Consider the following 72089-nt stretch of genomic DNA (forward strand, 5'->3'; position numbering starts at 1 on the left):
TACAGAACAGCAGACTGTACCGCACTCAAGCCTATGTACCGTAGCACCCTATACCAAGTTACCAGTCCTTATAAGAACTTTTGTGGACCAAGCAGGTTGTGTATTAGTGTTTAGCAGACTGTACGTCAGTCCCTATACCGCTGAAGGACTGCTGCAGTATAGGGCAGCGGTCAGCAGTGGTGCACGTCAACCCTATCTATTGTGGACCGATAGCGGTCCTTACAGAACAGCAGACTGTACCGCACTCAAGCCTATGTACCGTAGCACCCTATACCAAGTTACCAGTCCTTATAAGAACTTTTGTGGAACAAGCAGGTTGTGTGTTAGTGATTAGCAGACTGTACGTCAGTCCCTATACCAATGAAGGACTGCTGCAGTATAGGGCAGCGGTCAGCAGTAGTGCACGGCAACCCTATGTATTGTGGACCGATAGCGGTCCTTACAGAACAGCAGACTGTACTGCACTCAGGCCTATGTACCGTAGCACCCTATACCAAGTTACCAGTCCTTATAAGAACTTTTGTGGACCAAGCAGGTTGTGTGTTAGTGTTTAGCAGACTGTGCGTCAGTCCCTATACCGCTGAAGGACTGCTGCAGTATAGGGCAGCGGTCAGCAGTAGTGCACGGCAACCCTATGTATTGTGGACCGATAGCGGTCCTTACAGAACAGCAGACTGTAACGCACTCAGGCCTATGTACCGTAGCACCCTATACCAAGTTACCAGTCCTTATAAGAACTTTTGTGGACCAAGCAGGTTGTGTGTTAGTGATTAGCAGACTGTACGTCAGTCCCTATACCAATGAAGGACTGCTGCAGTATAGGGCAGCGGTCAGCAGTGGTGCACGTCAACCCTATGTATTGTGGACCGATAGCGGTCCTTACAGAACAGCAGACTGTAACGCACTCAGGCCTATGTACCGTAGCACCCTATACCAAGTTACCAGTCCTTATAAGAACTTTTGTGGACCAAGCAGGTTGTGTGTTAGTGATTAGCAGACTGTACGTCAGTCCCTATACCAATGAAGGACTGCTGCAGTATAGGGCAGCGGTCAGCAGTAGTGCACGGCAACCCTATGTATTGTGGACCGATAGCGGTCCTTACAGAACAGCAGACTGTACTGCACTCAGGCCTATGTACCGTAGCACCCTATACCAAGTTACCAGTCCTTATAAAAACTTTTGTGGACCAAGCAGGTTGTGTGTTAGTGTTTAGCAGACTGTGCGTCAGTCCCTATACCGCTGAAGGACTGCTGCAGTATAGGGCAGCGGTCAGCAGTAGTGCACGGCAACCCTATGTATTGTGGACCGATAGCGGTCCTTACAGAACAGCAGACTGTAACGCACTCAGGCCTATGTACCGTAGCACCCTATACCAAGTTACCAGTCCTTATAAGAACTTTTGTGGACCAAGCAGGTTGTGTGTTAGTGATTAGCAGACTGTACGTCAGTCCCTATACCAATGAAGGACTGCTGCAGTATAGGGCAGCGGTCAGCAGTAGTGCACGGCAACCCTATGTATTGTGGACCGATAGCGGTCCTTACAGAACAGCAGACTGTACCGCACCCAAGCCTATGTACCGTAGCACCCTAGACAGACCAAGTTACCAGTCCTGATAAAGAGCTTTGTGGAACAAGTGAGTTGTGAATGATTAGCAGACTGCAGCAGAAGGGCAGCAGTCAAGTATAATATTCTTTCTATATTTGGAAGAAAGAATATTATACGTGTACAAGCCTATTACCGTACCACTGATACCAGTCCTGAAAAGAACCTTTGTGGAACTAATAGTAACAGCAAGTCTTTAAAATTATCCTCACTGCCTGACACACTGCTTCCTGCCTGTCCCTATACAAATTGGCAAAAAAGAGTAGGCTGGAACGATTAGCTGGAACAGCTCTTTTGTGGACCTGATAGTAACAGCTAATGATGATGATGATGATGATGATGAAGAAAGACTAATCTGGCTGAGCTGTCCCTAAAATAGCAGCATACAGCGCTCTGTCCCTTTATCTAAACTGACAAAAGAAACTCAGGCTGCTGACCTAACACCTATACCAGTCCTGAAAAGAACTTTTGTGTACCAAATAGCTAGCGTTTTCTCTGTCCCTACTCCACACAGGATCCTTTCCCTACAGTGACAGAAGAAAGAATGTAAAATGGCCACCGGATCGGGTGTATTTATAGGTTAGGGGGAATGTCCAAGTGTCCATGAGCTGTCATGTCTCAATTGGTTGTCCTGTAACACATGATAAACGTGTCACGAAAGGTTAAAGTTCTTGTATACATTAAACACGTAAGTCCGCCGGGGCGAACGACGGAAAAAGGCGTTCGAACCCGCGGACGGCGAAAGTCGGAAATTCGCCGCGAAACGACCGCCGGGCGAACCGTTCGGCCATCACTAGTGACAAACTGTTCCTGAGAACATTGGGTTGATGTTTATCCCATATTGGAAGTTTATCTTATGCTGGATTTTTTCACTTTCTGTTGAGTCTAGGATCAGTTTCAGCCTGAAAAAAAACAAAACAAATGATCACTTTACAAATATCTAGCCTCAGCGACTCAAACAATACAATAGCAGTTTTACTTGTGAATACATAATAAAACATTTTTTTTTTAGTATACAATGATGAAAATGATGGTTGATTTACTGGTAGTACATATTTAGACTAGAGATATCCTATTATTTATAAAATAATGGAATCCTGCAAAACTGAGTATAGATACTGAAATTGATTTATCATACTTGGGAAAGCCAGTAAATATTCTGCTTTGGTAAATCCAGTACAATGCTCCTGCACTATTTTCTCTTCCTGGACTTACATCTGAAAGACTTTGATAAATGATCTGCTAAGGAGACACAACATGCAATTGATGATGTTCCTGTCAATTTGACGGCAAGATAGCCTTTTATAATATACAGTATGATTGATAGCCCCCTCTATATTTTCCCTTTGCATTGCATTTCCTTGCTAGGGAGGCAGACAACTAAATATGGCCCTTAAAATGAAAATATTCCTTTAATGCTGTCAAGATTCTGTTGATTTGTTTACTGTATTCATTGTGGTTACATTGTATAATTATTATACCTTCTGGTTATAGTTATATACATCCATGTTGTACAGTGGGACTTCACAGAATATAAATTGCAGTATAAGCATTACTATGCTATTGAAAAGTAATGCCAGCTTAGTAGCTTTACACCTCTAAAAAAGTGTAATAAAGTTGTCAGAAGATAAATATGTGGGATGCCATTGCTAATCATTTCCTGAAAATATGAATTATCTGACTGTATGCTGACTAACTGGCTTAAATTCTTTTTGCATTACAGGTATTCAAAGAAGGTCAGGGAAAAGTCGAAGTCCCGATACTTGTTGTGGGTTAGTGACTATAAGTATTGAATCTACAGGGTCAACATGGCAGCCAGGAAGTTAAAGTGGTTGTAAACACGTACATATACCCAGTGAAGGGACTATACTTAGGTGATACACAGAGATGAAACAAATCCTCATACATAGGTTGTATATGTCTATCTGCAGTCTTCTCCTCTCTCCATCCATTCAAAGTGTTGAATTTATAAGCTTGACTAAGATTTCCGAAAGAAGGGGGCAGAGAGCTGAAGTTACACTCTGCAGATTTATGTGTGCGGTCAGAGCATTATATTGTAAAACATCCACATTTTTGAACCATCCCTAAAAATGTATAGAAAGACAATGAAAAGAGGGAAAAAGGAGGGGAGAAGGATGTAACCCCAATACAATACAGGGAGGGACAACAGCGACTCCCCCACCAAGAAAATTAAGGGACTTTAAATGTGCCAAGACAATGAGTAGGTGAAACAATGAAAAAAACAAAACGCAATTAAAAACTGGTTTTATAATTAAACTCCTTAAAATTATCCTATCATTAAAACATAAATCAGCAGGGTAAACTGGTAACATCAAATACGTAGCATTAGTGAAACAAACCCTGCACAAATAAGCATATTGAACTGACGCGTTTCACAACAAATTGCTTCTTCAGGGTTCATGCTTGATGATGGCCAACTGAAATTTATGAAAGAAACCTAACACCCAAATAACATTAAATTAATACATTACACAATATGTATTTAAAAAAAAAAATCTCACCCTTTTTCCTTTGTCAAATATAACAATGCAACTAGACATAATGCAGGGGAGAGGATACAAGGGGAAAAAAAAAGAGGGGTGGGGGAGGGAGAGGGGGATAAGAGGGTAGACCTCATGGGGGGGGACATAAACAAAAAAAGGAAAGGGAGCCAGTTTGGCACATCAAAAGGCCACACAAGAGAGGTGCTATTTTATCTAACAGCCAAACATACCTCATCTCAAAAGGAATAACGCACTAGGTTGTCATCCCACATGGTAATTAGCCACAGGTGTGCATAAAAAAGAAGCTTGACTCAAAATCCCAGAAATAACCCCCGACCCCTTAAAGGATAAAGAGCCTAAAGAACGGCACAGGTTGAATCTAAATCGTAAAATGTGAAAAGATAATATAGGTATGTGTGCATCACATGTATGGCCTATGTATAAAGCCTCGTACACAAGGTTTGATTGTTGGACAACCGAGCATCTGATTTTTGTCAAAAGGGCGTGTGCAGGATTTTGTCTAGCATACTAACTATCCGCAAATTGTCGTTTGACAAATATGATGGGACCCTTCTGCTAATTTCCCTTCTGATTTTCATATAGGATGGTTAGTGTATGTGTCTAGTAGGTCAGTTCAGGTGTCAGGTAGGTCAGTGCATGTGTCAGGTAGGTTAGTGCATGTGTCAGGTAGGTCAATGCAGGTGTCAGGTAGCTCAGTGCAGGTGTCAGGTAGGTCAGTGCATGTGTCAGGAGGGTTAGTGTATGTGTCCAATAGGTCAGTTTAGTGGTCAGCATTGATGGGCACTGGCAAGCCAGGCAGCAACCAGCAAGTGAGCCTACCCCCCCCGTGCCGAGCAAAAACCTCCCCTTCGGGCTGAAGCCCCTGGTCTTTTTACCACCTAGCAACACCCCTGGAATAGGCATAGAACCTGTATAAATTACCAAAGGGGCAAAAAATAGACAAAAAATGATTTAAGACATCCCACAGAAAATAAAATAAATAATAATAATAACATTGTGTAACAACACACACAAAAAAACCCCACAACAACAGATATTTCTGTGGGCAAACAGCTTACCTATTCAGAGAGCATGCGGCAACAAAACACCTGGTAATATGATGGGAAAACCCATACATACTCGTTAAGGAGGACAGGAGTTTGGTATGTAATTTGGGAGGGATGCCCATTGCATTATTCACAAAATATAGGAAACTTATAGCTGGTCTTTTAGGAGGAACCCTGTGCAAAAAAAGAGAAAAGACTTGATGCCCTCCCCAGAATCAATACCAAACCCTTCAGATCTGGTATGAATATTAATGGCAAATCCTGTGCAAAAAATGGCATGCATTCCCTCCCCAAACACATACTGGACCCTTAATCTAAGCACAGAGCCTGCCAGGACAGGAAAGGGAAGCAGCAATGTGCTCTTTCCTGGACCATACCAGGCCACATGCCCTCAACATAGGGGGACCCATGTTGATGAGGAAATGGACCATGTTGATGAGGAAAAGGGATGTCTGCACCTGCTGGTGTTCTTAACCTAGCCTAAACCAGAATGATTTGTATATGATCCTGCATACTTATACCACAGCTCCCAGGAGGCTGCAGGATGAGCACAGAGACCGGCTAGGGGGATATGGCGGTCCAGAAGGTAAGCTGGGGAAGATGGTCCAGAGGGCAGGCAGGGGGCATTGTATTGTGCATCATCTCTGCCTGCACTCAAGAGAGGAAGCCAGCTAAAGAGGACCAAAATGGCAGAGCAGGATCTGCTGTGTGATACCAGAATAGAGGATCGCAGTGGGACAACATTGAATTCACTTTGCAGGTGAGTATATACTTTGAAGAGCAGTAGAGCACTACAGGCAAGTGAATAAACAAACATGGGGGTGGGATGGATAGTTGAATATTGCTTTAAAAATCAAGTTAAGTGGTACCAACAAAAATGAATGCTTTAAACATTTCCCCCAACTGCTTTTGGATTGTCAGTTAGTCCCTGGACCTTAAATATAACACACAAATTTTGCTTGCATGTCTTGATTATTCTTTTCCATCATACTGACTTCCCACACGAATATTACAATATTTCAAAGATGTGACAATATGAAGGATTTGCCTACTTGAATCAATAAATGTATACAATGAGGATGACTTGATTAACACGTCACAATAAAAAATGGTTCACATGCCTTTTAATACCTTTTATTATCAATGACAAGCATCTCTGGAGAAAAACATTCTTCACCTTAATCTTACCATGAATAGTTTTCATTATACTTTTCATTATAGCAAATGGTATTTAAAATGAACAGCTTGAATCAAAAGTACTTTGTTGAAAAAATCTTTACAATTTGCAGACTAAATTGCATTTAACATACTGTTCTTTAGCTGAAGGCAAGGTGGTGTTTAGTAGGAGGTTTGGGTAGTGACATTTTATTGCTAATACAGTTATAAAAATAATAAACATATTTTAATTTGAGCATATATTTTTTCAGGGTATATAGACTATAATGGTGTGCCACAGCATTAACTAAAGATTGTGTAGTACAGTGAACCTCAAATGTAAACCTAGTTGTCTGTACAATCAAGCTTATTTTATACGACAATTTTAAGGGAAAACATGAAATAAATACATTTTGGTTTATTGTAAGATTAATGATAGGTCAATTCTTAGTTGCTGCGGAGTCACTGTTCCTTGCACTGTGCCTTGAAGCCCAATTCCAGCTTTGGCCTAAAACCCACACGGATACTTCAAGCTTCAACTGGCAAATTTACATTATCTTCGGTATTTCTGCCCGCATACTAAATTATTCACCAATCCATAGCCAGTCCTTTTCCAAACTAAATGATGCCCAACTTTATTCAAAACACCCTGTGAACCCAGGATGTCATGACTCTGCCTTCTACCCTGTACTAATAGAAGAATGCTGCAGAGAGCTGTACCACATCATTACGTGGCATAGCTTTCTGCGACATTTAGGACCTGGCCATTTTTCAGCGCAATTAGTGAATAAGGAATAGCTATAATGCCAGACTGAAGGCACTTGCAAAATACAATATGCAAGAAGATTTTTGTTTAGGACTTTGGTGGTGCTTCAGTTTATTGGGCGGGGGGAGGGGAGGAGCGGTTGGTATGCTTGGGGTTGGTCTTTAAAAAATTGAAAATGCTGTCCTTGAGCATATTTAGCAGCAAAGTGTAATATTCCATGTGCTCTGCAGTATGCAAACCCACACCTAGACAGGCTAAGCACATTACATCAAACCATCTGAGTTTCTTTCCTTTTTCATATGGATACGAAGTGCATTGCTCTAAAGCCGAGGTAGGCAAGCCTAAAGAGGTGGAGATCTACTTGAACAACATGAGAGAAATCAAAGATCATGGGCACAGTGTTACCTCCTCACACCTGATGTAAACCTCTAACTGTTGCAATACTGTGTCACAATCGTGTGCATTGCACAGCAATCATGGGTTTAAACCACAGCACATCAGTGTGAAAGCAGCCCTATAATATTATGCCCAGTGTATTACTTACCACTCACCTGAAGATCTCCTTTTTCCTACTGCTGGCAGCCCTCTGGAGCCCACTAGCCAGGATAAGAGATGGAGTGCATGTTGGTATCACTCCGCATAGGAGAGGAGGCATCAGGTTATGCGACTCTTGCTCCCTACTCCAGCTCCAACTTTACATGTAGTCCCTCTGGATTGCACTCTGTTTGATGCTCTGGAATAGCGTGTCAGCAAGCCCAGACCCCGATCTACCAGTCACCTGTTCGCGATCTACTGTTAGATTGCGATTTTCAGATTGCTGACCCCCGCTCCAAAGACTGTATTCAGACCAGTTACTTCCAAATAATCTTACTCTTTCAAGCTATGGATTGCCTTTGTGGGCTCCGCTATCAGCTGTACTAGCCCTGTTGTTGCCACCCCCAGTCATAGGGCTGACCTGGACCTGACTGAATGGATTGAGTGCTTGGTGCTTTTGATTATTGGACCTCCTGAAGAAGCCAATGGTTGGTGAAACACGTAGAGATCAGAGATCAAGACCAGCACTTTTTGGAATCTAGCCTTATACAATTTTGTAAAATATTATTGTTATACCTTTTGGATGTATATTATGCTTAATATAGGCTAGGTCCTCATAGGTCCAACACACTCCAAAACTATTGGGGAATCCAGGCCATATGCATAACTAATGTTTGTGGTTTTTACATAAATTATATAAATGTTAAGGTATTTGTTTTGTGAAAAAACTTCCTTTACCTGTGGACATGTGTGGCATCCCTTAAAGTCCCCTTTTCTCCTTTTTTTAGTTCCGTACTCCTCTTGGGATGTGGTGCCACGATAGGAATCTCTGCTTCAATATGTCCTTTTACTGTGGTCGCCAATTATGTTACCCATAAGTTATATTTGAGATTTAATATCTCTCAGATATGATTTGGGTTAATGAGAGTTCTTTGACCATGAACGAAAGCTTCAACACAATAACAAAAATGTATTAGCATATAGTAAGGAGACCTTAGACTAATACACAGCAATCTATCTAATTGTACAGGAAAAGGGTAAAAATCATGGATTACATGAAGGAAAACAGAGTATATTCCTTAAAGCATTATTCTACAAAACAACAGGACAGAAAAGTCATAAGACAAACATTTAGATACAAGTACAAGAGAGCTTTCCCATAGGTACCATTCCCACAAAGGTTCCATTCTGGTGGCTGCTCTACCATAGAGTGTGTGCTTTCCTCCCATCTAGTGTATATCATTACAGATTGATGCCTCATTGGTTGGCATGGCTCTAATTGATGGGCCTCCCTATTCCTGGTTAAGGATTGGCTACATCTTTGATCCCTATACTTTGCATAAGTCAGCCCCCTTTAATGCAAATCTTTGGAATTACACGTATTTTGAGCGTGATATTTAACCTTGTAAATAAATAACATTTTCAGGGAAATAAAGTATTCATGACAGGGTGGCCACCATCATTGCATAGCTAAACAAGGGATACTTTGAAGTGAATATTTGTAAAACAAAGAGGTCTGGGTCCCATTGTTTAGATGCACAAGCTTAGGCACCGATTCATCTGTATAACAGGGCCTTCTGGGACACTATGTTACATCCCTACATAGATATAAATCTAAATGAAATATATTCACACTCATGGACTGGTTAATAGTTTTTAGTGGAGTGTTAGAATTCTTCTGATTATTTGTTTTAATGAAATGCCAAGGTGTTATTTTATTTTGGTTTCCATTTGACACTATATGTAATTAGGCTCAAAACTTTGCCTATTATAGCTGACTTCCTGGAGTTTCAGGTTATCCCACACTGTGGTAAATTATGAATACCTTTAATTTGGGATTTTTAAGGCAATTTGAGAAGAAAAAACAATATATTAATATAAAATAGATTTATTACAACTTATTCAACATGATTAAAAATTCCAAAATCTTGGAGACAATACAAAGCACATATGTATCATAATATTGCACAAATGAAGTGGTATTTCACAACTACTTGAGAATAGACCAGCCCTGCATGTTGTTGATGGCAATATGTAGTGAGAACATCTAACGTATTTTCAACTATATTCTTCTTCAGGGATTAATACCACTTCTGAAAATGCAAAATATAAATGCAATTTAGAATCCATATACATGAATCGCATATACAACATTTCGCGAACTGTGAGACACAGGGCATAGTTTATCTTCTACAATGCCAATGTGGAGCATTTTACATTGATAAGACACGGCAAGAACTTGGACAAAGGACTAAGCATGTGAATTGGCAATCTGTACCTGCCTCTTGGCAGCCATGTAAGCAAGAGGCATGGGTACAGAATGCCTAAGGTCAACTTTACTGTTCTGGATGGAGTACATATTCCAGCGAGAGGAGGGGATTGGAACAAGATTCTACTCCAGCGCAAAATGCGCTGGTTAAGATATCTTGGTGCTACCACCTCTCCAGGTTTAAATGAGGCTGAAAGCTTTGGAGGGTTACAATTTAGGTAAAACTGATTAATTGGCCCATAGTGAACTTCTTGACTATAATAAATGATGCCTATTTTACACTGAGTAAAATGTAGCCCCTTTTTTCCTCTAAAATTAAATATTTCTTATTCATTATTCCTTTTAACATTTTGATGTTTTTTTTTTTGGGGGGAAGGAGCTCTTTCTGCTTCTTTCTTCAAGGGGGGATGCTCTGCACCCCTGTGTCTTATGTTTTGGATCTGGATGTCACATCTTTGGGGGGGTTTTGATTATTTTGTTATATTTGGTATATATTGTATACATTTGCTGATGGGCATTTATCAATGCACTTCTGGCCTTTTCATTAAAAAAAATTTCAGGTTCCATGTCTGTGATGGGAAGAGCAATGTCCTTCAACCTGGGGATCTTTGTCTGCAGCCTCACCTACATACCAGGCACATCCGGGCCCTTGTATATCATTTTATCAGGGGCTGGGATTTTTCTTCCTCGGTTTGAGATTGAATGTCATGCACTCTCTCTGATTGAGGAGATTTTGTAGTGTGGTTTTAGTCTCCAATATGGCCGCCTTCCTGTTCCCTGGATGCTTATCTCCATAGGGACAGGATAGGTTGCGGCCACACATTGCATCATCACGTTGCACCATGCGATTCCTGTATGGATATCATTGATGTGGAGCAACTGCTTCTTATATGGGGGCATCTAAACAATTTGGTTGGATCAATTTGGAAGGGGTTTTAATTTAGTCCACCAGTATTCACTGCAGATGGTAGTACGGGAGGCTTTTGCTTAGTGAGTAGACAGTTAGAATCCCCATCTTTGGTTGAAGGAGTGCCTTTTCCAATAATAAAGCAGGAATTCTAAGTTTGATACTTCATGTTTTGTAATTTGTTGTATACAAGATTCATGTATTTGGATTCTAAATTGCATTTATATTTTGCATTTTCAGAAGTGGTATCAATCCCTGAAGAATATAGTTTACATACATTACGAAACACGTTGGCTGTTCCCACTACCTATTTCCATCCACAACATGCAGGGATGGTCTATTTAAAAGTAGTTGGCAAATACCACTTCAGGATGATCATTTGTGCAATATTATGATACACTATATGTGCTTTGTATTGTCTCCAAAATTTTGGAATTTTTTATCATGTTGAATAATTTGTAATAAATCTTTTTTATATTAATATTTAGTTTTTTTATTCTCAAATTGCCTTAAAAATCCCAAATTAGAGATATTCATAATTTTTCATATATACAGGGATGATGGCAATATACATGCCAAGTCACGTGAGTCTTTAAATAATTATCCCACACTATGGTAGTCTGGTATTTTTGTAAGTATTTTATTAAACAAATGCAAATATTGAAAAAATGTTGTCTTGATTTTACAAGATCAACAGAACGCACCTTTATTGCAGTCGATAGAATTGTCAAACTGTGACTGTTGACTGCCAAGAGCTAGATTCTTTATCAATACTCAGTCCTTCAGCACAATGAAAATCACCTCAAAGCAAGTCTGTGTGGGAACATGGCATATGACGCCTAAAAACAATTATTGTTAAAAGTAAATACATGAAACAAAAAAGTGACACACAATACCTAAATAGAGGAAACTTAATATCTCAGTCAGCATCTTAAATGCATTTTCTTTAATTATAAAGCTTTTATTTTGTAACAACTGAAAAAGTTATGATATACATTGCCAACTCTTCTTGTAGTAATACAAAGGGTACGTCTTTATTTTGAAGGAGAAAGTCACATTGGACGCTTGTTGCCATAATTTACTTCTGCTTTCAGCAATTGAAAAATACGATGGCTAATCAAATAAGAAAACAGAACGCACCGGTCTCATGAAGTAGGTAGACTATTTATTGAAGAAGAGTTGAAATAAATTATAGTGACAAATACGGTGTGGTAGTAAGTCACAAAGATGAAACAAATGCTATTCATCCTAACTGGATTGCAAAGAAATCCTTGTAAAAACCATCTGACACCATCAATAAAACAGCACAGTAATAACAGATATGTTTTTGGGGTCACCATCGTTTTTTCAGGGCAGGCACCAAAATTTGGGAATCTACCTTTTAAACGATATTGCCCACAAAGTATTTTAGGAAATGTCTCTTTTTTTCACTGGTGGTAATGGCACTTTGCAGTAAGTGAACACAGCTCATAAGTGGGTGGAGCTAGAGTTTGTGTAAAATAGGCATATATTTACATCTAGGATCTGAAGTATGGGGTGGTGACCCCAGAAAAAAGTTTACAAATTATGGTGCTGCTTTATTTTTTGTGGCACATGGTTTCATGTGGATTGGTGGTGTTCAATTGAATCTCAACTCTGTTAAATTTACAATGCGTTTTAAAGGGTGTGATCAACTTCACTTTTGCCAGGACAAACTGACTCAGTTTAAATTCCCCCTAGTAACCTTAATCTCTACTACACTAATTTTGGTATTATATTAAATAATTTCAGTTCTGTACTGGCCTTCGTGGTCACCACTGTTACCCTTTAAATCTATATTTAAGATTTATTAATCTCATAGATATGATGTGGATTAAATGAGAGTTCTTTTGTCTAGGAGCAAAAGCTTTAAATATACCGTATTTATTGGCGTATAACACGCACCCCAAGTTTAGGAGAGAATTTTAAGGAAAAAAACTTTTAGGAGGGAAGTTTAAGGAAAAAAACCTTACATTTAAATGCCCATCAATGCAGCCTTATCAGTGTCCATCTGAAGCCTTGTCAGTGTCATTTGCAGCCTTGTCATGCAACCTTGTCAGTGTCATATGCAGCTCTGTCATGCAGCCTTGTCCATTAGTGCAGCCTTGTCCATCAATGCAGCCTTGTCCATCATTGGAGCCTTGTCCATCATTGGAGCCTTGTCCATCATTGCAGCCTTGTCCATCGCTGCAGCCTTGTCCATCGCTGCAGCCTTGTCCTCTTGTCAGTGTCATTTTCAGCTTTTATTTTTAAAAATGGCGCCGATGAGATGCCCTGTGTATCTCGGCGGCGCTCGGTAGTTCTCAGCCGCCTTCGGCCGTCCTCGTCGGCTTTCGGCCGCCTTCAGCCCTTCTTGTTGGCTTTCGGCCACTCTCAGCTGTTCTTGGCGGTTTTCGGCTGCCAAGAAGGGCCGAAGGTGGCCAAAAGCCGACAAGAAGGGCTGGAAGCGGCCGAAAGCAGCTAAAAGCAGTCGAGAAGGGCCGAAGGCGGCCGAAATCCGCCGAGAGGCTCCAAAATGGTGGAGGATTGGCAATTTTCCCCTGATTTTAAGGGGAAGAAGGTGCGTATACGCCGATAAATATGGTAATAACATTTATTAAAAGTAGTTGAAAGTCTAGATAATAGACAAATCTCTATCTATGGTCTTACATCAAGGAAGAAAATACTAGATTGGAATAAAATATTTACATGAAGGAATACAGAGTATATTCCTTCAGACAGTAATCTACAAACATAGTTACAAGTACAAGGGCATTCCTTTCCCCATAATTACCCATTCTTACCAAGGCTCCATTCTGATGGCTGGTTTCCCAGAAAGGAGTGTTACCTCCCCTCTGCTCTGAGTATATCCCTTCATGCTGATGCCCCATAGGTGCCCCATATGGCCTAGCCGGGATCATAATTGGAGGGCTTACTTCATAAGTCAGCCCCCTTTCATGCAAATCCTTGTGACTATTCTGGGCAGAAGATGTAATTGAATTTCCCCAGGAACTTAGGTATTAAATATGGGTTGGGCTCCCTTCATTGCATACCCCAACATGGGGTCCTTTGAAGTGAGTAGGTGTAAAAAAATGGAATTGGCTCTCCATTGTTTATATATACAAGCCTCTGCCTTATTATCTGCTCTTAACAAGTGCTTGGGTGAAGCCCTTTTGCCCAGCTTTCATAGATGCAAGCTAAATTAGATATATTCATTATTACAATATTTTACAGCTATTAATGGATATTTCACATAAACTCATAAGGCAACAAAAGAAAGACACTTCATACTAGCTAAAATATAAAACTATTGATTTCTTTTTCAGGAAATTATTCTGGCCAATTATTGTACCAAAGACGTTGCATAGTTGAGAATCTTCACAAAAATTGTGTGAATTTTCACTTCAGTTATCGAATCCTGTGAAAAGTAAACTCCATATACACTGCAAATGCCCACTCACGTGCAGCTTTTCACATGACCAGATAATTAAAGTAAATATTAACACAATCTTTTGAGTAAAGATTTTTAATTCCTTTATAAATCAACCCAATAATATAGTGTAAAGATAAAATTTTGCTATTGCTGTGCTTTCTTTAGAAAAAAAAGATCTGTAAACTGGTGTGTCTACCTTGCATTAAATTCACAGATAAAGTTTTTTTTTGGTTTAAGAAAAATAAATCCTAAAAAAGTTAAAGTTAAAATAAAATTGGCCCCAAACCAGTATAGTTTACATTTAACTGACCTTTCTGAAACATTCTGATTTGTGACTGTCAAACAAAAAAAAAAAGACATGAATACTGAATGAAAATCTACACATTCTCAAACACACAGCAAGGAATATTTCAGATCAGCAATTCTGAAGTGAGAAAAGAATTCGGAGAAAATGATAAATGACATTATCTATTTTTTTTTATAGAGCTGGAATATAAAGCGCTCTGTATTGTTGGCACTAAATCTTTGATGGCTTTTCACAAGCACATATTTTTTTTACTTGTTAAAATGAATTGCTGTGTGGGCACTTAAGGATTTCAAATGTTAAACAAATTGGATATAGACAGAGCCAGTAAAAATATAGCTCAGCTATTTAAACTTTTTTTTTTTTTCATTCTGACAATCCAGTCACCTGAGCAACATATAACCTCTATAACAGGCTTTGCTGAAGCAGAAAATTCTGCTGTTGGGACTTTGGTGCCACTGGGTTTCAGTGGAGGATAGTTAAAAACTGTATTACACCTAAAACCCAAAAATGTATATGGGGCAGCTTACCTGTTCTTAGATGTGGTAGCTGCATTTGTTTTTATTCTTTTGCTTATTTTTCCTTTATTTTCACCTTTTGATCCAGCCAGCAAGTCTGCTATTTTTCAACTTCCACTGGTAGTTGAGGTTTGATACAAACCATTTAACACTGACAGGGGTGCTAATAATAATCAGTTTGTATTTATGTAAAACCTTTATCCCCAAAAAAACTAAAACTGTAGCTCTAAGCTCTTGTACACACGGTCGGACATTCCGACAACAAAATCAGACGGATTTTGTCCGAAACTGGTTTTGCATACACACGGTCGGACAAAGTTGTCGGAAAAGCCAATCGTTCGTAACGTGATGACGTTATTTCGTTACGACGGGACTACATTCAGGCTAGTAGCCAATAGCTTTGGTCTAGGAATTTGATCTGGGCATGCGTGGCACTTTGTCCGACCGGAATTCTCTACAAACGATCGGACAAAGTCCGATCGGATCATGTTGTTGGAAAATTTTATAGCCCAGCTCTAAAACTTTGTCGGTCGGATATTCCGACAGAAACAGTACGATGGAGCCCACACACAGTCGGATTATCCAACAACACGGTCCGATCAGACATTTCCGTCGGAATGTCCGACCATGTGTACAAGGGCTTACAGCTTATAAATGTGTTATCTGGAGCTTGGCTTTAAAACTGCGCTGCATAAACTGTTGGCACTATATAAATTGTGTATAATAATAATAAAAATAATAATAAAAACAGAGGTATGGCCAAAGCTATTTTGACCATACTTCTCATGTGGGTAACAGGAGTGTACTTACTGTACGTGTGCTCTCCTATGATCCAAAACTAACCAACAGCAGGCTAAAGCCTGCTGTCTGCTGACTCCCAGCGCACCGCAGAGCACCTGTGCCAGCTGTTCCTGTCTCCTCTCCTGCCTGGCACTACAGTGAGCACTGGAGGGGCAGAGCAGAGATCCGTGACTGTCAATCATAACTCTCTGCTCTGCCCCTCCAGTGTGGACTTGAGAACTGAGCAATCAGTGGCCACATGATCACTCAGTTCTCGGGCTTAGATACTTTGCAGCAATGGACTGATACTGCAGCAGGTAGATACACATGCATGATTTTTTTTTATGCTCTACTCCATTCGCTTGGTTATAACCAGCCTGTTATGTTTTTCCTGAATAATTAGTGGCCCTAGTTATAGCCGGCAATGCTGATCATGGCATTCTGATGGCGGAGAAGTCTCTCTGCTTTCAATAATAATAAATAATACTACAGCGTGGAGGATTCCCCCACCCACTTTAAATGTAAGAGTAGGGAAAATGTGTGTGTGTTTTTTTTTTGACCTGCTGGTTGAAGGAAAAAAATAATAAATGTGTGGGCTGCCTCTATCTGCTAGAACATCTAACACTATCCTCTCTTCAGAATGACAATGCTGCTGACCAAAAGCTTCTCTGTTGCTCCTCCGGTGGCATGGAGACAACCAAGACAGGAAGTGTGTTACTGACCAGATCACAGGTGAAAATAAAGGGGAAAAAAGAAAACACATTCAACCATCACATTTAACCACTTCAGAAGAATGTATCCCTTCCTGACCAGAGCACTTTTTGCGATTCGGCACTGCGTTGCTTTAACTGACAATTGCGCAGTCACGCAACGTGACTCCCAAACAACATTGACGTCCTTTTTTTTACCACAAATAGAGCTTTCTTTTGATGGTATTTGATCACCCCTGTGGTTTTTAATTTTTTGCGATATAAACCAAAAAAGAGCGACAATTTTAAATAAAACGCATTATAATTTTTACATTTTGCTATAATAAATACCCCCCAAAAATATGTAAAAAAACATTTTTTTACTCAGTTTAGGCCGATATGTATTCTTCTACATATTTTTGGTAAAAAAAAAAAAAAAATCGCAATAATCGATCATTGATTGGTTTACACAAAAGTTATAGCGTTTACAAAATAGGGGATAGTTTTATGGCATTTTTATTAATATATATATTTTTTTTTTTTTTAAATGGCGGCGATCAGCAATTTTTATCCTGACTGCGACATTATGGCGGACACATCGGACTTCTTTGACACATTTTTGGGACCATTGTCAGTTATACAGAAATCAATGCTATAGAATTGCACTGATTCCTGTACAAATGACACTGGCAGTGAAGGGGTTAACCACTAGGTGGCAGTGTAGGGGTTAAGTGTGTCCTGGGGCGTGTTTCTAACTGTGGGGGGCATGGCTGTGTGTGACACGTCACTGATCTCTACTCCCGATCACAGGGAGCAGAGATCAGTGACACTGTCACTAGGCAGAACGGGGAGATGCTTGTTTACATTAACATCTGCCCGTTCGCGGTATCCACTTGATGATCGAGTCTGCGGAACACGTGACCAGACTCACGAGCTTGCCGCAGGCACGTGTGAGCAACCTGCTGCCTCTTAAAAGGCAACGTACAGGTACGTGATTTTGCCTGTATGCACCCTTCTGCCGACGTATATGAGTGTAAGGCGGTCGGAAAGGATGAGCCAAACACCTCCCAGTTCATATGAAGAGTATGCCCCTGTACACACGGTCGGAGATTCTGCCAACCAAATCCGTCGGATTTTGTCCGTCGGATTTAGTCTGACGGATTGTGTCCGAAACTGTTGCATACACACGGTCGGACTAAGTTGTCGAAAAATCCGATCTTTCAGAACGTGATGACGTAATTTTGTTACTATGGGACTACATTCAGGCTAGTAGCCAATAGCTTTGATGTAGGAATTTGATCTGAGCATGCGTGGCACTTGGTCCGATCAAAATTCGCTACACATGATCAGAGTATGTCCGATCGAACCAGTTGGTCGGGAAATATTTCCAACATGTTGGAAAATTGGGTCCGACGGATATTCGGACGGAATCAGTCCGATGCATACCACACACAGTCGGATTATCCGACGACACGGTCCGATAGGACACATTCCGACGGATTCTCCGGCCGTGTGTACAAGGGCTATCAGTTGCTGTAGTAAGTATGCTTCCCTAAAAGATGATAAATTATAAAATATGAAACTTCTGGGAAAGGGGGGATTAGTTCACTATAGAACAAATTAGTTGACAACTAAATAACTAATCTTTTTTCAAAGGTACAAAAAGGCCAGTTTCACAGGCTAACCTCTGTTTCTGCTACAGACTGAATATTTGTACTGAGCATTAATAAGTGAAAAAACTAAGATCTGAAATCAACAAAAAAAATAAAAAATCCTTTGCAATTTGCCATTTTCTACAAGAATAGAATAAAACCTTCCTTAAAGAACAGCTATATCTGCACCATTTTTAAGCTATACCCAATTTTTGTGCTAAACTAATGTCATTGCAAGCAATTATTTTGGAATAATCTGCAGAGACAGAGGGCATGTAAGAGAAGACTGTGATATTAATGAAGGAAAAATGACATTGTATCTGAGCAAGCAATAACATTTCTTCTGTAAGGATCATTACTGCTAAGTTTAATAGTTACTAAAATTTGCGAAACACGAAAAAGAGCAATAGCAGCATATGTCCTATTAATGCTTCCATTAGAATATGTACAATTCAATAATTATGCTACACCATTAAATCACACAAATGTATTGTACTTAAAGCAGAGCTCCATCCAAAAGGGGAAGCTTTACTTGTTTGCAACCTGGTCTTGACAGGTACCTGCTCCCACTTTTGGGTAGGATCACCGATTGACGATCTATGTGCATTTTCTGACCCCTCCTCCTTTCTCCTGTTGCCTTCTGGAACACAAACAGGTCAAAGAAGACGACGGGACCATTCAGAAAGCACATGTGCAATAGGAAACCTTCGGGAAGCCTTCAGGAAACTACCAGTTTCCCTTAGGCCGCGTACACACGGGCGGACTGTCTGCCCAACTTAGTCCGCTGAACAGTTTTTCAGCGGACAATCCGCTCGTGTGTGGGCTTCAGCTGACTTTTTCAGCGGACAGTCTGACGAACAAAGTCTTACGGAATTTCCGTAAGACAGTCCGTTCAAACTTGGTTTTGTCCGTCCAAACTTGGTTTCAGCGGACAGTCCGCTCGTGTGTAGGCAAGTTGGACGGACTAAGTATGGCGCATGCTCAGAAAGGGTTTACACAGCCGAAGGTTGCATTGCAGTGTATTGGACGTCGTTTTTCTAGTCCCGTCGTACGTGCTGTACACGTCATCACGCACGCTTTCAGCGGACTGTCTGCTCATCGTGTGTGGTCAAGTCCGTTCATGCTAATTTTGAACGGACTGTCTGTCGGATTGTCTGCCGAACTTAGTTGGGCAGACAATCCGCCCGTGTGTACGCGGCCTTACTTACAACGTTGGCGCCTGTATTCGAAGTCGATTGACAAATCGGTTCTAGGTGTGGACGCACGTGGCCTCACTTTTGCTCCTACGCTATCTCCTAATCCATTCACCCTTTTCTTGATTTGAATAGATTTTTCAGACATATCACTGTCAAATGTTACTACAACATTCAAGCCAATAAGAAACACAATAATGATTCTGACAGTGACACCATCTCTTATGGGTCCAGTATCATTATGATGGACTCATCCAAGCCATCAGAATTGAGGGCCCTGGATGATCTGGAGGATCTATATACTAACGATCCAGATGACTATGCTGAATTACTCACTCAACACCTGTCCACTTCCCCACCGATTCAGCATACTAAATTCAAACCAAAATCTATATTTAATCCTACATTTGCCAAAGGTCCCTAGGTCCAACGTTTTTATCAGGTAGTTTATGCTGAAATTCTTAGTTTGTGTCAACAGTCCACTATACATACATACTTATACTCCATCAAATTTGAGAGCTGCTGAATCTAAGGCCTTAAAAGAGCTCACTGATAATCGAAGGTTGATTATTAGGTTAGAAGACAAAGGGGGAGGAATTGTGGTTCAAAATCGCACAGACTACTAGTCAGAATCAATCAGGCTTCTATCAGATAAGTCCACATACAAAAAATTCTCCACTGATCCATTGCCCAAGTTTTCCTGCCCAAGCCATTTTTCAGCTTTCAGCACTGTCGCACTTTGAATGACAATTGCGCGGTCATGCTACACTGTACCTAAACACATTTTTTATAATTTTTCTTCACACAAATAGAGATTTCTTTTGGTGGCATTTAATTATTATTTTTTTTTTAAAAAACAATAATTTGGGGAAAAAAAATGTTTTTCTACTTTTTTTCTGTCAGTAAATTTTGTAACTAAATTATTTTTCACCTTCACTGATGTGCGCTGATGAGGCAGCACTGATGGGCACTGATAGGCTGAACTGGTGGGCATTGATGATGTGGCACTTATGGGCACTGATGAAGAGGCACTTATGGACATTGATAGTGGCACTGATGAGGAAGCACTAATATTCTGCACTTATGGGCACTGATAGGTGGCACTGATATGTGGCACTGATGAGCACTGATAGGCGGCACTGATGGGCACTGGTAAGTGGCACTGATGGGCACTAATAGGCAGCCCTGGTGGGCATGGATAGGTGACATGGATAGACGTACAGATGGGCACTGATGGGCATTGATGGGTGACACTGATGTGTGACACTGATGGGCATTGATGGACAGCAGTGATGGGCATTTATGGGCAGCACTGATAAGCGGCACTAATTGCCAGCACTGACTGGCATTGCTAATGGGCACTGATTTGTTGCACTTGTGGGCACCGATTACTGCCACTGGTGGGCTCTGATCACTGGCATTGGTGGGCATGGTATTTTTACACTTTATATATTGTAATCAGGGCACTGATGATCAGTGCCCTGATTACTTCCCTAGCTCTCCCCCTGTGAGGAGATGCCGCTGATCGGCCTCGGCTCTCCTCACACTCTGTCAGTTTGAGGGGAGAAGAGACGATTACTGGCATCTCCGTGTTTACATGTGACTGGCTGTGATTGGACACAGCCAATCACATGGTTAAAGAACCAGGGACGTGTCTCTTTACACAGATCGAGGTCGCACTGTGTCCTAGCAACACGGAGCGGCCATGATCGCCGCACTGCCGAGAGTGGCCATTCTGTGCCACTGTCATATGACGGCGGCCCAGAACAAGAGCTGTACCGCCCCGCCGTCATCTGACGATGGGCGGGTAAGCAAGCGTTTAAACACAATTTTTATAAAAGGCCATATTTTTATCACCTTCCCAAGATACATAAGGACCCAGTAAATTCTCCTGGCAGGCCAATCATTGCATTGGAAAGTGTTACTAGCTACTTTTCAAATTACACAGATAATTTTTTTCAACCTATAGTACAAAATCTCTCTTCCTTTTTAAGTACCGTATTCATATACTTGATATGTTACAGCATTATTCTTGGGAGCCGACATATCGCTTGCTATCATTAGATGTAGTTTCACTGTATACCTCAATTCGACACATCGTTGGACTACAGGCCATATAGTACTATCTTAATGAGGATCCACTATTCAATCCATGACAAATACACTTTTTGTTGGAAATTCTAGAATACTGTCTAACACACAATTATTTTGAGACCAATGGCGACTTCTATGTCCAGAGCCAAGGCACAGCTATGGGGGGAAATTTTGCCCTCAGCTACACAAACCTTACAATGGGTTACTCTGAACATCACCACATTCTGCAAAATAATCCTTATGCGTCTCACTTAGTTTACTACGGACATTACATTGATGATGTGGTCATCATTTGAGATGGTTCAGAGTCATCCATTCCCGCTTTTGTACAACATTGCAACACCAATATCATGGGACTGTCATTTACCTCTGTATCTGATAGTAATAAGCTTGCCTTCTTGGATTTGGAATTATTCCATCAAAACAATATCATTTGTGCACAGAATTACATAATGCCCACCTCCAGCAACTCCTATTTACATTTTAAGAGTTGTCATCATCCCCGTTGGGTAAACAACATCCCTAGAAAGTCAGTTTTGTAGACTTAAGCATAACTATACTCGTATACAAGATTATAACACCCATGGTCATTTACAGACTTAATTTAAAGAAAAGGGTTCCCCAGATGAAATTGTTGAAGATGCTTTTCAAAATTATCTCCACAAAGACATTAGGGAGTGGTAGAGATGCCAAACTCATTGACAGCTCTCAATCTGTTTGATTCGTCACACAATTCCATAACAAATTTAGGAAGATGGAAAAGATCTTTGTGAGACACTGGCCTATATTGAGGGAAGATCCTCATTTTAAATCTATAGTCAGTGACCGACCTCTCGTCACGTACAGACGAGCTAAAAACATCAAAGCCCAAATATGAAAACACTACGCCCCACCACTAATGCCCCTTAACCTTTTTCAATATTAAGGGGATGTACCAGTGTACAAAACCCCTATGTCTCACATGCGCTCATGTGACACATAGGCAGAAATAATTTTTCTGTAAAGGTAAACAGTATACAATACCGGATTTGTTTTACATGTTCTTCTGAATAAGTAGTATGCTGTTTGACCTGCCCATGCGGTTTGCTTTACATGGGTCGTACCATTCGTACACTTTGAAAACAGTTTGGAAACTTCGGAATCTTGTAGAAAAGGGCATTAATAAACATAGTGTTTTCTGAAACATTTCAAAGATTTCACACAGTCATCCTTAGAATTATGTGTTTGGGTTATAGAGGCTATTCCTAAAACACTTCCCAACACTGAATGTTATAAAAGACTATGCGAGAGAGAAAATTATTGGATTTATTCCTTGGATTCTTTATCGCCCGGAGGCCTTAATGAAGGCATTGAAATGAATACTTTATTATAATAACATCTTTTTTAGCAAGTATATTAATTAATAATAGTTTTTTGACCCTTGTGCTGCTCCTAGGTAAATTCTTAGCCTTTCTAATAGGTTTCACTCTCATATATATATATATATATATATATATATATATATATATATATATATATATATATATATATAATGTAGCCATTACTAAATGTGTTTTTAATCTTTATTCAATAAATTTCAATCATTTGTTTTTTGATTTTTATTAGTTTAGATATATTAATTAATTGATTTTTTATCATTTTAAAAGTATTCACACTATTTTTCCATAGATATACAGATAAGTCATGATTCTACTGGTCGTCAGGTGTAAGTATCCTAGTCCATCCTAGTTAATCTAGTGTCTTAGCCGAGACATCGTAGTATTGTTATTGTCTTATGTGGCCATGGTTACCAATTGCGTAAGACTATTTAGGATAGCGTGTGTGTGTATATAATAACCCCACTCAAAGATGGCCACCAGTGAAGCCTGAAGAAATACCACGCGTGCTCTAAACACGAAGCACCGCCCGCTAACCTGATACCCGGAAGTGACATTGTCTGTGTGCACCGCCAATCATCGTTCCAGCCATCCGGAAGCGCTGTGAAACAACTGCGCTTCCGGATGATGGCCAGATCACGGACCCCCAACAAAGCCAGTGATGCAAGGGATCATCCAGAGTGAGAGAGGTTGAACTACATACCATGCCTGAATATACTACTCATGTGTGAGTGTATCCATGTAAAATGTTTTATTATTAAAACTGTTTAGCTGCTGCACTTAGAGGGTGAGGTTCTTTGTATCTTGCAGAGATTCTCCTTCTAAACTTTTGAACTGGAAGCCTTCTGAAGACAGATAAATTGCTTTCCTTACATGGAGTTATTTACATGGACTTGTCCAATTGCTCCGTTTTAATCTCCCCCAAATCCATTTATTAGTAACAACACTGTCATATGCAGAGTGTACCATATTACCCCACTGTTTATATGAAGGCGCCACTCTAAGTGCAATAAGTAGTACAATTTAATAGGCAAATGATTCATATGTACTCAAAAGTTTAAAACAAGCATATCAACATGAGTGAACAGCCATCCGGGAGGGAGTCAATCCAGGGCAGAGCGTTGGTGCAGTGGAGCAGGTTGCGCCGGTGGATGCCAGCGTTTCCTGGTCCTCGATCACATGGGATGACATCACTTCTGATTGGACGGTGTGTCAGTAAGCAGGCAACGCGTTTACAAAGCATATGCTCCTTCTTCAGGCCTGGTAGGGGCCATTTTGGTTGAAGGCTTATATACTGTGCTGCCAAAAACTCCTGGGTCCTAGTGACCCAAGGCTTGAGGTTGATCAAATGTAACTCAGAGTCTTATATCATATATGTGAGGGGAGGGGAGCACCTCAATCATAGCATTTGGAATGATAAATAGAAATAAACATAAACATAACAATTAAATAATAAGCACATAAAAAAACACATACAAATTTCATGCTATTATACAGGAAGATTAGCTAAATCATAGAAGCAAGAAACAAGCATAGGAGGATATTGCTGCAGAAAAAACATAAAAACAATAGAATGATACAGCGCACTCTGGATACAACACAAGCCTGAGGAAGGGACAGGCATGTCCTTACGTGAAGCACCACCCGCTGACCCGACCCGGAAGTGACGTCCGTCTGTGTGAGCCATGTACGCCGCAGATCGCAGTCCTAGCTATCCAGAAGGCATTGTGAACCAGCAGTGTGAATGGATGTACGACAGCACCGTGGAGACACAGCTACCATTACATCAATATCGGACTTCCCCCTCTTTCACCCGGTTGTCGGAGCGGATGACACTATATGCCTATTTATACCATACTTTTGTGAGTGGATTTTAACCTTACTACTTATATTAAAATAATTTGCTTACTGCACTTAGAGGGCGCTCTTTTTCTGTCCTTTGGATATTGCTGCGGGACTGGGTATGCTTAAGCATAGGGAGCAATAGGGAAACAATGGAAGTAAACATAACTATCAAATGTATAGGCATGGGACATGACAAATTTGGCATTAAATGAGACAGTGGAGAGGACATGGCATGAAAAATAGAGATAAAAATATGTGAAAATATGAAAATCAATATATGAAAATCAAAATATGAAAATCAAAAAAAATATAATTTTTTTTAATAAAAATAAAATACTAAATAAAAATAATAAAAATGAGGAATCACTGTTTGTACACTTATTTAGGGTGGGTCTCAGCACACTTGTATTTCTTATAATGATGAAATGATGTAATCACAACTAATTTTATCTACTTATTTATTTTAGTTGTTGCACACCTTAAGGGTCCAGGCTAGGATATTATGGACTATTATGGACTATGGAGGTGGGGAGAAAAAGAGAGGGGCCCTGAATGAGAAAAATTATAATCATTAATGAAAAATTAAAACAGTTGGAAACATTTTATTTTAACAAAATATATCTTGCACTGGACATCACTGTTGGGATTGTGCAACTGGGAGAAGGAAAGAAGGGGGGGGAAATTGGAGGGGGGTGGAAAAAGGGGGGAGGAGGGGGGTTGTAGATGGAGGGATTAGATTGGGATTTTTATTAGTAGGAAGGAGGGGAAGGGGAAGGGGAAAAGGCAAAGAGAAAGGAGGAGGGGAAGAACGGGAGGGAAAAAAGGGGGGTGATCAGATTGTTGACGTCTAGTTCTTCATTGTGACTCCCAGGTGTGAGGGAGTCCAAAGTGTATATCCAATATGTTTCTCTTGCATGCATTCCTGTGCGCGCAAGCATTGGTGTGCACAGGGATGCACAATGGCTCCTGTTTGCGTGCCAGTTTGCACATGCGCACTTCTATGTGCCAATGCTTGTTTTCTATGAGCAAAGGGAATAAGTGTTCTTCTGCGTTTTGGAGTCTGCTGGCATGTGCACCCTGACATGCAGATCTAAGAATAATAGTTGGAAGTCGCGTTCTGAGGTAAAAGATAAACTGCATGTGTTGTTATTGAAATGTAGTATGAACTCAAGGAACAATGTCATCAACAATGTCCCATAGAATGTGATATGGGAGATATATGGATTATTGAGCCAGACATAATACATCATCAAAGCTGCCACATCCCAGGCAGATTAATAATATTCCCAAACCCAAATTTTCTTCTAGTAAAGCTAGGAACATTCAAAACTTTATAGCTCCTAGCAAGTACAAATCCCAGCCCCTAGCCTCCATACAAACCCTGTGCCTTATCCCTCTGGTTGGCATGTACCAGTGCCATAAGGCACTGTGTTTGACATGTAAACATGAAAAAAAGAATTTATGACTAAAGGAAAAATTTACCAGATTTCCAATTTTTTCAACTGCTCTACAGAGTTCGTTGTCTATTGTTTTATTTATCTGTGTGGCTTACACTATATTGAGAGGACCATACATACGCTCAGGAAGAGGTTTGGTGAACATTGCCATTTTGTAGAGGTAGGAGATGACAAGCACAGCATGCCCCGACATTTTCTTAAGCATTATGGCCAATCCTCCCCGGGCCTCCAGGTGTGGGTCATAGAGTCCGTTCCTGGAACGTTCCCGCTGGTTGAGTGCTTCAAGGGTCTTTGCCAGAGGGAAACATATTATACACTTTGGGCTCCCTCACACCCGGGGGCCTCAATAAGGAAATAGAGGTCAACAATCTGATCTGATCAGCCCCCCTTTTTTTCCCCTCCCTTCCTCCTTTCTCTTTCCCTTTTCCCCTCCCCCTTCCTCTCCTTCCCCTTCCTACTAATTAAAATCCCAATCTAATCCCTCCATCCACAACCCCCCCTTCACCCTTTTTTCCATACCCCCTCCGATCCTGAACATTCCAGACTGAACACACCCGCAATCCTCTTATTCCACTCAAACATATAGAAGGAAAAGGAATCCTCATAGTGTGAAACTGCAAACATTTATTGATCCAAAAACACCCGACCCTTAAGCTATTGCACTTACACAAAGATATATTTAAAACAGCATTCAGGTAAAATATACACTGCTGGTGAAAGCAGTTCTGATAATCTCACCACCTCAGAGAAAAACTGGTTGTTTGTGGTGGTTCCCAGGAGAGACTCGGAACAAATCCCCAGTGCAGCATTTTAGATTTTTAGAGTGCTGATTGCTCATATGCATTTTTTTGAACTTTATTTATATGTTTTTTTATTTTGAGCGCTGCTTAAGCTGAAAAGAACCTATTTCTTTGGAACTTTTTTGCTTTCTCCTTAATGTTATATTTGATAATAGCAGCTGCTTAGTTCAATTTACTTCTCATCTTGAGCGCTGGATAAGTGACCCTATTTGCTTTTACTTTTTGTATATTTCCAGTTATAAACAGCCTAATCTGGCAATAGTGGCTTCATAGGTACCCAAAACTCGCTCTACTAAAAAGTGATCATGCCTCACATGTGACACATTTATACTTTAAATTCAAATTGTTGATTGCAGCCTAAAAATAAACTACCAACATTTTATTACTGTGGAGATATATTTATTGTTCTGTTGCATTGCATTTGCTAAACTAGATACTGTTGTTTGCTTTCTGACAACTGCTGACATACAATATTTCCACATTGACATCCCAGGAGAAATATAAAATCTATGAATAGTGAAATGTACGGAATTTCTTAAAGGTTTCCTGTGGCAGTAAGCCTTTCCAATATTATGCACACTTTATATTATATTTAAGCTAATTTTTTATATTGAATTTTAATGGGAAAACAACTTAAATTAATTTATGTGATGCACTAGAAAATGTTTTTGTAACATCTGACAGTATAAATGCAATAGTGAGCTTCTTTTAGGCACAGATACACAGATAAAATGCAGACAAATGAGCACTTTTACTTGACATTTTTTTTGTATTTCTTTCTATGCTTTACTGAGGTTTATACAGCCCTGCCACACAGTACAGCCAGATGGAAGACACCATTCACAGATATTAAATAGAGTAGTGTCATCCTTTAAGACCAAGCCTGCTAACTGCACATAAAAAAAAAATACAGCATGGACTGATTTGTCTCTTCTCACTCTGCTTTTTCCTCCTATTGGAATATTTCTTGTCAGCACAAACTGTATAATGTGACAGACTTTAAGGACTATCAGTCCTGTCCCTTCCTTGTTCTAGTCTGAGTTCTGCTGTGCAGAGGTTTGCATGAGGCTGATGCCAAGGTAAGGTCAGGTACTCACACAGGTTGCATAAAAAAATATTTGATTTATTTAGCGGTGTACACACGATTGGACATTAGTTGGACATTCCGACAACAAAATCCATGGATTTTTTCCGATGGATGTTGGCTCAAACTTGTCTTGCATACACAAGGTCACACAAAGTTGTCGGAATTTACGAACATCAAGAATGCGGTGATGTAGAAACACGTATGACGGAACTAGAAAAGGGAAGTTCAATACTAAGTGCGCCACCCTTTGGGCTCCTTCTGCTACTCTGTTAGTAGAAGTTTGGTGAGAGACGATTTGCGCTTTTCAGACTCTTGCTTTTCAGTGCGTTACTGCTCTTCAGTTTGTGCTTGTGGGTTTGTATCTGGTTTTCAGTGTGAGTAGTCAGTTTGTATCTGTTTTTTCAGTGCGTTCTTGTCTGCTCGTATCTGATTTTCAGCTCACTCTTCTCAGGCCTTGCTGTTTTTCAGTGCGTTCTGTTCGTTCGTTCTGACCAGCCGACCATTTTGAAGCCATGTTGCGGTTACGTACTTGTCGTAGAGTCCATGCTGTGCAGGGGCTTGGTGTTGGGGTTCTTACTTTGACCCAACCCAGTCTATGAACAGGGCGGGGAGGAGGAGTTCATGGACCAAGAAGTGGTTACTCCAGCGTGACCAATTCTCTCATATGCCTTTGTTGCGGCAGATCCGTGAGAATAACCCTGATGATTTCAGAATTTATCTCCGGATAATGGACCTAATTTTTCACCATCTGTTGGCTTTGCTGTCCCCTTATATTATGAAGCAGGACACCTGCATGCGGCAAGCCATCATTCCTGAACAAAGGCTAGTCACCACATTGCGGTACTTGGGAGAAGACTATCGGACATCAAGTTCTCGACAGGCATCTCCCCCCAGGCTCTGGGGATCATTATTCCAGAGACCTGTTCTGCCATCATTCAGGTCCTGCAGAAGGACTATATTAAGTTAAGTTTTATCCTTTAACATCACATTAAATGTATTTAATGTTTGCCATTATTGTAATATGCTGTGACTGTCTCCTTTGTTTTCATGCATGCTTGAATTTTTTAAACTTCCTTTTTTGTCCTTCATGCATATTTGCCTTCAATAACCTCCCCAGCATGCTATCCTGTGCCCATACACACCTAGCCAAGTCACTTTTTCTTCAAAAAAATGCAATAAACTATGTGGCCTCAGTTAGCACTGAGGCCGGCTTTCCTGATACTTCAACCCTGATGCACTTGAAGCTGGCCATCCTGGCTTGCCCCCCCCCCAAAGCACCCACGAAGCGAGACAAAAATATCTGGAATACTTTGCGGGTGGGGGCCATTGATATGCCAGAAAATGTCTGAGACATTTTTTTCAATTAATATTTTTTAGAATCTGAACTAATCTTTCATTTGATTTACTGCTTGTGTTTCTTTTAGCTGTCTCCTAGGTTCTCCAATGGGCTTTTTTTAGGCTATTTTTTTCAATAGTGCAAGTGTAAGTCCTTTGATTCATGAGGTGACGATCTCTTGTTCAGCTAACTATTACGTTGTGGGCCTGCTTCACACACACACCTTGTTTTTGTTGTTAATGTATGTAATGCATTAATGATAAAAATATTCATAATTGTAAGCACCATGAAGAAATTTTTGTGAGTCACGAAAATGGCATGATTGTTGCAAATTATAAAAAAAATGTGGGTGTTATTTACTAATGGAAAATGCACTTTGCACTACAAGTGCACTTGAAACTGCACTTGTAGTGCAAAGTGGATTTGCCTTTAGTAAATAACCCCCATTGTCACTGTAAACACTAACTTACTCCATAAAATGCTTTTGAGCATTGAAAGAAGAAGCTACACATTGTTGAGTATAAAACTTTTTACTCAAAGCCCATTCACATGTGTGTTTATAAAAGGGTTTTTGAACAAACCAACATCTTTGTTGTATAACATTATTTTTTGTCACATTAATTAGAAATAGCCTTTTTTGGTTAAACAGGCATGTTTCAAAGCATAACATACACAACTCGGGAACTTACAAAGTTCAACTTTGATAAAGTGAAGGAAATATCAGACATTAGTATATCAAAATTGTGCTGATCTTGCCTTCATCAGATGGGGTGATGTCACCTCTGTAAAAGCCAAATTTTGAAGATGCACACAAATTGAGAGTCAAAATGGTGATTTCCCTCCTGAAACAACATGTGCTAGCTCCCATCATGGGGGATCAATGGACATGTTTTGGGGGTGCAATCCCTTCCTCTCAGCTACTTTAGTTGGGAGGAAGGGGTTGAACCCATAAAATGCGTACATTGATCTCCCGTGATGGCAGATAGCACATGTTGACACACTATGTGCATCTTCAAAATTTGGCTTTTAAAATACTTTAAAACTTTTTTAAAAGCAAAAATACACACTAAAAAAGGGTAAACTTTTTGCGTGTTTTAGATTCTCCCTAAAACAGCAAAGATGTTCATTTATTGTTGAACATCATTGATGTTTTGTTTAAGATTTTCTAAATTGCGATTGCACCCCATTATCTCCCCGATGAGGATCTGGGCATGTTCGCTTGTGAAATGACATTCTTCTTCCACAACATCCACATCACCTAAAAACAAAACAAAACTCACCATGTATTATAAATGCGCAGGCATCGATCTATTACCTGAAGCTGTGGTCTCAGACACTCAGACACTCACCTGTTGTGGTGACAATTTCACCAACTTCCAAAACGTCTCCCTCCTCCTCCTCTGCTTGTGTTTTGGTGACTTCCCCTTCTTTTCTTTCTTACCAGTCTTTTCTCCCCTAGGTGAATAAAAAAAAGGTATTATTAGCACACACATATTTGAGGCCATAAATAGTAATATGAAACATTGCTTGGAAGTGTCATACAATTGTGTGTTTTGGCAGAGTTCCAAGCTGAAGACATTTTTATTTCCTTTCCAATGCTGGAATACTTCTCTTTTTTGGACAAGTTACACACATGGAGACACCCCACTGGAGCACCTGTGTGGGAAACCCTAAAAAGTTTGTTCTGGTGTCCTACATTAGTACTCCGGCGTCCAAATGTGTAAACACTGAATCAAGTTTGCATTTCATTCTAGTTACAAACCCATCTAGATAACAAACTTCTTTTAATACAAATAGGCCTGAACAAATGTAGTTAAGCTGCATGTGCCCAAAACATTGTATTTTAGTGGGCGAACAAACAATGTTTCTTACAACCGATTAATGTGCCCATGACCATGAAAGTTGCCATTTTAAACTGTACAACAGTAAAGAAAAGCACATGGAGCAGCATGGAAGTAATAATAATAATAGGAACACAGGACAACTTCTTACTTTTTACTTTTTAGAAGCACTCTCTTGATCCTTCTGTACTGATCCTGCTCCCTCAATGGTCTGACCATCTTTTCATCAGTTGATCCTTGGATCGCCGTACCCCAGAATTCTTTTGCAGACTCTTCACAACTTTAGTCATGATCTTGGTCTTTCTCATACTTGGGTTTGGGTAAGGTCTATGCTTCCCACCATAGTCGGCTGATGCCCACCATCTCCATTATCTCTACAAAGGACATATTTGAGGCCTTAAATCCCCTCCTGGATTGGGACGTTCGTGGTTTCGGGCTTTTGTCATCCTCATTGCTGAGATTATTATGCACCTGCTGCATCTCCGCCATGTGCTATCTCTCCTCACTGCACCGAAAGACAAGGGGCGGGGAATAGACTAGAAAGAATGTCAGGGGTGGGCAGAGTTTCACGCATGTGCAGTGTAAAGAGTAACACGTGTGCATTGTGCCAACGATCTATGAGTGGAGGACAAAGTAACGAAAGTACATTTTTACTTGGTGCATCACTGGCCCTATACTGCTTAAAGATTGAGGCCTATATTGGGTCAAGATTAGGAGAGTTTAGCCTGACATTAGGGTTTGTCTTGTGTTGTGTCTTGCAGAGAAAATGGATGGGCTCAAAGACCACAGCTTTCTTCCAATCTTCATAGACAAGTACAGGGAACTGCCCTGTCTGTGGCAGGTTAAACATCCGCATTATAACAACAAATTAAAGAGAGAGGCAGTGATGGAGAAACTGCTGGAGTTGGTGAAGCGGCACGTCCCCATGGCAGACATCCCCTATTTAAAAACAAGACTTGGTGGCCTGAGGAGCACATATCTTAGGGAGCACAAGAAGGTCCAGGATTCCCAGAGATCTGGAGCAGCAGCAGATGACATTTATGTACTCAGGCTGTGGCACTATGAGAGACTGAATTTTCTGTCAGACCAGACTTAAGTCAGGCCATCGCTCTTCACTCTTCCCTTCCCTTCATTCCATGCTTCCTTCCACCTCAGCTGAGGCTTCCGACGCCCAACCTGGGCCTTCCAGCCAGGAAGAAGTGGAGAAGCCCAGCTTGAGCCAGGTATAGCATTGTTTAAAATATTTCTTGTCAAAAAATTATTGATGTTAACTAGATGGTATTATTGATCACTAATTGCTGATTTAATAAAGTGTTTTAAATATCAATAAACAATAGTGGCCAAAAATGATTGTGACAAAAATGAAAAATGCTGGGGTCAGAATGATAGTCTTTTCTATTTGTTAACATTAAATTTGCAACAGTCATGAGCTGAAAATTGTGTGTGATGACCAAAAAACTAAACTATGTCCCTTTTTTCCTGTGTATATGATTTATAGCAGAAAGTAAAAAATTTGTTTTTTTTTCCAATTTTTTTTGCTTGTAGCGCAAAAAATTAAAACGCAGGGGTGATCAAATAACACCAAAAGGAAGTTCTATTTGTGGGGAAAAAAGGACACAAATTGTATTTGTGTACAGCATTGCATGACCACACAATTGTATATTAAAGTAATGTAGTTCTGTGTCCTGGTCATGAAGGGAAGTAAATCTTCCAGGAGTCAAGTGGTTAATGTACTGTCATTTCTTTCTACCTAATATTCAATTACAATATTCAAGAACATACAATATTATGTCCTCCAGAAACTCAGGGGCAAATGCAAAAAGTTTTACTGTGCCATTGCATTGGCTGTTTTCATTATTTGAACAACATATCACATTAATTTACAAAATCAATCACCTGCCATTATCAGGACAAACTCTGCTTGTGGGGTTTCTTTTGGTAAAGCAGGACATTGGCACAAATGATAGTTTTAGCTTTAGATAAATTGGGAAAGGGTTAGAACCTTTGTCAATTTTTTTTACCCATCTAGTAGACTTCCCATTGTTTCTTGTCCCAGAGATAGAACAGGAACCAAATAGAAATCTGAGTTATTGACAGCCATAACATTTTGGATTTCCCCTATGCCTACTACTCTACTGCCTACTCTATGCCTATGCCAATGACAATGGTCACCGTGACAAATATGGAGGGTAAATATCAACAAAGGGGACACAGATTCTAACTACCTCTGCCACTATTTAATGGAGAAGTCCAGCCTAACACTAAAATTACTACATTTATAGACATCCACAAACACTTACCTATCGAAGCCTGTAAAGAAGAAATCAGTATACATACTTTTTCTGAAGGCGATCCTACCCGATCCCATGCTGAGTTGTCAACCATAGCTTCGCTGCGGAGGAGGGTGGAGAAGAGGCAGCCAACAATGGAAGCCCCATAGTAAGTCTATGGGTGATGTCCCTTCCCATTCATTTCACAGCCATTGTCGGCTGTGTCCTCTGCAGAGCTTCCGCCGCTGGAGACCGGATCTGAGTGGCAAAAATACTGATTTCCTCTTTACAGGGCTAGATAGGTTAGTGTTAGATCGTGGATGTCTACAGTTGTAGCAATTTTAGTATTGGCTTGTACTTCTCCTTTAAAACAAGAAAAAAACAACTTTTGGTTGAAGCCCCCCTTTAAACAAAGCCTGCAGTATATAAAATGTATATAATGTATTAAGATTTCACACCAAAAGATGTTAATTGTTTTTATGAGATGTCTGTTGAGAAGAACATTGAACTGAGCTATCTGTGATAGTTAAAAATAAAATTTCATAAGTAATAAAAGACTTTAGTGTTTTAAAATGCTAACCCGCCACAACACATTTTGATAAGAAAATTACCATGAGGTAATGCAAAAAATAGAAGTCAAAATAACTCCTACAATTTGGTGAATTGACCTTTCCATTTAAATTAATGGCACTTTCCAATATTGTCTACAGCCGTGGCCAAAACTTTTGAGAATGACACAAATATACATTTTCACAAAGTCTGCTGCTTCAGTGTTTTTATATCTTTTTGACAGATGTTACTATGGTATATTGAAGTATAATTGCAAGCATTTCAGAAGTGTCAAAGGCTTTTATTGATAATTACATTAAGTTTATGCAAAGAGTCAGTATTTACAGTGTTGACCCTTCTTTTTCAAGACCTCTACAATTTGCCCTGGCTTGCGGTCTATCAACTTCTGGGCCACATCCTGGCTGATGGCAGCCTGGTCTTGCATAATCAAAGGAGTTTCTCCGAATTTGTGTTTCTCAATGAGATTAAGGTCTGGGAATTTTCTTGCCTGTGGACCCAACATTTTGGTGTTTTGTTCCCCAAGCCACTTAGTTATGATTTTTTGCCTTATGACAAGGTGCTCCATCATGCTGGAAAAGGCATTGTTCATCACCAAATTGTACTTGGATGGTTGGGAGAAGTTGCTCTTGGTGGATGTTTTTGTACCATTCTTTATTCATGGCTGTGTTCTTAGGGAGTGAGCCCACTCCCTTGGTTGAGAAACAAGCCCTCACATGAATGGTCTTAGGATACTTTGCTATTAAATTTGCAATTCATCTGATCACTCTTCATGACATTCTGGAGAATATGTAAATTGCCACCTAAAAAACTGATGCAGCAGACTTTGTGAACATTTATATTTGTGTCATTCTCAAAACTTTTGGCCATGACTGTACTTTTTCAACCATGTATTTCATGTAAATATACAGGTTTGCTTTAATGCCACCCAGCACCATATGCAATTTTTTTTTGCACCTCTGTCATTATGTTCAGTTCCAGGAGCTGAGCAAAATACCTGCTGCTCCCAGGTATTAAAGATCATGTGACGCACTCCATGTGACAGTGCTTGGCCAATCAGTACTATCAAATGGCGAATCTACAGCAAGTGTCAACACAGCGACCCAAAGCTTACTCAAGACTTTTTTCTTTTACACAGGCTGAATAAAGTCGTAGGATAATAATGCTAAGTCTATGCTGCTGGGGAGGGCTAAGTTCCAGTAAACCGGTTACTTTGCCCTGCGTAGGTTGGCATAAAATATACTTTCTTTTGCTCCAAACGTTTTACATATTGTCATATAATCCTTCACAGAGGTGCCTTGTAAATTTGTAATTTTCAATTCACCATATTATTTATAATGCATAAATAAGTCAGCACATCATGTCTTTTCAAAAAAAAACTTACTTCTTAGAAATGTGCAAAGATATTTAGACTTCCACTCACAAAAGATTTTAGACCAATGCGAGAGACCTAAGGGGGAAACTTAAAAAATGCTTTAGAGTTTACTTTTTTTAAGCAATAATTACTCATCTCCTCCTGCTAGGTTATTTGAAGATCAGTATATGAATATTTTTATTATTCAGTGACAGCTGGGCTTGTAATGCATGGTTTAGTAATACATTGTATGCCCCCGAGGCTCTAAAGAGCTTACAGCCAACATCCACCTTCACCATATCAATGAGTTCATTAGAAGCATGCTTTACATGTCTTTTCATTTACATTTTGTTGATTGAACTATTTACAGCTGTTTTAACCATGTTTTTTTTTTTATGTGATAATTATAACGGTGCATATTGTTTTGGAATATTGGTAATTATTGTTGAAAAACCCATATACAGTTATTCAAACACAGTACCCATACACCTGTATAAAAATAAATGATGCATATAGAATTAAAGTGCACCTGTAATGCGACACTGATGGATCTCCTATCAATACTACAGGTTGTGCAATAGCTGAATATTTATAATATCACACTTGCATGTTACAGCTCTTAAATGGTCTCCTTATTCCTTCTCCGTTATTTACAATATTGGTGTAGGGAGGTGTACTATTATTCTATTATCACAGAATACTTGCACCTTGGGAACATTAAAAATCTGCCAAAATTACTATTTACCATACTGATTATTTTTCTACCAGTAAATGTGATCTTTACACTCTTTATGCTTATCATATATTATGATTTATGTATTCAGGAGATAATTTTAGGGCATGACTGCAAGCAAAATACAGCTCCGGTAAATGAAAAACACTCAAACATTTGACCAAAAGCAAAAGTAAACATCTATTTTTTCTCTTATTGTTAAAATAGTTGTAAACCCTTACATATATCCAGTGAAGTGACCGATCTCAAGTGATGCACAAAGATGAAACAAATCATCCCACATAAGATGTTCCGGTTTATCTGCAGCCCTCTGTCCTCTACAGCCTTTAAAAACACATACGTCAAAGGTTTTTTTTCAGCAACCAAAAGGGATGAGGATCTGTCTTCATACACACTGCAGAGCTAGAGCACAGGTTTCAGTGAAATCTGAGCCCTGATTAAAGGGCAGGGACATGCCCACCCCTACACAGGAAACAAAGCACAGCCGAGCCTGTCAATCATCTGCTGTGTGCTGGAGCTCCCTTCCCCTTTTCCCCTATTTCTTGGAGTTGGCAAAACATGTTGGCACTGACTAATGCAAATAGTAGAGGAAAGAGACAGCAGAGAGAAATCACACTCAGTGCTTTGGTTTGAGGCAAGTAAACACTATAGAAGGGCATGATTTGTAAATTTTTTATGTCAAAGGTTTATAACCACTTCAAAGCCTGCAGTTTTCAGGCCGGCTGCATTGTTCACAGCATATACTGTATGTTACATTAGAGAAAAAAAAAGAAATGCTGCATAAATACCTTGAATATCTATAGTGACAAATCTTTAAGTGTGTTACACCAGATTCAAATATCAAATGAATAAAAATAATAATAAAATAATAAAAATCACAACAAATATTCAAATGAATAAATAATGAAAAAATAGTCCAGTGAAGTGATATAATAAATAAAGTGCATTCTTCTGTGCAGACAAAAAACACCCATAATTGTGACCTCCACCACACAAAATATGCGCTTACCAGAAGGCAAGCAATATCAGGCCTGCAGTAAGATTCAGCATCCAGATACCAGACCAACAGCAGTAGTAGATCACTGTATATACGCTTCAGACAGGCCAAGAGTTCAAACCTCAGCAGGTAAACCAACAGCCAGCGGTCAAGATCCCAGGAAGATGAAAAGAAAAACTCACCATAGTTTGATTCCATATATCGGCAGTTTATTAAAGATAACAAACTGCACATTTGCATAATAGTAAAAAGCTCATAAAAGAATGCCGGCCAGCTTGCAGACACCCATCCACACATACATTACACTACGATGTCAGCATGTCTGCCTCCCGTTACAAGAAGACTTAGTCATGGGGACCCATGACTAAGTCTTCTTATAATGAAACGTATGTCGGGAGGCAGAATCGCGGTGCAGCATATGTGTGGATGGGTGTCTGCAAGCCGGCCGGAATTCTTTTATGAGCTTTTTACTACTATGCAAATGTGAGTGCAATTTTTATCTTTAATAAACTGCCGATATGGGGAATCAAACTATGGTGAGTTTTTCTTTTCATCTTCCTGGGATCTTGACCGCTGGCTGTTGGTTTACCTGCTGAGGTTTGATCTCCTGGCCTGTCTCCAGCATATATAGAGTGATCTACTACTGCTGTTGGCTTGGTATCTGGATGCCGAGTCTTACTACAGGCCTGATATTGCTTGGCTTCTGGTAAGCACATATTTTGTGTGGTGGAGGTCACAATTATCAGTGTTTTTTGTCTGCACAGAAGAATTCACTTAATTTATTATATCACTTTACAAGACTATTTTTTCATTATTTATTAATTTGAATATTTGTTGTGATTTTTATTATTTTATTATTATTTTTATTCATTTGATATTTGAATCTGGTGTAACACACTTAAAGATTTGGCACTATAGATATTCTAGGTATTTGTGCAGCCTTTCTCTTTTTACTTCAATTATTGTGTTTGTATCTATCTTGCAAATCTGAGCTGCAGCTATTTATTCACATTTTAAAATTTTCTTGGTTCTAGCACGGTATTTACTTTTCATTTTTTCTGTATGTTATGTTAGTCGCAGATCATATGAGTATGCCCTTAATATTTACACCAAGTGCTGAAGTGATAAGGTGGACGGTGCCCGAAACGTAAAGATCCTAAACAATCTTCATTAGTAGTCCTTTCTCAGTAGTCCTTTCCCTTTTTATCCATTCATCTTTTTATTCACACATCACTGACCATCATTTTGGGATTGCAGAGCCTCCCTTTATCAATGCAAAGTTAGGTTATGACATCACAAGTCCTACCTCTTCTCCTATTCACGCCTGAGAGTAATCCTTATTCCCAGGCAGAGCAGTGCTTAGGTTATATGTGAGCGCTGTGTTGTACAGGGAATACTGTGTGTCCTGGCTGGCGCAATGTAGGACCACAATGGTGTGTGTCCATGAGGGCTTGGATTAACAAGAATCAGGTTAAATGATGCTGGACCATATTTATCCTGGAAGAGGTCTGGCACTGGATCACAGAGAGGCAAGTATGCCAGGAAAGATGCCAAAGAGGATGTGAGTACTACAGAAAGAACTGCTTTTTTTTTTTTTTTTTAAACCTGCTAGGCAAGTTATTTATTTATTTTTTTAAATGTTGGAGTTAGGCTTTTAACATTGAGATACAATAGTTTAGGGAAGCCAATAGTAGTGTTGCTAGATTGCCTTTCTGGTCTTAAATGGCCTCCTTGGCTCACTCCTAGTTCAAATATATATTTTTTTAATTTTAGAAAATATATTAAGATTATAAATATTATGAAACTTACAAGTAATGCAAACACATTTTTCAAATGTTGTCTATTTGTCAGCTTATAATAAAAAATCATTAGGGACGCATTTAATAAACTGGTGTATCAAATATTCAAATAAACATATATCAATTACAAAATAAAAATAACATATTGGAAAGCAAAACACGGGGCATATTCATGAATCCGTGAATTGACATTTAACAAACATTCACTGCAAGTGATTTCTCCAGGTGCATGAGTTTTAAATGATGGATTCATCAGCAGTGAATATTTGGTGAAAGTCACGCTAACTGCTTTATAAATATGCCCTTTAATCACTTGCCGACCGCCTACCGCAGATGTACTAGAGCAGGTCGGCTCTATTGTGCAAAAAGACCTACCTATACGTCATTACGTGCAATAGCCACTGGGGGGCAGAACAGTGATCTGCCTATGTAAACAAGGCAGATCGCCATTCTGACAGGGGAGAAGATGGAGATCTTCTCCCCTGTCTTAAGATCTTAAGCAAGAACACTGATCTCTATCTTCACCCAGTCAGAGCAACTCCCACACAGTTAGCAAGCACCCCCTAGGGACACACTTATCACTTTGGTCACTCCTGGTGTTAGCCCCTTCCAAGCCAGTGTCATAAGTACAGCAACAGTGCATATTTTTTAGCACTGATCACCGTAATAATGTCACTGGTCCCCAAAAAAGTGTCAAAAATGTCAGTTAGGTGTCTGATTTGTCCGCCACAGTCCCGTTAAAAATCGCAGATCTCCACCATTACTAGTAAAAATTAAAAAAAATTAAAATGCCATAAAAATATCCCATAGTTTGTAGACACTATTGCAACTTTTGCGCAAACCAATCAATATACACTTATTGCGTTTTTTTTTTACCAAACATATGTAGCTGAATGCATATTGACCTAAATTGATGAAAAAATTTGATTTTGATTTTTTATTGCATATGTATTATAGCAGAAAGTAAAAAATAGTTTTTTTTTTTCAAAATTGTCAGTCTTTTTTTGCTTATAGCGCAAGAAATAAAAACCACCAAAAGAAAGCTCTATTTGTGGGAAAAAAGGACATAAGGTTTTTTTTTGGGTACAGCGCCACACGACCGCACAATTGTCAGTTAAAGTAGTACAGTGCCGTATCACAAAAAATGGCCTGGTCATTAAGGGGGTAAAACCCTCCGGTGCTGAAGTGGTTAATATTACTGTCAAGTTAAACCAAGCATACTGAGGCTGCTAATGCTGGTTGGCCTTCAATGACCTTAGGTCATGAAAGGGTTACACAGACCATAACACAAATTTGGTGTCAACTGTCTAGTCTTAAATCTGATACATTGAGAGGTTTAATTAATCATATAGTGTATATCTAACAAAAGTGAGTACACCCCTCACATTTTTGAAAATATTTTATTATGTTTTCATGTGACAACACTGAAGAAATTACACTTTGCTACAATGTAAAGTAGTGAGTGTACAGTTTGGCTAACAGTGCCAATTTGCTGTCTCCTCAAAATAACTCAACACACAGCCATTAATGTCTAAACCGCTGGCAACAAAAGTGAGTACACCTCTAAGTGAAAATGTCCAAATGAGGCCCAATTAGCTATTTTCCCTCCCCAGTCTCATGTGACTTATTAGTTACAAGGTTTCAGGTGTGAGATTTGGTGTTATCGCTCTCACTCTCTCATATTGGTCACTGGAAGTTTAACATGAAACCTCATGGCAAAGAACTCTGAGGATCTGAAAAAAAGAATTGCTGCTCTACATAAAGATGATCTAGGCCAGTGATGGTGAACCTTGACACCCCAGATGTTTTGGAACTACATTTCCCATGATGCTCATGCACTCTACAGTGTAGCTGAGCATCATGGGAAATGTAGTTCCAAAACATCTGGATTGCAAAGGTTCGCCATCACTGGCCTAGGCTATAAGAAAATTGCCAAGACCCTGAAACTGAGCTGCAGCATGGTTGCCAAGACCATACAATGGTCTAACAGGAAGGGTTCCATTCAGAACAGACCTTGCCATGGTCGACCAATGAAGTTGAGTGCATGTGCTCAGAGGTTGTCTTTGTCTTTGTCTTTGTCTTTGGAAGGGGTCAGCCTGTTAAGGACATTGATTACAGACCCTCTGGTATAGTGGCCATATACATTTACAGACCATAACAATACAACTGGATTTTTAACAACTGTTTTTAACAATTAGTATCGGAGGAGTTCTTTTTACCCTATTTACATCTAATTGCTTACTGCCATGAAAATACACTGGTGTCAAATTATTTAGCAAAAAATTCCTACTAACACAACAATTTACTGTCATGGAAAAATTACCAGTATTGGATTGGGACAGAAAGGTAGCCATGGTAAAATGTGATCAGACGTTTCTATGATCACTGGAGGAACGTGGTTCATGTTCTGGTACCACCATGACCTTTTACTGCCACTGAAGGGTTACAGTGGTTTACAGTGGAAAAGAACTGCTTATAGCACGCCTGCTCGGGAATCCTTATGCAAATACATTGCTGCATTTTCTAGTGCTGTACACTCATGGTTCCTTCAGTGACTATGAACTTACACCCAGATAGAGCCTGAGACTTATGCCGCGTACACATGAGCAGAATGTCCGATAGAAAAAGTCAGACGGAAGCTTTTCATCATATATTCCGATCGTGTGTATGCCTCATCTGACTTTTATTTACGAAAATTCAGATGAACCTAGAAATAGAACATGTTTTAAATATTTCCGACGGAACCAATTCCTATCGGGAAAACTGCTCGTCTGTATGCTGTTCCGACAGACCAAAAACGACGCATGCTCTGAAGAAAGTATGAGACGGAAGCGCCTTGGTGTGGTAAAACTAGTGTTCATATTGAAGCTAGCACATTCCTCATGCTGCTAATTCTGTGATCTGTGAATGCAGTGCATTCTTTTCTTTTTTAAGCCCCGTACACACGGGCGGACTGTCTGGCCTACTTAGTCCACCGAAACACATTTCAGCGGACAGTCCGCTTGTGTGTGGGCTTCAGCGGACTTTTTCAGTGTGCAGTCTGGCGGACTAAGTATTTCGGAATTTCCGTAATACTGTCCATTTCGGCGGACAATCCGGCCGTGTGTGTGCCAGTCCGCCGTACTTTTGAAATGAGCGGACTTTTCCCGCCCGGAGAAAAGTCCGCTCATTTCGAGCGGGTATCCAGGTAGGCGGGGCCCGCGAAGGAGACGTCGCTGGCCCCGCCGCCTGGTATGGACTTAAAGGGGAACCCCAACGCCAAAAAAAATCGGCGTGGGGGTCCCCCCAAGTCCACGACAGACCCTTGTCCGAGCACTCTACCTGGCCGGCCAGGAAAGGGGGGCGAGCGAGCGCCCCCCCCTCCTGAGCCGTACCAGGCCGCGTGCCCTCAACATGGGGGGTGCCTTGAGGAAGGGTGGGGCGCGCGGCCCCCCCACCCCAAAGCACCTTGTCCCCATGTTGATGAGGACAAGGGCCTCTTCCCGACAACCCTGGCCGTTGGTTGTCGGGGTCTGCGGGCGGGGGGCTTATCGGAATCCGGGAGCCCCCTTTAATAAGGGGGCCCCAGATACCGGCCCCCCACCCTATGTGAATGAGTATGGGGTACAATGTACCCCTACCCATTCACCTGTAAAATAAAAGTACCAAAAAAAACACAACACACGAGATAAAATACTTTATTGCACAGCTCCGGGGGTCTTCCGTCTTCGGGGGTCTTCTCGCCGGACTCCTCCGCTATCTTCTTGTAGCTCTTTTGCTAGCGGAGGAGTCCGGCTTTCTTCCTCGCCGCCGGCCTCTTCTCCCGACTTCGGGGGTCTTGTCCCCCTCTTCGGTTCTTCTGCCGGGTCACCGCGCCTTCTTATAGCTCTTTTACAGGCGGTGGCCCGGTCTTCTGTCGCCGCCGTCGCCGCCACCTTCCGTTCTTCTTCTTCTTCTCCAGGAGATGTTGCCTCGACGATCTCTCCGGCAGGAATGCCAGGGACGCACTGCGCGGCCACTTATATAGGGACAATGGGGCGGTGTCACATGGCTTTATGTCACATGGGTTGGTGTCACATGGTGACCCCGCCCCCTTACGATGTCATAGTCCCCATGTGACATCAACCCATGTGACCAACCCATGTGACATAAAGCCATGTGACACCGGAGGAAGAAAGCCGGACTCCTCCGCTAGCAAAAGAGCTACAAGAAGATAGCGAAGGAGTCCGGCGAGAAGACCCCCGAAGACGGAAGACCCCCGGAGCTGTGCAATAAAGTATTTTATCTCGTGTGTTGTGTTTTTTTTGGTACTTTTATTCTACAGGTGAATGGGTAGGGGTACATTGTACCCCATACTTATTCACATAGGGTGGGGGGCCGGTATCCGGGGGCCCCCTTATTAAAGGGGGCTCCCGGATTCCAATAAGCCCCCCGTCCGCAGACCCCGACAACCAACGGCCAGGGTTGTCGGGAAGAGGCCCTTGTCCTCATCAACATGGGGACAAGGTGCTTTGGGGTGGGGGGGCCGCACGGCCCCCCCTTCCCCAAGGCACCCCCCATGTTGAGGGCACGCGGCCTGGTACGGCTCAGGAGGGGGGGCGCTCGCTCGCCCCCCTTTCCTGGCCGGCCGGGTAGCGTGCTTGGACAAGGGTCTGTTGTCGACTTTGGGGGGACCCCCACGTCGATTTTTTTCGGCGTTGGGGTTCCCCTTTAAGTCCATACCAGGCGGCGGGGCCAGCGACGTCTCCTTCGCGGGCCCCGCCTACCTGGAGACGCACTCGAAAATGAGCGGACTTTCCTCCGCGTGTGTGGGCGAGTCCGTTCATTTCAAAAGTAGGGCGGATAGTATGGCGGACTTAGTACGCCGTATTAGTCCGCTCAAAAAGTGGTGTGTGTGGGCAAGTCCGTTCATTCGAAAGTATGACGGACTGTCCGTCGGATTGTCTGACGGACTAAGTTGGCCAGACAGTCCGCCCCGTGTGTACGCGGCTTTAGAATGCTGGAAGAATTAAGTTGTTTTGCTTTGTTTTTGTTTAGTTCTCACAAACTGATTTCTTCATTATTTATCCTCATCTCATGACTAATATTCTATTTTTTAAAAGCCCGATCTCCATAATAATGATGTTTACAATTTTTTTTTATACTCATCTTTTATAATTTTTTATTTCATCAAGATTTGTTTTACAATTACTTAAAAATGTTTTTCTAGCTATCGCCATATAATTGTTTTTTTGGAGTGGCAAGTTACCACAACAACATTATTATCTTATATTTTTTATTAACATCAAGGAGGTTGGTGTCCCTTGTTAATTTGACATTGTCTTTTTGAAATGTACCTGCCTACTCACAAACAAATTTTCTTGAAGAAAAACAAAAGTATTTTGTAAAACTAAAATATTCATTTATTCTGGGTAACAAAATAAAGAGTAAGTCAACGCTGGACAAACTTTTTGAATTTGCAAAACCTTTTGGCCCCCAGGGCGCACATCAAGTCTGTGGAAAATAAATTTGGTAGCTTGAGGAGTCCATATAATAGGGAGCACAATCTGGTCCAGGAATGCCAGAGATCAGGACCAACAGCAGATGACATATCTGTCCCCAGTTTGTGGTACTACAACAGCCTGCATCTTCTGTCGGACCAGACTGAACCCAGGCCATCACTTTCTTCTCTTCTCTGCAGCCTTCCCTGCAGCCTTCCTTGGAGACTATGGCTCTGGTGGTGGACCTGTGGCAGGAGGAGGATGGACGAGCTCACATATGTGTCTGTTCTCAGTCAGATGGCCCCTCAACCCCTTCATCAGAAAGAAATCCCTCACAGAGGAGGCGTTGGCCCTTCTCCAATTCCAGCAACCTGGTGGCTAGATAGCAGCCATAGGCCTCTTCAGCGTTGGGGGGGGGGGGCTTCTGAGGAAATGGCTGGCTTCCCTAATGAGACCCAGTGCTTCCATCATTGTCCCCTTCCTGGGCCTTTTGGTGGTAAGGCAGAGGGGAGGCACCTGAGATTGGGTGAGGCTCCTACTGGGCCCAGCCACCTCCTGGCTGACACTGGGCACGGCCTCCTCCTGGCTAACGCTTGGCAAGGCCTCCTGCTGGCTGATGCTTTCTAGACCCTCCTTCTGGCTGAGTTCATCCTGTGTATAAAAAAGGGGCATAGTTGTAGTTTTTGCTTCATCAATCATACACAATTGGCAGCTCATGACTTGCAAATTGAATGTTAATAATTATAAAAGACTATCATTCTGACCCCAGCATTTCTCAAGCTGGTCCCAAACATTTTTAGCCACTACTGTCTAGTGATATGTATACATAATTTGATAAAATCATTGATTTGTAATCAACTATAACATTTAGTTAACATCATTGATATTAGGACAATAAATATGTCAAAAAAATAAAATACCTGGTTTCAGCTAGGCGCATCCACTTCTTCCAGGATGTTCCTCGTCTGCTGGGGTTGAGGGAAGGGTGGAGGGAAGGCTGCATGGAAGGGTCAAAAGAGATTCCCTGGCTTCAGTCTGGTCATCCAGAAACCGTTGAAGTATCACAGCCTGGGGACATAAAAATTCTCTGCTGATGCTCATGATCAGCGTGATTTCTGGATCTTATTATGCTCCATCTTATTCATGTTCCTCAAGATCCCAATTTTATTTTCCAAAAACTTCATGTTTGCTTCAGGGACCCGAGTCTTCACAAATTACAGAAGTTTCTCCAGCGATCACCTCCTAGCTTCTTTATTATAATGTAAGCTGTGTTTCACCTCCCACAAATTCCTCATCTCCCTGTATGCGTCTATGAAACTGTTCATGAATTCTGGGTCCTTAAACTGATTCATCTTTGCTGTAAGACAATACACAAGACAAAACCACTAATGTCAGCCTAAACTCTCATTATCTTATCCGAATATAGGCCTCAATCTTGAAGCAGTATAAGCCACTGTGATGGGTCAAGTTAAAATTTTACCTTTGTTTAGCATGCTCGCCACTTCTGTTCGTTCTCCGCACACAGATCGTACTTACGACACATGCGTGTTAGCTTTATATACACTGCACATGCGTGAAACTCCGCCTGCGTCGCCCGCCCCTGACATTCTTTTTCATGAATATTCCCTGCCCCTTCTCTCTTCGGTGCGCAGTAGGAGCAACATGGTGGAGACACAGGGGGTTGCACATTTTTCATCTAGCGAGGAGAAAAGCCTGAAGCCCCAAATGTCCGGATCAAGGAGAAGGAGATTTAAGGCAACTAACATGGCCTTTGAAGAAATGGTAGAGATGGTGGACATCTTCCGGAGGGAGGATTATGATGGGAAACATGGGCCATACACCCATCTCAATTTGTGCAAGGACCAAATCATGACAACAGCTGTGAACACTCTGGAGCAGAATTTTGGGGTACGACGGTCCAAAGACCAATTAAAGAAGCGCTGGTCCAACCTTAAACTGAGGGAGCTGGATTAGTATCGAAGAATAAAGAAGGTGCTTCAAAAAAGTAAGTACTTGTCGTGTGTTCCTATTATGATTATTAACTTGCATGCTGCTCCATGTGCTTTTATTTACTGTTATACGGTTTTAAATGGCTACTTTCATGTTCATGGGCACAGTAATCGTTCGTAGGAAACATTGTTTGTTTGCAAATAAATACGATGTATTTAGCTGATACAGGGTTTTGACTACATTTTGGTCATGCTAATTTGTCTTATTAAAAGAAGTTTAGGACATTGTTGTCTAGATGTGTTTGAAACTTGAATGAATTGCAAAATTGATTCAGTGGAATGTAAGGAGAGAACACCCAGGAGCTGTTTACACATCTGGACTCAAGAGCACTAGTGTGGGACACCAGAGCACATTTTTTAGGGTAACCTACACAGGTGCTCCAGTGGATACTTGGGGTATCTCCATCTGTGAAACTTGGCCAAAAAAGGTAAGTATTCCAGCTTGGTTAAAAGGGAATTAATCATGTTTTCAACTTGGATCTCTGCTCAAACAGACAATTGTATGCCACTTCAAAGCAATGTTTCATATTCCTATTTCCAAACTCATATATCTGTGTGCTAAGTATACCTTTTGTTTCATTCTCATATGGGAGAAAAGACTCAGACACCACTCAGAGGACACCAGAGACCCCCAACATTGCCAACCAGATTGGCAAATTAGCCCAAGCCCCCCCCCCCGGGGATCTGGAGGAAGGAGAAGTGGAGGAAGTGGCGAGATTGGCATCCCAACAGGTGAGTGTCTGACACCCTAGCTTCAGGTAATCTATGTATGCCTGCATATTCCTAAATACATGTTTTTTAAACAATTTTTAGGTGATGTGCTGGTTGTGGAAGAGGAAGCAGCGGAACCTTTCACTAGGGCCTGCGCTCCAAAAAGGCTCATCCAGGAAATAATGAAATGGAATGGGGAAATCGACTATATTAGAAATAGATTGAACATTATGGAACAGCAAATGAAGAACATGATAGATGTGTTGGGGAGAATCTCATTTTTTCCCTAATCACTTCCTGTTTTTTAATTTTTTTTAGATTCCCCAAAAAAGTTTCGTATTGTAAATTTTAAAAGCCAAATTTTGAAGATGCACACGGTGTGTCAACATGTGCTATCTGCCGTCAGGGGATCTCAATGTACGCGTTTTGTGGGTGCAACCCCTTCCTCATGACTCTAGCTGGTGAAAGGAAGGGGTTGCACCCCCAAAACACGTCCATTGATCCCCCATGATGGGAAATAGCACATGTTGACATTACCCATTTGGACTCCCAATTTGTGGGCATCTTCAAAATTTGGCTTTTACAGGGGTGACATCACCCCATCTGATTTACGGCAATATCAAGACATTTTTGACACTATAATGTCTGATATTGCCTTCAGTTATTATACGTTAAATTTTGTAAGTTCCAGAGTTGTGTATGTTATGTTTTAAAAAAAAAAATATTGAGAAAAAATGTTTTTTTTTTTTTTTTTTCTAAATGCACATTTGTGAATGTGCACAGAGTAAAAATTTGGAAAAACAACAATGTGTGGCTTCTTCTTTCAATGCTCAACCATAGGAGACAGACAAAAAGAAAAGCAAGCAATAAAGAAAATTCTAGATTTTATCTGAAAATTTTGTTTTATTAATAAAAATTAGAGATTGTCTGGCATTGCAATGACTCCCCTACCCCTAAAATAATTAAAATATTTCTCACGAACTTAACGGGCGCTTTGTGGTGCCAAGCCAGTACGGCCAGTATCCAGGCCCGTCAGGGAATTGTCTGTAATAAGTCCGGCCTCAGGCTCAACCGAGGCTATATAATTCAGTGAATTTGTTTCTTAAATAATTGTGTAGTATGCAGCAGCATAGGATGATATGGTTGATTTTGTAGTCTGCCATATGGATTTCTGTCAGAAACAGGTGGAACCAGCTGGCCATTATCCCAAAGGTATTCTCAATGACTCTTCTCGCTCTGGCCAGCCGGTAATTAAAAACCCTCCTCTCTGGGGTGAGGGTCCTCTGGGGGAATGGCCTCATCAGGTGCTTGCTCAGACCGAAGGATTCATCTGCAATAAAGACGAAGGGGAGTCCTTCCACGTTATATGAATCAGGTGGCAATGCAAGGCCACCAGTCCGGAGACACTGGTAAAACTCCATCTGGGCAAAGACTCCGCCATTCTTCCCCATATACACATAGAGGAACTCATAAGCCCCATACACACTATCAGTTTTTCTGCTGAGTTTTTCCTTCGGGTTTACCAAAACCATGTAGTGCAAAAGCCTGCCTGACTGCATACACATTGAAACTCCTAAGGTTTGACATTATATTATATGGTTTTGGTAAATCTGAAGGAAAAACTCTTCAGCAAAACTGATAGTGTGTATGGGGCTATAGTGTGCCGACAAAGTAAGACCCCGAATGGGGTCGTAGCACAATGTGGACATGCTTCCCATCTATAGCCCCTCCACAGTTGGGAAAGTCCCAACGATCAGCAAAATGGGAAGCCGCTGTCTGCCATTCCTGTGGCATTGAAGGAAACTGTGGAGTCAAACACGAAAAAAAATATAAGTACTTTTGTACATAACATTGCAAGCAGATTACACACAAACATTCTTGCACAACATCAATATAACATTTATTTTAAGGAGTATTTAAAAAGGCAAAAATATAAGAGCCACTTATCAGATTCCTCACCCCCTCTGATGGCCCATTGATAAAATTGTATGGGGGGGGGGAAGGGTTTGAGGTGACTTTGGGAGCCAAAAAAAAGCCTCCAGCACTCTGCCTGAATTTGAGGACACACATAACATTTGGACCCATTTTAGGAGGGGGAGGGTTATAAATGTATTTAAGGACACACATAACATTTGGACACATTTTAGGGGGTATCTCGGGGAAATCAGTACAATGGAGCTGACAATATACATTGTTAAGGGACTAGGCTATAGGTGTATATGGGCCCAGGATAGCATGCTGGGGAGGTTAGTGAAGGCAAATATGCATGTAGGCCAAAAAAGGAACATTAAAAGCTTCCAGCATGCATGAGGATACAGGGGACATTCACAGCATATTCCAGTCATAGTAATTAGGGTATGATGTTAAAGTCTCCACAGATCAAAAGGTTGCCATATTTCATGGAGTTCATTTTGTTGATGACTTTTTTGAGAAAGTACACCGTGACAATCGTGTAAGGTTTGGAGTTTATGTCTCCTGTGGCGATTATGTATCTGCCTTTGTCGTCAAGTACAATTTCTTTAGGTTGAAAGGAAAGAGAGTTCTTGATGGCAAGTAGGACACCTTCTCTATTACTGTTAGGTGTGAAGGCCGTATATACAAATGGGAAGTTTTATGAGAGCATTACGGGGAGTTATGTCATTGAAAGTGCATTTCCTTCATGCACAGGATGTCCGCACCTTGTTTACTAGCTTTGTTCCACATGGAGAAATGCTTAGCCGGGTGATTCAAACCCCGGGCATTCAAGGAGAGTATTTTAATCGTCATTGTAACATATGTGTGATTAGGGATGAGCCGAACACCCCCCGGTTCGGTTCGCACCAGAACTTTCGAACGGACCCCGCGTTCGAAACGAACGTTAGAACCCCATTGAAGTCTATGGGACTCGAACGTTCGAAATGGAAAGTGCTAATTTTAATGGCTAATATGCAAGATACTATCCTAAAAAGGGTTTGGGGACCTGACTCCTGCCTCAGGGGACATGGGTCAATGCAAAAAAAGGTTTTAAAAACGGCCGTTTTGGCGGGAGCACTGATTTTAATGACGATTAACCACTTGCTTACTGGGCACTTAAACCCCCCTCAGTCCCAGACCAATTTTCAGCTTTCAGCGCTGATGCACTTTGAGTGACAATTACGCGGGCATACAACACTGTACCCAAATGAAATTTTTATCATTTTTTTCCCACAAATAGAGCTTTCTTTTGGTGGTATTTAGTTACAGCTCGGAGTTTTATTTTTTGCTAAACAAACAAAAAAAGATGCAAAAAAAAAAAAAAAAAAATCATGTTTTAATAGTTTGTTATAAAATTTTGCAAACGGGTCATTTTTCTCCTTCATTGAAGTGCGCTGATTAGGCGGCACTGATAGGCTGCATTGGTGGGCACTGATGGGCTGCATTGGTGGGCACTGATGGGCTGCATTGGTGGGCACTGATAGGCTGCACCGGTGGGCACTGATAGGCATAGTTAAGGCGGCACTAATAGGCACAGATAAGGCGGCACCGATGGGCACAGATAAGGCGGCACTGATGGGCAAAGATGGGCACAGATAAGATGGCACGGATGGGTGGCACGGATAAGTGGCACGGATGGGTGGCACGGATGGGCACTGATAGGTACCACAGATAGATGGGACTGATGGGCACTGATAGGTGGCACTGATAGGTGGCTCTGATAGGTGGCACTGCTGGGCACTGATGGGCGGCACTGCTGGGCACTGATGGGCGGCACTGCTGGGCACTGATGGGCGGCACTGGGGTGCAGCACCTTTGAGCAGATTGGGTGGCACTGTGGATGGCACTGTGGGTGGCACTGTGGGGTGGCACTGTGGGTGGCACTGTGGGTGGCACTGTGGGTGGCACTATGGGCACTATGGGCACTGACGGGGGGCACTGACGGGGGGCACTTACTTTTGCTTTTATTTAATTTCAGGATGGCACTGCGGGAGGCAGGTGGGCACAGGCAGGTGGCAGGTGGTCCCTTGTATTGATGGCCGTGATCGGGACTGATGTCCCGATCACGGCCGCCGGTGATCGGCTTTTTTTTTCTCTCCTCGCGCTGTCAGCGCGAGGAGGAATAATAGCCGATTACCGGCTCCGTTCTATCACATGATCAGCTGTCATTGGCTGACAGCTGATCACGTGATAAGGGGTCGGGATCGACCCCTTACACGGATCGGTGATCAGGCGAGTCTCACGGACTCGCCGATCACAGAGCGCGCCGCGCGTGCCCCTCAGGGGGCGCGCAGGCCGCTCGTAACCGGGACTACGTCAATAGACGTAGTCCCGAAAATGTAGGTCCGCGCTAATGCCGTCATTTGGCAATAGCGCGGATCTGAAGTGGTTAAAGTGAAAAAAAAAGTGAAATATTCCTTTAAATATGGTGCCTGGGGGGTGTCTGTAGTATGCCTGTGAAGTGCCACGTGTTTCCCGTGTTTAGAACAGTCCCTGCACAAAATGACATTAAACGGAAATAACACCATTTAAAACTGCTTGCGGTTTTAATGTTATATCTGGTTCCTGCAATATGGTTTAAAATCATTCAGAAAAATGGCATGGGTAGCCCTCCCTGCCCATTACCAGCCTATTTGGGTCTTGTACGCATATTAAGGGGAACCCGGTACCCATATTAAAAAAAGGAAATGCGTGTGGCCCCCAGGCCCTATATACTCAGAACAGCAGTATACAGGCGGTGCAAACAAGACAGGGACTGTGTAGGTTTGTTGTGTTAAGTTGAATCTGTTTGTAATTTTCAACTGGTACATTTTTAAAGTGTAGCTCCAGTCAAAAAATACTATTTTTAAGCTTTTTGGAAAACATAGGGAAGGGTTATCACCCCTGTATAATTTGTTTTGTCGTCCATCTTTTTTCATCTCACTTGCTGCTGTCTGATGTTTGTAAGTTGGATGTTAGTAAGTAGGGGCCTGCCCTATATGCTCTGCAGAAATGGCGGAACAAGGTGTTGGTTTTGCCACAACATTGTAAGCCCTGAAAGTGACTCTTGGTGGGCGCTGGAGCGCCCTGCTGTGAACGATTATATCAAGAATTGTAATTACATGCCATTGTTGAACAGTGGTAGAAAAATTGACCTTTGGTGGTTGTGGTGCTGGTGCCACAACACTATAAGTCCTCACCGTTACTATGGGTGGGCACAGGAAGGGGCCCTCCTGTGAAATATTATATCAAGAATTGTAATTACATGTCCCTGTTAAACAGGGGCAGAAAAATTGGGCCTTAGGCACTGGTGCCATCACACTGCAACCTCTGCCATATACTCTAGTTTTATTGCAGGAATTAGCCCTGCTGCAAAGCATTGCATCAAAAATTGTACTTAAACGCCCCTGTTAAACAGGGGCAGAAAAATTGGGCCTTAGGCACTGGTGCTGGTGCCATCACACTGCAACCTCTGCCATATACTCTAGTTTTATTGCAGGAATTAGCCCTGCTGCAAAGCATTGCATCAAAAATTGTACTTAAACGCCCCTGTTAAACAGGGGCAGAAAAATTGGGCCTTAGGCACTGGTGCTGGTGCCATCACACTGCAACCTCTGCCATATACTCTAGTTTTATTGCAGGAATTAGCCCTGCTGCAAAGCATTGCATCAAAAATTGTAATTAAACGCCCCTGTTAAACAGGGGCAGAAAAATTGGGCTGCTGGCATCACCCAGAATCAAAAATGTTCTTCCAACATATCAGCGGAGGAGGAAGAGGATAGACAATCAACATAACAGGACAGTCACTCAGCATCAGCATAGGCAGTCTTGAAGGGATGTGGTATTTCAAAAAAAATTATTCGGTTACATCAGCTTCAGGTGCTTGGTAGCTGTGGGTGATCCAAGACTGATTCATCTTGATGAAGGTCAGTCGATCAACTGATTCGGTGGACAGGCGCACCCTGTGATCGGTAACAAAGCCACCAGCAGCACTGAAGGTGCGTTCCGAAAGAACGCTGGATGCAGGACAGGCCAGTAGCTCAATTGCATACTGTGCAAGCTCTGGCCAGTGATCCATCCTCAAGACCCAGTAAGCCAGAGGATTTTCAGTGGGAAAGGTGTCCAAGTCTGACCTTGCCCCTAGGTATTCCTGCACCATGTAAATTAGACGCTGGCGATGGGTGCTGGAACCAATCATACCTTGGGGCTGCGGACTAAAAAATTGTCTGAAAGCATCAGTCAGACGGCCACCTTCTCCACCGCTCCTTCTGACTGATGCCTCAGCAACACGTTGTCCAGGACCAGGAGTTTGTGACCTCCCAGTCTCTGGGAACGCGTTGCACAGAGCTTTCTGCAAGGCCTCCCGGAGATGTCTCATCCTCTGCTCCCTCTGCGATGGCAAGATAAGGTCGGCAACCTTACCCTTGTACCGTGGATCAAGGAGAGTGGCCAGCCAGTAATGGTCCCTCTCCTTGATCCGAAGAATACAAGGATCCTTCCGCAGGCTTTGCAGGATCAGGGAGGCCATGCAGCGTAGGTTAGCTGAGGCATTCGGTCCGGAGTCCTCTGGGTCACTAAGGACAACATGATCCGCAGCTACCTCCTCCCAGCCACGTACAAGTCCACGTGTTTCTTGGGACTGTAAATCATCCCTATAAGACTGCTGATGCTGATGCTGAGTGCCAGCCTCCACCTCCATGCTGACACAATCATCCTCCTCCTCCTCTTCCTCCTCCTCACCCTCTTCCTGTGTGATGGGTGGCACAGCAGGAACACTGTCTGGATAAAGGGGGCCTTGAGAGGCAAGGAAGTCCTCCTCTTCCTGCCTCTGTTCTGCCTCAAGTGCCCTGTCCATTATTCCACGCAGCGTATGCTCCAAGAGGTGGACAAGAGGTACAGTGTCACTGATGCATGCACTGTCACTGCTCACCATCCTTGTGGCCTCCTCAAACGGTGACAGGACAGTGCATGCATCCCTGATCATGCCCCACTGGCGTGGTGAGAAAAAACCGAGCTCCCCTGACCCTGTCCTGGTGCCGTAGTCGCACAGGTACTCATTGATGGCCCTCTGCTGCGTGTGCAGCCGCTGCAGCATGGCCAATGTTGAGTTCCATCTGGTGGGCATGTCACATATAAGGCGGTTCTTGGGCAGGTTCAACTCCTTTTGGAGCTCAGCCAGCCGAGCACAGGCATTAAATGATCGGCGGAAATGCACACAGACTTTCCTGGCCTGCTTCAGGACATCATGTAAGCCGGGGTACCTGCCCAAGAACCGCTGCACCACCAGGTTAAGGACGTGAGCTACACAGGGCACATGGGTCAGTTGTCCCTGTCGGAGGGCGGAGAGGAGGTTGGTGCCATTGTCGCAAACCACCATTCCTGGCTTAAGCTGGCGTGGGGCGAACCACCTCTCGGCCTGCCCCTGCAGAGCTGACAAAACATCCGCCCCAGTGTGGCTCCTGTCCCCCAAACAAACCAGCGCAAGCACGGCATGGCATCGTTTTGACTGCGTACTTGCGTAGCCCCTGGAACGCCTACGGAGCACCGCTGGTTCTGAGGATAGAGCACTGGAAGATGCCATGGAGGAAGAAGAAGAGGAGGGGGTGGAGGAGAGAGGTGTGTCACAACCAATAGTAGCATTTTGGAGGCGTGGTGGCGGAACAACCTCCAACACTACTGCACCTTGTCCTGCATCCTTCCCAGCAGCCAGAAGAGTGACCCAATGGGCCGTAAAAGACAGGTAACGTCCCTGTCCATGCCTGCTGGACCATGAGTCAGCGGTAATATGCACCTTACCGCTGACCGCCCTGTCCAGCGAGGCAAGGACATTGCCTTCCACATGCCGGTAGAGAGCCGGAATCGCCTTCCGTGAGAAAAAGTGGCGTTTGGGGACCTGCCACTGAGGAACCGCACATTGTACAAACTCACAGAAGGGGGCCAAGTCTACCAACTGAAAAGGCAGCAGTTGAAGTGCTAGCAATTTAGCCAAGCTAGCATTCAACCGCTGGGCATGTGGATGGCTGGGAGTAAACTTCTTCCGCCGGTCCAGCAGCTGGGGCAGGGACATTTGCCTGCTATAATCGGATGTGGATGTACCACTAGCAGAGTTCCCGGAAGCACTTGGCTGTGACACACCTAATTCTACACCTTCATTCCTCTCAGAGCAGGTTTCAGAGAAGACTGAAGGTCTAGTGGGGTTGGAGATGCCAGCTGATGAGGAGCAAGGAGAGGTCCGCTTTGTTCTTTGGTGTGGGTCTTTGAGGTACGCTTGCCAACGAGCTGCATGGCAGGTCAACATATGTCTGGTCAAGCATGTGGTGCCCAAGCGGCTGATGTTTTGGCCACGTGAGATACGCTTGAGACATATGTTGCAAATAGCAGCGGTGCGATCTGATGCACTCGTCTCAAAAAAGGCCCACACCAAAGAACTTTTAGAATAACGCGCAGAGGAAGCGCTCTGCGCAGGCGGAGCTCTGCGGTGTGATTCAGTTGGTGTGCTGCCCCTAAGCTGACCCCCGGAGGGCATCCTGCCTCGTTGGACATGTGTCTCCTCCTCCTCCTCCCTCCTTCCAGGCACCCACGTGGAGTCAGTGCCCTCATCATCCCCTCCCTCTTCATCGCTGTAGCAAACCTGGCAGTATGCTGCAGCTTGTGGAACATGACTGCCAGATTGCTGTCCTTCTTGAGCATCCCCTCTCTCTGCGCTCACGCTACTGCCTTCCTCTAGCTGAGTGTCATCATCAGAGCCCACCAAACACTGGGCATCCTCCTGGAGCATGTACCCAACACTGTGCTCAAAGAGTTCAGGAGACTCCTCAGGATGACGTGGTGGGTCTAGGGAAGGAGTCACTGATGATGACATTGAGAGGAGGGAAGACGATGTGTTGGCAGCTGCTTTGCTACTACCCTGAGACTGGGTGAGAGAGGATGAGGAGGATGAAGAGGGCTTGGTCATCCACTCTACCAAGTCGTTGGCATGTTGTGGTTCAACATGTCCAGCTGCAGAAAAGAAGGACAAGCATGTCCCATGGCCACGTGCTGATGACAATGCACCGCGTCCACGACCAGCACTGTTGTCTCTAGACACAGAGCCTGCTTGCCCTGTTTTATCGGCTCGCGCCTGTCTGCCTCTCCTTGCTGGCCTTCCAGACATGGTAATGGCCTGAAGGGAGTTGGGTAAAACAGTAGTTGGGTAGTTTATATTGTGCTGGAGGCACACAACACCCACTAACTCCTCTAGATGCCTTTTTTATAGAACAGCAGAGATAAAGGGGTATATACAGATGTATACTGTGCTGTGCTGGAAGCACACACAACTTCCAATAACTCCTGCAGATGACAATTGGGCCCAAATAGAGAACAGCTATGTAGGTGGATTATAGCGGTATGTACTGGGTACAGAGCACGCAGACAGCACGCACTATCTCCTAACACTACTGACTGCAAGCTCTATTATTAAAGCTAGATCACTAGCTATATAGGTGAGGTGAATATAGTGGTGTATACTGCGGTCAGGGCACAAACAGTAACCACTACACAAGAGCAAGATAGGAAATCAGCCAAAAACGATTGGTGTGTAACTGTGTTGAAGGTACACAGAACACCCACTGCTTCAGATGCCAACACACTACACGAGGCCGCCTCAAAGGCGGCCTTATATAGTGTGGGGCGTGCACTACACAGCCTGAGCTATGATTGGCCACAGGCAGGACGCCCGTGGCCAATCATGGCTCTCCTCGCTGCTGGCGCTGCGATTGGCCAAGCATGCGGGGTCACAGTGCATGCTTGGGCAATCATGAGCCAGCAATGCACTGCGCCATCGCAGTGCATTGTGGGCCACACAAATTTTGCCGCGAACGGCCCAAACGTTCGGAATTCGGCGAACGCCCGAACGACCAATGTTCGAGTCGAACGTACGTTCAACTCGAACACGAAGCTCATCCCTATGTGTGATGTTGCGTGTGTAGATGTTGTGTTGGTACTTTCAGGTCCCATGTAGGTTTGCATGGAGGACGTCAGGCTGTGCTGTGCTGGACTTCGGAAAGTAGTTTTGTAACTCTGTGCATATCAAGTGAATAAAACAAAGAAAAGAAAAAAGAAAAGACAATAGTCAACTGGGATAGAATTATGCCGCGTACACACGACCGGACTTTTCGAGGGACTAGGTCCAACGGTCTTTCCGACGGACTTTCGGAGTAGTTCCGACGGACTTTCTGAATGAACGGACTTGGCCACACACAATCACACCAAAGTACGACAGATTTGAACGTGATGACGTACGACTGATCTAGAATAAGGAAGTTCATAGCCAGTAGCCAATAGCTGCCCTAGCGTAGGTTTTTGTACGTCGGACCAGCATACACACGAATGGATTTCTCGGTCCGGCGGAGTTCCGATGGGAAAATTTAAAACATGTTCTTTTTCTAAAGTCTGTCGGATTTTTGGCAAGCAAAGGTCCGATGGAGCCCACACATGAATTGTCACACGGACTGGATCCATAAATTGATCTTCGTGCAGTCTGAGCTGCTACTGATATGAGAAAGGTGTGAAGGAGATTTATGTACGAAATCTCTATCCGGAAATATATTTGTATGTATGTGGTATGAAGATCAGATGTTACCACCGGTCTTCTTTTTAGAGGAGTGCTTGTGGGACACCACCTGCCAGTCGCTTTGGAATACGGCAGTATTCTAATGCTTGTATATTGCAGAGGGATGTTCTCTGCTTTGCGTGATGTCTGGAGGATTAAGTCTTTGATGTGGAAGAAGTGTACCCTTAATAGCACATCTCTGGGGGTCTCTGCAGGTAGAAAAGACGGTTTAGGTACCCTATGGTTCTGTCCACTAGGAGATAATGCACCGTTGCCCCTGGTAAAAGAGTGTAGAAGAGTGTTGGGCATACTGCAGGAGGTGGTTAGGAGGGACAGATTCAGGTATGCCCCTCAGCTTGGGGTTGTTCCTCCTGGACCTGTCCTCGAGGTATGCCATTTTGTCCTTTAGCCACTCTATATCCCCCCCCCTGCGCTGTTTGGGCTCCCACCATCATGTTGTAAGTGGATGTGCATTCTGCCATCTTATTTTCTAGGTGGTGAACTCTGTGTTCCAGGTCTTGAACTTCCCTCTGGCACTCATTCAGACCATTGAAAATATCAGACTTTAGGGAGGACCTCAGGGATAGCAGCATGTCCTTTAACACTGTATCAGACACTGGTCTGTCTGCTGTGGGGAAATCTGCAATGGGGTCCCCTCCCTGTGTTTTCTGGCCGGATATAGCAATGTTAGGCTTACTTACCTCCATGGCAGATGCAATCTGAGGCCTGGGCGGTGAGTCTCTCTGTGGCCTTGATTTTGCTGGGCTCCTGGTATTAGGGCTGGGTGATCCAGAGGAGGATGCGCTGTGTAGTGAGGTTGGATGGGCAGTGTCTGATGGGAGACCATGGCTGGTGGGCTGCGCTCCAGGCCTGTAGTCCTGCCTCACAGCACCGGTGTCTCCGCCATTTTGCGTAGGCCCACGCCCCTGACGAACAAGGAAGCTATCCATTTTCTGTGGCTGCCCGGGCTTCCTGTGTCTCTTCATGCCCGATTGTTGCCGTGGGTTATAGCGGTTCAGATGGTGTTACGAGGGACCGTGGATGGCACCGGTGGACGCTGATGTGGTCGGATTATCTCCTGTGGATGAGCGGAGCTCCTGGACTAGGCATCCATCTTGGAGTACGGTCGCCACGCCCCTCCATATAATGTGATGTTAAAGGATTAAACTTACCTCAATATAGTCCTTCTGCAGGACCTGAATGATGGCAGAACAGGTCTCTGGAATAATGATCCCCAGAGCCTGGGGGGAGATGCCTGTTGGGAACCTGAGGTCCTGCAGACTTCTCCCACTCGCCAAGCCTCTGCTCTGCTAACCAAACTTATACTAACACGAGATCAGCAGAAGGAGCTCAAGGGGTGGCGCACTGGGTCCTGGACTTCCTTTTTCTAATCCCGTCGTACGTGATGTACGTCACCACGTTCTTAACAATCAGACTTTGGTGTGATCGAGCGTACGCACAACACAACGTTTCAGTGGAACTCCGTCGGAAAAACCTTCAGAGTTTATTCTGACGGGAAAACCAGTTGTGTGTACGCGCCATTAGCCCTTTTCATGAATTTATGTAACACACAGCTAGCGAGCTATGGCTCAGTACTTAGCATTTCTGGGTTTAGTGCATTGCAGAACATCAGCAGAGGAGGACTGTGTATCCTCGATATTTTCTTTTACCTCTAAGCCCTTGTACACATGGTCGGACATTCAGACAACCATATCCATCGGGTTTTGTCCAACAGATTTTGACCGAAACTGGTGTTGCATACACACGGTCGGACAAAGTTGTCGGAAAATCCGATCGTACGGAACGTGATGACGTTATTTCATTACGACGGGACCACGTTCAAGCTAGTAGCCAATAGCTGTGGTCTAAGAATTTGATCTGAGCATGCGTGGCACTTTGTCCAATCGGAATTCTCTACACACAATCAGACAAAGTCCAATCGGATCATGTTGTCGGAAAGTTTTATAGCCCAGCTCTAAAACGTTGTCCGTCGGATATTCCGACGGAAACAGTCCGATGGAGCCCACACACAGTCGGATTATCCGACAACACGGTCCGATCGGGCATTTTCCATCGGAATGTCCGACCGTGTGTACAAGGACCTATGGAAACATTGAGGGTCTGTTTAACCTTTGATAATTTTCGCAAAGAGAACCTATTACAGCTGGTGTATACACTGTCACCATGCAGTGTCATCCTCAAATGACAGTATCTAAGTAAAAAAAACAAAAAACAAAAAAAAAAACAACACAGGCACAAAACTCTGGCCCCTCACCCCCACATTGCGTATATATTATGAAGCACTAGTATACATTAAAAGACTATGGCACCAAACACATTAGATTACCACATATACATTGTGTTAAAACGCATGCATTAAGGCACATTGTATCATGTCATGTCAGGACCTAAGTGGAGGGAACATACCCCCCACACACACATAATAATATGGAAACATGCATAGCAGAAGCTATTTATTACCTGCACACCTGAGATTGTGTGTGTCGAGTTGAGTTAACCACTTCCCATCCAGGCCAATTTTGACATGTTTCTCCTACATGTAAAATTAATCTTTTTTTCTAGAAAATTACATAGAACTTCCAAATATTATATATGGTTTTTTACACAGCAATTTTTCACTTTAAAAAAAAAAAAAAACCTGTTTCATGCTTTAAAAAAAACCCATTAAAGGTAGCCCAATTTTTTTTGCATAATGTGAAAGATGAAGTTATGTCGAGTAAATAGATACCTAACATGTCACACTTCAAAATTGCACACGCTCATAGAATGGCACCAAACTTCGGTACTGAAAAATCCTCATAAGTGACACTTTAATTTTTTTTACTGGTTACATGTTTTGAGTTACAGAGGAGGTCTAGAGCTAGAATTATTGCTCTCGCTCTAACATTCACGGCGATATCTCACATGTGTGGTTTGAACACCGTTTTCACCTCTAGGCTGGGAAGCCTGAAATAAAAAATAAATAAACAATGTCAGGTTCCCAGTCGAGGAGGTGCCATTTGTTTGAATGCAGAGGCCAGGCGGGGCGTCATAACATCTCGTCCGGCCACAATCTGGTCCACCGGACATCTCTATGATCCCCATCCGTGGCCGGCGGATCTGCTCTCTGACTCACTGATGGAAGTGGTGAGTCAGTAGGAGCACCGGAGGGTGGCGGGATGGGGGGCATCCCCTCTCATCATCCATAAGAATGATCAAGCAGCAGAACAGGCACTACTGGTGTAGGGAATCTCTGGCTGAAAAAGCAGATATCTGAATGATGCCTGTAGCTGCAGGCATCATTTAGATATACCCGCACAAAGTCAAGGACGTCATATGATGTACCTTGGGCGGGAAGTAGCTAAGTGGGGTACACACTATAAAAAAAATTAGAAGAGGGATTGTTTGATTTTCCTTGTTGTTTCACACCAAATTGAAACCAATGAACGAAAATTTGTTCTAAAATTCTCGTACGACAAAGACTTTCTTTTTGTTGTTTATTGTTTCTGACCACGCAGTCTTTTTTTCTGATTTTTCTTGTACGAAAATAGTATTAAAACGGTACACATTAAACTAAAATTGTTCTTTCTGTTCACCGTATGAAAACATTTTTGGAGTTTGTCCCTTTTCGAGAATTTCCATACAAAAATTCAGAGTTGGCTGCCGAAAGTTATGTACACACTACACGAAAATTGTACGAAAATTCTTTGGATGAAAATGTTCACCTGATTTTCTTATAGTGTATGAGCCTTCAGGGTGTCAGAAGTGTATTGTGCAAAGAGAGGAGGACTCAGAGAGGAACCACACCCAAGTCTTTGGATTGAGGGTAGTATATTTACATAGGCTTTGTTCATTTTTCATTTCAGATGTCTGCAACCACTTTACATCTCAGGTGAAGTCACAGAAAAAGATATGCAGTCAAATAGACATTGTACGTACAACCTTATTTTTCATGGTCTTAGCTTTTTCCTTATTACAGCATTTGTGCATGGAGTATAAATAGGACAGCCTCTGTAAGAACACTTGTGGTGAGGGATGTGACCATTATGCCGTGTACACACGAGCGGACTTTCCGGCAGACTTGGTCCGGCGGACTATCCGACGGACTTTGCAGCGGAGGTCCGCCGGACTTTCAAGCGAACGAACTTGGCCACACACGATCACTCCAAAAGTCTGGCGGTATCGAACGTGATGACGTATGACTGGACTAGAATAAAGAAGTTCATAGCCAGCCAATAGCTGCCCTAGCGTCGGTTTTAGTCCGTCGGCCTAGCACACAGATGACTGGATTTTTTTGACCCGACTCGAGTCCGTCAGAAAGATTTGAAATTTATTTCTAGGTCTGTCAAACTTTTGGGAAAGAAAAGTGCGCTGGAGCCCACACACGATCGAATTGTGGGACAGATTCCGGTCCGCCGGACTTAGTCCTTCGAAAAGTCCGATCGTGTGTATGCGGCATTACTCAACTCTGCCAGCAAAGAGCACTGCAGTGTGCAAACACTAAGCAGCATTTTCTCTGTGATTCACAAAGGCATTTCCTAGCAAAAACCACCTTTATTTCTGTCTGGGAAGAAAAGAGTATAATTGTTTTTAGGCTACATGTAATTTTATGAATTTAATAAAATAGTAATTTGACCAGCTGCTTGCTCACAAAGAGTCACAGACATGATACTGGCAATGACTAAAGTTTTCATATTTTTTAAACACATATCTCATTTGCATGGAAAAGAAGAAAAGTAACAGCGCTCTCTGCAGGGACAACTCAATCCATACACCAGGTCCACTCACAGGTGCCAAGGCTCAATGTGTCCCAACACACTCCAATGCAATAGTAGTAAGAAGAGCCGGCAACACTGTAATCCTTGAAGTGTCATTTATTGGTACATCAGAGTGACAGTAAAACAATAAAGCTGATGCGTTTTGGCAAAAGCCTTAGTCGTAGCTGACTAAGGCTTTTGCCGAAACGTGGCAGCTTTATTGTTTTACTGTCACTCTGATGTACCAATAAACGACACTTCAAGGATTACAGTGTTGCCGGCTCTTCTTACTACTATATCTCATTTGCAGCAGTTAAATACTTTAAATTCCAGGAATCTTATCAATTGAAAAGAACTTTGAGAGGACTATAATATTACATGATGATATTCTGTTTATCATTTTTAGTGCAAAAGTGTTTTCTGATTCCACACTAGGAGGGATTATAATTCGAATAATATAATATAATTCAGAAGCAAAACATACTGGGTTTCATTTTTTTAAATCAATAATTTTATCTATAATGTTTGAAATCTTTTATGAGCATATAAGTGAACATCATTAGCGTTTTTTAGATGAGGTAGTATTTTTTAGAACTGTGAAAAATAAATGAAACATTATCATATTCTTCATGTTGGTTGCTTGTGTAGTTTCATTTTTCATAATATTATGTAAAATTATTCAGTTCTGGAAAGCATATACTTACAATCCATGCTTCATGCTGGGCAGTCTAATATGAGAAATGCAGGCCTTACATAGTATTCAAGCTTCACAATTATTCTAAATAATGGATGCGATTTAGCCACAAAGAAAGTAACACATTAACCAAGCCTAGTAATAATAATCATTGTGCGATTCTCACAAAGTAACTTCTCATGCAGAGCTGGCAAGAAAAATCAGAAATGTACTAGCGCTTGATTGTTGTTCATTAAGGAACTGAGCCTGAAATCACATTTAAAAATAATATCAGTTTTCAGATTTTTTTTAATTTAAAACGTTTTTTTCTAAGTAGCCTTTGTTTTATGTATGCAGTTTTGATTATAGGACATATGACCAAACAAATTAAAATGCTTTAATGGTCATAGAGCACACAAATTGTCAGAAAAAAATGAATTTTCATTCAAATGAACACATTACATTCCCATAGCTTAAAGGAACTTTATACATTTTTTAAGTCAGATCCAAACTACATGGGTGTTTGAGACCTTTTTGGTCACCTTGATGTGTGATTGCATTTTTATGCTGTAGAATACCCTTGGGTATTCCCAAAGAAGTCCAATATATTTATTGGGATATGGCTGAAAAAGGAAGTTTAATGTTTCTTTGTTACAGGGGGTGGGGATTCTTGACCCATAGGGTCCAGAGGTGAAATTTCAATATATTTACTAAGCTCTAGGCCAGGGATCTCCAAACTACGGCCCTCCATCTGCTGTGGAACTATACTTCCTATGAGGCATTGTAAAACTCTGACATTCACAGACATGACTAGGCATGATGGGAATTGTAGTTCCTGAACAACTGGAGGGACATAGTTTGGAGACCCCTGATCATTTGCCTTTAGTAAATCAACCTCTTAGCCTCTACTGGTCACCTAGAGGGAGGGTGCACATTGCATGCTCAAAGTGCTGTAAGCTATATGATCCTCTACACCTCTCAATCACTTGACTAAGTGAATATAATTTGCTGGAAAAGGGAAATGCCCCTTACAGTTAACTTTCAAAATTCCCTAGAATTTGTTACACATGTAAATTTACTGCTTCATTTTTGGTTAGTTTTGTTTCAAATGTTTAATATTTTCTCATATTATTTTCATGTCTATTTTTATTTATTCTTTTATATGGTCATACACTGGACAGTCCTTGAGATTACAAAATACCTTACTATATGAACCTACGTCCACTTCATTATGTGCCAAAACGTCCATACATCAATAATAACAATAATTCTCTACAAACGATCGGACAAAGTCCGATTGGATAATGTTGTCGGAAAATTTTTATATCCAGCTCTCAAACTTTGTTGGTTAGACATTCCAACGGAAAAAGTCAGATGAAGCCCACACACAGTCGGATTATCTGACAACACGGTCCGATCTGAAATTTTCCGTCGGAATGTCCGACCGTGTGTACACGGGCTTACATAGGGATAAGCGTACCTGAGATTTTTAATTTCTCTACATTTTGGTGAAAATCGAGAGTGTTTGGAAAAATACCATGGAGGTAATGGGAAAAGCAACATCAAATATTTTTTTACATTTCTTTTAGGGTGCAATGGGCTTTAACCCTTTTACTGCTACCAATGTAGAAACTACCACACATCTCAGCAACTGCAGGTCCCTCCTGCGTGCAGCCTCATAGGCTCTGTACGCCTATTGGTGAACTCAAGACCAGAATGGAGAGTGTTGCTGGGTACTGATCCAGTAAAAAAAATAGTTGCACCCAATCACCTAAGAATCCCCCCCCCCCCCCCCCAACATGTCAGGGGTGCCTACACATGCATGGTAAATATTGCCATGCACGTCAGATTGAGAGCAATAATTCTAGGCCTATTATTCACGGTTAACTCTAAACTAATGACCTGTATGGGCTTTTAAAGCATTGCCTATGTAAAATATAGGATACTAAAGTATGTCGCTATGTCATGAGCACACGCAATTGTAAGGTTTGTTACCTTGGGAATCTGTTTACTCGCTGCAACCTCATCTCATATTTTATGAAAAAAGTGGTAATTTATTGCGTTTCTGTGCTCTAAAATTAACTGTAGTGTATTTTTTGCTGACATTTTGCATTTCATAAACTGTTGCACTAATATTGTGTGACACAAAAAATTTTACAACTATTATATTCACTAGGATGTCAAAAATATATAATATTTTAGAGGTTTTATGTACTCTTCAGGCCAAGATAATTACTTAACTGCTTAAGGACCGCCCCACGTACATATACTACGGCATGGCGACCCAAAATCACGTACCTGAATGCAATTTCTTCTGCCTGGTCTGGCATGCACGTGCGCCCTGCCGGATCCCCACTCTTGCTGTGAACCCGGCGATCATTTAGAGCGTAACCAAGGCAGACCGCCGTTCTGACAGAGGGGGAAATGGAGATCTTGCTGTTCTGCCAGAAACACAGATCTCTGTTTTGCTTTAGTCAAAGCACATCCCCCACACCTAGAAAGCGCCCCCTAGGGACACATGTAACCCTTTGATTGCCCCTGATGTTAATCCCTTTCCTGCCAGTGTCCTTAGTATAGTGACAGTGCATTTTCTTTGGCACTGATCACTGTGTTGGTGTCACTGGTCCCCAAAAAGTGTCACCCGGTGTCAGATTTGTCTGCTGCAATGTCGTAGTCCTGCTAAAAAAAAATTAAAAGTCCCTAAATCTATCCCATGGTTTGTAGACACTATAACTTTTGCGCAAACAAATCAATATACGCTTATTGGGAGTTTTTTTACCAAAAATATTGGCTTAAAATGATTGTAAAGGCTTGTTTTATATGTTATACTTACCTCCTCTGTGCAGTTGGTTTTGCACAGAGCAGCCTGAATCCTCCTCTTCTCGGGTCCCTCTTTGCTTCTCCTAGCCCCTCCATCCTTTGAGTGCCCTTCAGCTTGTTACAGGGTGCACCCAAGCTGAGTCAGAGCTCTGTGTATCCATTCAGACACAGAGCCTCGACCTGGCCCCGCCCCATCTCTCCCCTGATTGGCTCACTGACTTTGATTGACAGTCGTGGGGGCCAATGGCGCCACTGCTCTGTCTCAGCCGGAGGAAGAATGTCCTGGATGGCTGAGGGGATCGTGGACATCACTGGAGAGAGGGGCTCAGGTAGGTAATTAAGGGGGTGCTGGGGGGGGTGTTAAACACAGTTTTTTTATTATAATGCATAGAATACATTAAGATAAAAAACTTCTGCCTTTACAACACCTTTAAATTGATCATTTTTATTGGATATGTATTATAGCAGAAAGTAAAAAATATTAAATTGTCGGTCTTTTATTGTTTATAGAGTAAAAAAAAAAAACTAAATGCAGGGGTGATCAAATACCACCAAAAAAAAGCTCAATTTGTGGGGAAAAAAAAGGACATTCATTTTATTTGGCTACTGTGTCGCACAACCGCGCAATCGTCAGTTAAAGTAACGTAGTGCTGTATTGCAAAAAATGGCCATGCCAGGAAGGGGGTAAAACCTTCTGGAGCTGAAGTGGCTAAACATATAAACAAAATGCAAAGCTTAAAGAATAACTCTTCATTTGTGGAAAAAAATTGCCTAAATAGCTAATAAAAAGCATATACAATTGCTAGACAAGCCATATTGTGATACAAAGTTATTAACCAGTTCCCGACCAGCGCAGGCCAATGTACGTCGGCAGAATGGCAGGCATATTGGCGTACAGGCATGTCCAATCTTTAATGCCGCCCTGCCGTGCTGGTCGGGACCCCCGTGAGTCCAGTCGCGGGTCCCGCGGACTCGATCGCTGTGGGCATACTTGCAATCGTCTCTCGGGGCGGCTGAATGAGGAAATGCCGTTGTAAACAGCATTTCCCTGTTCTGCCTAGCAACTAGTGACGCTGATCTCTGCTCCATGTGATTGGAGCAGAGATCAGTCTTCACTAAATTAAAGCCCAGCCCCCCACAGTTAGTAACACACCCCTAGGAAAACTTAACCCCTACACTGCCACCCACTGGTTAACCCCTTCACTGCCAGTGTAATTTACACAGGAATCACTGCATTTATATAGCAGTGATTGCTGTATAAATGACAATGGTCCCAAAAATGTCCGATGTGTCCACCATAATGTCGCAGTCACAATAAAAATCGCTGATCGCCGCCATTACTAGTAAAAAAAAATTATAAATAAAAATCCTTATTGCGATTTTTTTTACCAAAAATATGTACAAAAATACGTATCGGCCTTAACTGAGGGAAAACTTTTTTTTATATATATATTTTTGGGGGATATTTATTATAACAAAAAGTAAAAAATAATGTATTTTTTTCAAAATTGTCGCTCTATTTTTGTTTATAGTGCAAAAAATAAAAACCGCAGGGGTGATCAAATACCACCAAAAGAAATCTCCATTTGTGGGAAAATAAGGACATCAATTTTGTTTGGGAGCCACGTCGCACAACCGCGCAATTGTCAGTTAAAGCGACGCAGTGCCGAATCGCAAAAAGTGGTCTGGTATTTGACCAGCAAAATGGTACGGGGCTGAAGTGGTTAAAACTACCTGTCTTTTTCAATGTGCAGCCACTATAGTCTTCTGGCAACATGGCAACCTGGAGGTGTTCTTGCTTGTGTTGTTAGCTGACTGATTCTTCCAGAAGTCTACACTAAGATACAAGACCCTGTAGCTTTTTCTCATTGAAACACAGAGTACATTAGGTGATTATAATGAACACAGAACCTGCTATTCAGATTCCGTCTGAAAAAGAAATGGTGAAACAAACACCTATTTCTTCAGAGCAGAAAATGGTTGGAATCTGCAAGTTCTTAACAAAGTTGATATTGCACTTTAAAGCTGTATTAAACCCAAAACCAAAAATGTAATATATTGCAGCTTAACAATCCTGAGACGTGGTGGATTCATTAGCTTTCTTTCCTTTCTTCTCTCCCCCCCCCCCCCCTCTCTTTTTTTACCTGGTAACACACCTCCTGTATCAGAGTGACTCCACTCTGGATGAAGGAGCATAGGGGCATCTTTGAATGGCAGCATTATCCGTCTGGAGGTGAGGGGAGTGGCAGATTTACTGGGAGATTTCAATACACTAACAAACTGAAGCTGAACTCCAGCTAATTCTTTATAAACATTTACAGCATTTTTTTTTTCCGGGATAAAGGTTATCCCTAGAGAATAAAATGGCGGTTGTTGCAATACTTTCTGTCACACCGTATTTGCGCAGTGGTCTTACAAGCGCACTTTTTTCAGAAAAAATACACTTTTTTGAATGAAAAAAATAGACAACAATAAAGTTAGCCCATTTTTTTTTATATTGTGAAGGACAATGTTACGCCAAGTAAATTGATACCCAACATGTCACGCTTCAAAATTGTGCCCGCTCGTAGAATGGCAACAAACTTTTACCCTTAAAAATCTCCATAGGCGATGTTTATAAAATTCTACAGGTTGCATGTTTTAAGGTGCAGAGGAGATCTAGGGCTAGAATTATTGCTCTCGCTCTACCGATCATGGTGATACCTCACATGTGTAGTTCACCATTTTCATATGTGGGCGCTACTCACATATGCGTTCGTTTCTGCACGTAAGCTCGTCGGGACAGGGCGCGTTTAAAAACATTTTTTTTATTCTTATTTATTTTACCTTTTATTTTTTACTTTTACAAGAAAAATTGTGCCACTTTTATTCCTATTACAAGGAATGTAAACATCCCTTGTAATAGAAAAAAAGCATGATAGGACCTTTAAATATGAGATCTGGGGTCGAAAAGACCTCAGATTTCATATTTACACCAAAATGCAATATAAAAAAAAAGTCTTTTAAAATAATGAAAAAAAATGTCCCTTTAAGAGCTATGTGTAGAAGTGACATTTTGACGTCGCTTCCGCCCTGCAATGATATGGAGATGGGTGGCCATCTTCCCCTCACTCGTTTCCATGTCAGGCCACAGGAAGGATCCGATTACCTCCGGATCGCGGCAGGAGGGGGGCCCTCTCCTGCCGCCGATAAAAGGGATCTTGTGGTGAATCCGCCGCAGAGACCACTTTGAAGAAGAGGATACCGGAGTTATGGCAACTAGCTGCTGCCATAACAACAATATCCTCCTTCAAACAGCCAATGTTTAACGATGGTGGGCGGTTTGGAAGTGGTTAACCTCTTGCTGACCTCCCGCCGTTGCTGACGGCAGCAGAATGGCTCCCCTGCGTGAATCGCTGTAGCTTTTTGGCGGCCGCTTTAAGAGGTACAAGAGGTGTGCACCAGCTGTGTCATTTAGGAGCCGATGCACGTGCCTGGTGGAATGTCCACCGGTATACACAAACATCCCCGTTCTGGCAGAGGAGAGGAGAGGAGACAGATTGTGTGTTCCTAGTATATATGAACAAGGATCGGTCTCCTCCCCCAGGCAGTCCCACCCCCCCACAGTTAGAACACACTGAAGGAACACATTTAACCCCTTGATTGCCCCCAGTGTTAACTCCTTCCCTACCAGTGACATTTATACAGTAATAAGTAGCTCTGATCGCTGTATAAATGTTAGTGGTCCCAAAAAAAAGTGTCGAATGTTTCAGATCTGTTCCCGGCAATGTCGCAGTTCTGATAAAAATCACAGATTGCCACCATTACTAGTAGAATTTAAAAAATGCCATAAATCTATCCCCTATTTTGTAGACGCTATAACTTATGTGCAAACCAATCAAGATATGCTTATTGCGATTTTTTACCAAAAATATGTAAAAGAATATACATCGGCCTAAACTGAGGAAGAAATTTGTTTTGTTTTTTTTAAAGTTTGGGATATTTATTATAGTAAAAAGTTAAAAATATTGTGTTTTTTTCAAAATCGTCAGTCTTTTTTTGTTTATAGCACAAAAAAGAAAGACTGCAGAGGTGATCAAATACCACCAAAAGAAAGCTCTATTTGTGGGAAAAAGGACATAAATTTTGTTTGTGTACAGTGTTGCATAAAAGTAGAGATTTTTGTGCAAAATTTATTTTGCCAAAATCAGTGGCGGCTGCCGTTTTTTTGGAGAGGGTGGCAAACAACCACTACCCCTCCTGGCAGCTGGCGGCACCTCAAATTTCACCCCCCGCCCCCTCGCTATCTGTCTTACCCCATCTAGGTGGCGGGCATCGGGCAGCGGCTCCTGTGTCCTTTCCTCCGCGGCCGCCGTGCGTCTCCTCCCCTCCTCCTAACGCGTCCAATAGGATCGCCTTTCCTTTCAGCCAATTGGGTGACGGGTTTCAAGACCCTCTTCTTGATTGGCCGGGAGGAGGATCAGTGTGAAAACAGCGAATATTCATTCGCTATTGTAACACACCTGGGTGGGCTCGGTTTGCATTTTCTGTGCCCCGAGCCCACCCTATTTTGAAGCCTATTAGAGCCTCTGGCAAAAAAACACTCATCCCATTGGAATCCATGCATCCGGCATCCTGAAAGGTGCCGGACCCATTGATTGGGGGGGGGGGGGGGCGGCCCTTAATGGACGGGCCGTCCCTGGCTGAAATCCTTCTGCTCATCCTGTTAACAAAATACTTTCAGCTCTACTGCAAGATTTATAGACTATATATATCTATACATATTGAAAGTTCTTTTACAACTTATACATTGGGAGAAATAGATGACAAGCCTCAACAACTTTTATTATTGTATATTTCTTTTTGCATATAAAATCAGTCACTAGGCAGGTCTTCTATTTAAAGTCATTCAGGAAACAAAAACATTATGCCCCATGTAAATATAGCTTTAATATAGAACAATGCTCGCTCAACCATAAACGCACTAAAACTCACTGATGTCTTAAACTATTAACTGTTGGGCCTTGGATAAAGAACAGATAAATCTGTCGTCAACTTTTCCACCAAAAAGTATATATAAGACTTTACATTTACAAAGCCACTTTCTGAGCTTGAGAATTTTCGGAGCATATTATTTGAATAAACAGAAAGCCATTTGTTTTCAATCTTCAGGTGCATAAATCAAATCGTCTCTAAAGAAGTGTATTACAGCTTTCAAAATCAAGTGTACTCTGTGTGTGGTTGGAATTTAAATTCCAGTTTAATAATAGCTTTGCATTTTGGCCTCGGGTCAGATCGTATTATTTATATGAAAGTTTAGCAACCTTATCTGGACAAAAGAAATCTGAGAAATGTTGTAATATTTTTGCATTCTGCTTTAGGCGGTGTAGCTCCTGCAGAACAAAATAAAAATGTTTAAAACATTTATATGGTCACGTGCAAAAGTCTGTTTGCTATACACACTGGTGTAGATTAATATGTAATAGAGAGGGATGAAGGCTGTGACTGTGGAAATTCTCACTGCTGTAAATGTAGAATAAAATAGGCCACAAATATTATTTAGAAAACACAGAATGTAAGGCGATACAATGCTTTATTCTAGTCAAGCAGATGAATGCATGAGATATCATGTGGTTTATTGCATAGGCCAGGGAGTTTCACAGTCTCTCAGGGATATGTAAACGTTGCATTTGATCTGCTAATGTCCCACACATTTAACCACTTGCTTACTGGACACTTTTACCCCCTTCTTGACCAGGCCAATTTTCAGATTTCAGAGCTGCCACAATTGTAACAACATTGCAACATTGTTCCCATATGAAATTTTGATCAATTTTTTTCACACAAATAGAGCTTTCTTTTGGTGGTATTTAATGGCCACTGGGTTTTATATTTTTTGCTAAACAAACCAAATTTTTTTTAAATAAACACATTTTTTTCATAGCTTGTTATAAAATTTTGCAAACAGGTCATTTTTCTCCTTCACTGATGTATGCTGATGAGGCTGCACCGATGGTCACTGATAGGTGGCACTGATATGAAGCACTGATTAGGATGCCCTGATGAGCACTAATAGGTGGCACTGATAGGCAGCACAAATAGGTGACACTGATGGGCACTGATTGGTAGCACTAATGAGCACTCATTGGCAGCACTGATAATCAGGACACTGATAATGAGTGACCTGATCAGTGGCAGCAGGTGAAGATTTAGGATGGGGGGCGCAAGACC

The sequence above is a fragment of the Lithobates pipiens genome, unplaced genomic scaffold (assembly GCF_037356315.1).
Source record: "Lithobates pipiens isolate NorthernLeopardFrog02 unplaced genomic scaffold, aLitPip1_a1.2 Scaffold_25, whole genome shotgun sequence".
In the NCBI taxonomy this organism is placed as follows: Eukaryota; Metazoa; Chordata; class Amphibia; order Anura; family Ranidae; genus Lithobates; species Lithobates pipiens.